The 61373-nt window shown below is 41.0% G+C and overlaps 4 protein-coding genes across 7 annotated transcripts; 3 read left to right on the top strand and 1 right to left on the bottom strand.

The window, feature by feature from the left end:
* Positions 1-1039: 1039 nt before the first annotated feature.
* LOC308662293 (uncharacterized protein) lies at positions 1040-8472 on the bottom strand (the record flags this gene model as incomplete). Of its 3 annotated transcripts, none has more annotated exons than XM_081317924.1 (2): positions 8128-8472; positions 1040-2127 (listed from the first exon to the last, which is right to left on the bottom strand). In XM_081317924.1, the coding sequence occupies exon 2, from the start codon at positions 2114-2116 to the stop codon at positions 1040-1042; it is 1077 nt and encodes a 358-aa protein (XP_081174050.1). In that variant the 5' UTR covers positions 2117-2127; positions 8128-8472. The 3 variants fall into 3 exon arrangements, with proteins under 3 accessions (XP_081174050.1, XP_081174049.1, XP_081174051.1); XM_081317923.1 differs by lacking the exon at positions 8128-8472 and adding an exon at positions 5510-5569; XM_081317925.1 differs by lacking the exon at positions 8128-8472 and adding an exon at positions 2624-3652.
* A 12004-nt stretch (positions 8473-20476) lies between these two features.
* On the top strand, positions 20477-35757 carry LOC308664388 (surfeit locus protein 4-like). The gene is made up of 6 exons (XM_081321598.1): positions 20477-20619; positions 24527-24713; positions 27757-27833; positions 30552-30595; positions 32095-32281; positions 35109-35757. Exons 1-6 carry the CDS (start codon positions 20569-20571, stop codon positions 35373-35375), a joined length of 813 nt encoding a protein of 270 aa, XP_081177724.1. The 5' UTR covers positions 20477-20568; the 3' UTR covers positions 35376-35757.
* Positions 35758-41175: 5418 nt separating this feature from the next.
* On the top strand, positions 41176-55429 carry YJU2B (YJU2 splicing factor homolog B). Of its 2 annotated transcripts, XM_081318467.1 has the most exons (11): positions 41176-41265; positions 41890-41954; positions 43281-43317; positions 43787-43840; positions 48076-48158; positions 48356-48411; positions 52244-52304; positions 52883-53025; positions 53102-53274; positions 54148-54286; positions 54767-55429. In XM_081318467.1, exons 3-11 carry the CDS (start codon positions 43315-43317, stop codon positions 55153-55155), a joined length of 1101 nt encoding a protein of 366 aa, XP_081174593.1. In that variant the 5' UTR covers positions 41176-41265; positions 41890-41954; positions 43281-43314; the 3' UTR covers positions 55156-55429. The 2 variants fall into 2 exon arrangements, with proteins under 2 accessions (XP_081174593.1, XP_081174594.1); XM_081318468.1 differs by lacking the exon at positions 41890-41954 and having other exon boundaries at positions 41246-41265.
* A 2246-nt stretch (positions 55430-57675) lies between these two features.
* LOC308662541 (leydig cell tumor 10 kDa protein homolog) lies at positions 57676-60703 on the top strand. The gene is made up of 3 exons (XM_081318469.1): positions 57676-57843; positions 59318-59373; positions 60339-60703. The coding sequence occupies exons 1-3, from the start codon at positions 57753-57755 to the stop codon at positions 60477-60479; spliced, it is 288 nt and encodes a 95-aa protein (XP_081174595.1). The 5' UTR covers positions 57676-57752; the 3' UTR covers positions 60480-60703.
* Positions 60704-61373: the final 670 nt, after the last annotated feature.

The following is a 61373-nucleotide window of genomic DNA, read 5'->3' as shown; positions in this document are numbered from 1 at the left end:
GAAATCCAGTTAGACATGATCCGTTAGACACGATAGGCCCTAATGTAATTTTTAAAGGATTATAGTATCTAGCTTCATGGAAGGTTGTACTTAGGGTTACCAGTTCTAGCACCTCACTACACTTCAGATGCTTCTGGATCGGATTAGCCAGCTATAAACTGTTGCCCAGGGGACACCCAAATGTGTTAACAGCACACACGGGAGGCTCCTTTGGAATTGTGATAACATGCACACAGCAACACATATGTATACCTGTCCCTTGTATTCTGATCAATGCACAATGGAGGACCTCATGACACCACGACGGAATGCAATGAATGTTACTAGTTTCTGGACAATGTCTGTTTCAATTGTACATAATTTAATCTTGTATTTTATATTTTAAATGTTATGTTGTATAGTATGCCTTATTTTAATTGTGATGCTTCTGACACTAATAAAGGAACAGGATGTAGGATGCAAAATTCCAGGCCATCACTAAATGGTTCTCTGCTGCCACCATTCAGTGGTCATTCAGAGTTTTGCAATCCATTTAAGGTAGCCCTGATTAGTCTGAAAACTGTCTTATGGACCATGCAGAGGATGCGTACCTTGTCTTTCCAGTATGCCAGCAGTAGCTGTGACCCATTCACCCCACCAAAACTGAATCAAGTATTCCCGTGCTAGATGGCCTCCCTTAATTACATGTATGGGAAATCAATATAGAATGTGGAAAGAGCAAGAAAGACCACACAGTTAAAAGGACAGGTTTTCCTTAATACAAACCTTTACAAAAAAAGTAAACACCCAGAGTTAAATGTATGCAAATGTAAACATGTGAAGCACTGAAAGATGGGGTAAGGGGAAAATAATGATACAAGATTTGGGCAACACAATCCTTGACTACTTCATATGGCAGCAAAAAAATGGATAAAATGTTAGCTCTTTCCTGCCATCTAGTGGTAATTCAATTTTTGCAGCCAATATTTGGTAGTCCTGGGAAAGGGGAAGAAAAGTGAACCCACCCCCCCTTCTAGCCTTGCCTCCCCCCCTCCCCCTTTCAATTCATTTTGATGAGGATTTGTTCAGAGAACAGTTTTTTCAGCTGGGCCACTTCAGCTGAAAGTGAGGCCAGCTGACTTTGTAGGGACCGGTTCTCTGCCTGGTACTCAGGCTCTTGAGGGCCCCCGGGGACTTCTGTTTCACAATTACTCTCAAATGCCAGGGTACCTGCGGAACACCCTGTGCTCGGCTGCTCCTTCCGTGTCACCAGCCCCCTCCACGCTCCTGCTGGTGGAGAAGGTGGGCGATGTCCAGATTGTTCTCCAGCTATCTCCTCTGACCCTACCGCTATTTTGAAGCGCAACTTGTGGGGAAGACCTTTGATGCTCTCCCCAGAGTCGTAACGGCCAACACGGCCCAGATCAGCTCCATCAGCTGAAGCATCGGGCACTAGGCAATGCCTCTCATACACAATTCCTTCCTCTGACCTATCACGTTCCTCAAAAAAGACAGGACTTCCCAGGTTGGAGCTTCCTGGGGTGGAAAAGCCAGAGTCTTCAGAGCTGGGAGCTGGCTCTGGATGGAAGGTGCAAGGGTAGCGAGGTAGTTCAGGAGCCACTGGGAAGTGCTGGGGTAGAGTGGCTGACCGATGGAGTTCACTGGCCAGTGTAAGTGCTGGCTGCGGAGCTTCTGCTGGATCCCGGATCAAGCCAAAGCGGAACTTGAGGGCTAAGAGTTCTGCCTTCAGGCGGGCATTTTCCTCCAGCAGGGCCAAAGCTCGTCCTTCCAGGGCTAAATCACTGACCCGCCTTTTCTCTCGAGAGCGTTTGGCTGCTTCGTTGTTCTTCTTCCTCTTGTCCCAGTAGCCATCATCCTTCTTCTCATCTGGGGTGAATTCTCGCTTGCGCCGGGCCATGGTTGAAGGCACCCCTTGCTCTTTCTGCTGTGCCTCCAGGCTGCCAGCTGCCCTGAGCAGGGACTGGCTTAACAAGCTATTGACAGAGAGGAATGACGCAGTCTCCTCTGCAAAACAAGACACGGCAGCCTGGAGCTCACACACCGGCTCAGAAGCTGGAAGTGCTGACAGAGGTTCTGATGGAGGCTGGGTTGGAGGTTCCTCCAAAGGCAGATCCATCTCCCCAAAGTCTGCAAAATGAGAAGAAGGAAAGCAAATCAGAGCATGTTACAGCTGTACCCACTTGGGGAATGCCAGCAAGGTCAAAGAGAAGGACATGCATATGCTGTTTGGTGGCCAAGTGGTTAGAGATCTCTGTAGTTCTGAATCTTGGGTATACGGATGCTCCCACAGCTTCAAGGCCTCAATCATAAGACCACTTAATAGAGGAAACTTAGAAAACCCCAACTAATTGTTGCTCTCTCATGGCTGCTTTGATAATGCTTGATATCGCTACTCGCTACAGAAAGATGCAGTCCCATAACATACATTCCTATTAGCCACACTAAATTAACTGCACACAAAACCACAGCAAAACGTGAGGTTTCTAGAAGATTGCCATATCTCTACATATCTAAAAAGCAGAGAGACAATCTTTAAAATGTTAACATTTATTAGTCATTCCTAAGATGCTTTTAACTGCATATTCATTTATCCTCAGAATAGCCATCTAATAAGATAACTTACTATTTATGACTCATCTACAGATGGGCACCACCACCTCAATTCCTGCTGTGCTGTCACATGGGGAGGTTCGGGGGAATCCTGGGAGGGATGAGAATGTAAATGTATGCCCAGGGTATATATTCCCACCCAAGGCATGAAGGTCACCCCAGCTACACAGCTAAAGCAAACAGACACCTATAGTGAGCAGCAGTGATACAGGAAAAGGCTGGAGGCAAAGGATCACTTTAGTGACTACAGGGAAGGCATCCATTCATGCTGTGTGGGAGAAGTCAATGGTAAACCACTCCTGCACTTTTACCAAGAAAATCACATGGACAGAGAATAGTAAACATTTGATGGCACAGTGCTGGATAATGGACCCTTCAAGTCAGATGGCATTTAATGAGGAACAGCTGAGGATCTTTTGGGGTACTAATGGTATGCAGTGACTAGATTAAAATCTTTGGGTATCTAATTGCTGATCTTGCCATTCAGGAAAAGAAAATCCAAAGCTGCAAAGACAGAATTACAGTAGGAACAGGGAATGTAAGAATGAAAGAAAACTAAAATATGAAATAAAATTACCATATAGTAACATGTTAGGAATCAGTGAATTGAAATGGGCCAGGATTAGACACTTTAATCAGAAGATCACACTGCTTATTACTTAGGACGTGAAAAACAATGAAAGAGTGGAGTTGCTTTTATAGTTAGGAAGAACACAGTAAGAATGGTACTTGGCTACAATACATTCAGTGACTGAATAATACTGATAAGATTTTTGTGAATGACCTTTTAATGTGATAATCATCCAGATTTGTGCTCTTGATACAAATTTGTGATCACTAATACAAAAAAAGAGGAGGAGGATGGGTTTTAAGATCAAGTTAAATTTGAAAATGACAGCCTGCTGGCAAGTTATGCTGCTTGTGATTGGGGACTGGAATGGCAAGGTTGGAAATACTGAGGAAAATGTAGTTGGACCATATGGCTTAAGAAATCAAAATGAAGCAGTAGAACAACCTATCCATTGCTGCTGGTCCAATTAGTTCTTCATAGCTAACACAGACTTCAAGGTCCATTGAAAGACAATGAGTATAATTTTAAAACGAACAAAACAGCCAAGAAATATATAACAGGCTGCATTTGGTAGGGCAGCCATGAAGGCCTTGGAAAAGATATTCAATTACTGTGATGTGTCTATACTGTATCTACAAAGATCAAAATAGTGCAAGCAATGATATTCCTTGTGACCCTCTATAAAAGCAAGAGTTAGACTTTGAAGGAGTAGGATAACTCTTTCAAACCATTTTATTTTGTTATAAATTCAAATAATTTTATCTTCTGCCTGATACACTCTGTAAAATACATTTGTTTGGCCCAAGGCTACCTACAGACAGTGTGGACTTTTTTAGGCTATCCACTGTGGGGATTTTTTTTTAAAAAGAGATTCTCCAATAAGAAACAAAAACAAAACTCATATGGTAGCTGTAATACAACTATTGTGCAACATCACACTAAAGTTGTGATCAGATAGAGCATATTACATAAATAAAATTTAATTCATGAATAAGGAATGGGGTCTTCAGCACGGCACACCTCAGTAGCACTTAAGGCATATATAAAGCACGCTAGAAAAATAAGTGGCAAAACAGGGAGCAATGTCACTAGGAGTCTATGTTTACAATCAGCCCAGGTCCCAACAGCAAATAGAAATGTTTATCTTCAGCCCTGCCTCAAATGAGGGCAATCTTCTCCTGGCTTTTAGAAGAGTAAAATGGTTTATTTCCTTATTCTGCATTCCAGGCTCTGTCATAACGAGGACATGCTACCCCCTCTCCCACCCACGGTTACCCAGTTCATCTGGAACATCCTGGCCAAGAACAAGACAAGACATGCTATTCTATCAAAGGAGTCTGGGCAAAAACTCAATTCAATTAACAAAATCATCAGAAAAGCCACAAATTTGCCCTCCCACTGCCATCCCTAATATTATTTACTGCTCTTACAGGCTGTTTCACTTGGCAGGATTGAAATACTTATCCACAAGGCCTTGAACTGGCAGAGCTACAGAGTATAGCTTATAGCAAGATGTTCACATTACAGCTATCCATGCAAGTGATTTATAGCTTCATTCAATGATTGCTATGGTGATTACATGCTAACGCAGACAAAACTGCAATGGCTAGACAATGCTACAAATCATTAACCAAGGGGGGGGGTGTCTTCTTCGCAGCTGAATTATACTAATATTTACCAGTTCTTTTGCTGAAAAAGTACTATCACAAACAGAAAAGCTATTGCTGCCACTGGCTACCTCTAGCCTGCTTCAGGAAGGTTGCCAGCATATGCATTGCCTTTATTTGCTGTATACAGGGAATGTTTGAAACTCATGGATTCCCCAGCATTGTTCTCATTCTGAGGGGGTCAGTTTAGGGACCAGGTGAGTACTGGGAGAGAGCCATATGTGGAAGAACTGGATCTTCCTATTGCCCAGAGCAGAATGGTCTTAGAAAACAGTGCCTGGGCCTCAGGGCAGAAGTACCTGCATTAACTTAAAGAAGACAGTACAGTATGCTGATCCCATTTCCTCAAGGCAAGCTGATTGGGACTCCAAGCAAATACTTGAAGTACTTTGCACCCACAGCCAAAATACATCTGGTCTGCTTAGAAAGGGAAATGCTACTTAAAACCAGAGCAGCCGAAAACAACTCTGACCTGCCTTAAGAATGGGTTTGGAATGAGATAAAGGTGACATCGTGAGGAAATAGTAATTGATGGGGCACATTTATGTCATGGTTGGGTGCAAGAGGGGAAAGGCCTGATGAATACATGATATGAAGAAGAACTCCATATTCCTCTTGTGGACATTGATTCTTTATGAACTGCTTGCTGACTGACGCTTACCCCATGCCAGTGGAATCTGGGTCATAGGCAGCCTTGAGACCAGTAATTCGACTAGATGGAAATCTGTTAAGAGAGGCATTTTTGAGCCTTAGGAGGGGAAAAAGAAGGGGGGGAGCCTTGATTTTCAGATTACCTGAGTTGCAACTCTTGAAGGAAAAGCAGTGTTTTAAGATACCTATGTCTTATTTTGAAAACATATATTGAAGAGCCAACAATATGTTCAGCTCCAAAAGCATGACCTTTCTATCATTTGGGGAAAAGAAGGAGTATGAAATACTTTTACCAGATTACCCAAAGATTTTCTCCAGCATCTGCTCTAACAACATCTATAACCACAGCGGCAGCACGGATTTTGCACATGCTGTGTACTTAAAGAGTCAAGTTCTGCACTAAGTCCCAGTATTTCAGAATAATTTCAGAGCAAATACAACATACGTCTGTCTCCTCCAATGTAGAGCTTCCATTGAGAACAAATGGAGTGGCTACAGAGTGCTGGCTTGCTATGGAGGTTCAAGTATGTAATGCTGCATCTAGGTAAGTGAAGAGAACTCCACAAAAATATACATTTTTTATCAATCCAGGGGATTTAATATGCACAACACTATAGCATTAAACCATACGCTGTATTAGTTTATGATGACAAAAAATCAGGAGCCTGGTAGCATCTTTTTTGACTTACAGTTCACTTCATCAGATACTTAGAGTGGCTAGACTGGTGTAGAATTTAAAACTGGATGTGAATTAAATTCATCAAAAGATTTCAGGCCATCTCAGAAGGTTTCCACAAGCACAACAAACACTATAATTACAACTATAAACTGATAAATTGCTTGTAATCTATGTGATATGTAATCTGCAGATTTTTGTGCAGATTTGTCTTTCCTCCCCCTCTCCTCCCCAACTTTATATCACCACCTGGACAGTTTGTGGTGTCACAACGTTCTACACACATCACATGAGCATATCAAAATACTATATAAGAATACTATGTAAGCATATCAACATTCATATCATTAAAATAATTTGACATTGTTTAAACCATATCTGTCATCCCAAATTTTCCAAGTAAAGACTATTTAAAAATAAAATGTTATGGTATAAAGAACATGCACTGCATTAATAAAGAGCATACATTATTATATATCAGAATCATCAGTGCATATCTACACTGACCCAGACATCCAAAGCATCAATTTTAAAAAAGAAGTAAATAACCAGGTAGGCTTAAACTTATCCACAGCCAATTTATCTTCCAATTCTGCGAAAAGCTCTTATTCCAAGTGACAGACAGGAGACAACTTTGCTTAGACATTCAAAAGTCCAAAAGAAGCGTGCTCTGCACATGCTCAGAGGCATGCGTTGTCCCTAATAAGATAAGGGGCGCCAAGCCTTGAATGGAAAGAGATCCAGAAAGGCACTTCTGGAGCCTTGGTGGAGCAGTGGGCTAATGCCTCCTTAAGTAACACCAGCTGCCTGCAATTAGTGCAGGTTCACGTCCCACCAGGCTCAAGGTTGACTCAGCCTTCCATCCTTCCGAGGTAGGTAAAATGAGGACCCAGATTGTTGGGGGCAATAAGCTGACTTTGTAATAATGCCACTTTGGGGGGGGCGCAAAAGCCCTCATAAGCAGGCATATACATAGAATGAAGGCTATTGCCAAGGACATTGATTTGTGCTTTAGATTGTAAACCGCCCTGAGTCTTCAGAGAAGGGCGGGATATAAATGGGATTAAAAAAACCAAAAACTTCCAGGTCGAGAGCTGGGGAAGGGGAAGGTGGTGCTTCTCTTTCTTTGTTCCCTCGGCAGATCGGTGGGGAGAAACCCGAAGAGGCGGACAGGTCCTATGGTGAAGTGCGTGCGTGTGTGTGTGTGTGTGTGTGTGGGTGGGGGGTGGAGTGTCCCTTGCGTTGTCCTAGAGCTAGTAAGGGTTACAGGGCAAATGAGGGCGGCGGGTGGACAGAATGAACTGGGGCAAAGAGGAAGGAGATCGCAAACATACGAACAAAGGAGCAGAGCCACGCCGCTCGCCCTTGGGAAAGTAGTCTGCAATTAAGCGCAGGAAGTGATTTGCCGATCCAGTTCTCAACAGAAGCGACCTCTATCTATCCTGCGCTGTCTCCTCGTACGCTGTTCTTTTAACCGGAGTTGCAATTGTTCGGAACTACGGGTCCTCTGAGTAACCGAGAGACGGAGTATAACCCTCCCTCTCCCGTGTCCGAGATTCTCCGGAGCAGGAAGAGCTGCAAATCAAACCGGAGAGCGAGAGACAAGGCTCAACGCATCACTTCGCGGTCCCGTAATGGACGCGCTATTGGAAACTACATCAGCCCCCCCCCACACACCCCGTAAACTTGTAAGCGAATAGAAATCAGGACGCTTTTGACTCAAGTCAACCTGCTTTCGCCCCTGAGAAGAAGCCAACGCCAAGGCGTCTGCGGCCAGGCCCGCTGCTCCCTTCCGACCCGGAGGCGTCGCCTCGCTCGGCTGGAGGATCTCCGCTCCGCAGTCTGGACAACAGGGGCCGCGGCGGCAATAATTCGGATCTTGCGATAGGCGCCTCCCCGGCGCATCAGAGACGCCCTGGCTGAACTGAGTTCAGCCGAGGACGCCGCCTTACCTCAGTTAACTCCGGCAGCTGGCCAGTGGGAAAGCAAGCGGCGAGCAGTCAGGCCAGCGGCACAGCTAATGTTTCACCCCGGGCTCTCTTACCGCCTCCGGCTGCCGCGAAAGAAGCTTTCGTTCCGTCCCGTCGGCCAACTTCAACCTTGGCGGGATCCGCTTCTGTTTTGCTAGAACCCCCGGATGACAACCGGCGCGCGCAGTCCAGAAACACAGCCGAGCAAGGAAGAAGCAGGTGCCTCCTCCAGCTGCTGGGGAATCTGTGAGGGCTATCCTCTTTCAAAGCAGCCAGTTCGGGTTTTCCCCTCCCCTCCCCGTTCACAAAGGGCAGGGGTCTTCAAACTTGGCCCTTTTATGACTTGTGGACTTCAACTCCCAGAATTCCTCAGCCAGCTTTGCTGGCTGAGGAATTCTGGGAGTTGAAGTCCACAAGTCATAAAAGGGCCAAGTTTGAAGACCCCTGACAAAGGGCAAAGGATCTTTATTTAGATGTCATTTGATTTTTAAAATACCACTACGACGTCTCAAAAACCCCCGGGAATCTATAGGAAATATCTGGTGGTCCATTAACGACTGTTACAGCGCCCCCCCCTGGACACCTTCTTCCTCCCCTCCTTGCTTCGCAAGCCTGGGTCTGCCTTTCTCTTGGAATTTTTGCTCCTCTGATGCCCAAAATTTTATATGGCCTTAGGCTTAGACGCTATATTGCTGCAAAGAAGGATTTGTTGTTAGTTGCGAAGTCGTGTCCGACCCATCGCGACCCTATGGACAACGTTCCTCCAGGCCTTCCTGTCCTTCTGGAGTCCATTTAAGCTCACGCCTACTGCTTCAGTGACTCCATCCAGCCACCTCATTCTCTGTCGTCCCCTTCTTCTCTTGCCCTCAATCTTTCCCAGCATTAGGCTCTTCTCCAGTGAGTCCTTCCTTCTCGTTAGGTGGCCAAAGTATTTGAGTTTTAGCTTCAGCTTCAGTATTTTAAAAATAAAAGTTTGTCAAAAATAAAATAAAGGATGATGCGGTCTGGAGTGACTGATTAGGTGCCATTGAGTCATTTTCAGCTTCCAGTGACTGACTACATAGATACATTTTTCTCCAACCTGTTCTTTAAGCGTCCTAATGGTGCACAGGAAATAGCCTCAAACAGGAACAGGAAGCAGCTCCAAACAAAAGGCTCCAGAGGGTATAAAAACCTCTGAGGGGTTTTGAGTCACATGAATAATGGATATAGGCTAGGCGTAAACAGATGCAAAAACGTAAAGAGCTTGAAGAAGAGATTAAATTGAAGGAGAAAGCTTTTATTTTGAACCCATCAGATAATAGATTAAGGGTTTCCATAAATATGTTGAAAGAGCAATTTAATATGTTAATGGCTGATCAGGTTGCAACTAATTTGCGTTATGCGAAACATAATACGTTTTGTAATGCAAACAAGCCTGGTAGGTGGTTGGCTTATCAATTAAGGAAGAAACAGAAATCTTGTATTATAGAGAAAATAGAATATAAAGGTAAAGAGGTATATCAACAAAAGTTGATTAAAGAGTTTTTTAGATTTTTATACAAAATTATATGCTAGTGAAAATATACAAGCTTTAGATATAGATAGGTACCTACAGGCAGCACATTTCCCTAGACTTTCAAATGAACAACGAAAGGAGATGAATTGTTTAATTACTTCTGAGGAAATTATTTTAGCAATTAAGCAGTTAAAAGTGGGTAAGGCTCCTGGTACAGATGGATTATCAGCAATTTATTATAAAATATTATCTACAGAGATGATAGAACCATTAAAGGAACTTTTTAATAATATCCAGATTGGAGGAGAAGTGCCTCCGTCTTGGAGAATGGCTTTTATATCGCTGATTCCAAAGGAGGACCAAGACCTTACCCAGCCTAAGAATTATAGACCTATATCGCTTTTGAATACAGATTATAAGATTTTCTCAAAAATATTGGCAAGTAGATTAATGCAATTTTTGAAGCAAATGATTCATAGTGATCAGTCTGGATTTATAACTGGAAGATATATGAAATATAATGTAAGACAAATTGTTAATTTAATTGAGTATTTGGATAAGAACAACCAAGTTCCTGCAGCATTAATATTTTTGGATGCTGAAAAAGCTTTTGACCAGTTGAATTGGCAATTTTTATTGAAAGTTGTTGATAAAATGAATTTTGAGGACAAATTTTTATATTCTCTTAGGGCTATATATCAACAACAATCGGCACAAATTATAATTAATGGGGGATTAACAGAGACATTTAAAATTGAAAAAGGCACAAGATAGGGATGTCCACTATCACCATTGTTGTTTGTTTTAACATTGGAGATTTTACTGATCAAAATTCGCGAATCAACTATAATAAAGGGAATAAAAATAAAACAGAATGATTATAGGTTAAGAGCCTTTGTGGATGACTTGGTTGTGACATTATCTCAACCGACTCAATCGGTTATAGACTTGATGGAAATTATAACTCAATATGGGGAAGTTTCTGGTTTTAAGGTAAATAATAATAAGACTAAAATGTTATCTAAAAACATGACTATGAAGGAAAAGGAAATGTTAGTTAAATTGACAGGTTTTGAAATAGTGAAAAAGGTTAAATATCTGGGAGTATATATTACAGCCTCTAATGTAAAATTATATAAGAATAATTATGAGACATTATGGTTAAAAGTACAAAAGGACTTAAATAATTGGGGAAAATTACAATTACCGGTATCTTTGTTGGGGAAAATTGCACCTGTTAAAATGAATGTTCTACCAAAGTTTCTCTTCTTGTTTCAAATGGTACCTATTTTAAAAAAAGATGCTAATTTGGACGATTGGCAGAAGGGTATTAATAAATTTATTTGGGTGGGGAAAAAACCAAGAGTTAAACTTAAGATTTTACAAGACGCAAGGGAAAGAGGAGGAGTTAAGGCGCCTAATTTGAAATTATATTATGATGCAGTGGTTTTAACACTGGTTAGTGATTGGCTTAATTTAACAAATAAAAGTATACTTCATTTTGAGGGTTGGGACTTATTATATGGGTGGCATGCATATTTGATTTATGATAAAAAAGTTGACAAGGTTTTAAAATCTCATATTTTAAGAAGTGCTTTATTGCGTGTCTGGAAAAAGTATTATTATAAGTTAAATTATAAAATACCAATTTGGGGGATTCCTGGACACGCGATAGAGGGTGTATCTATGGGTGTGAATTTGGATATGATTTCTTATAAGAAATTACTTAGATTGGTAGGGAATGATTGGCAATTAAAGTCGTTAGCTGAGTTAAAACAAGAAAATATTGTACAGTCCTGGTTCCAGTATACTCAATTGCAAGCTAGGTGGAAGTTAGATCAAAAGGTTGGTATTACATTAATGGATGAAAATTTGGTAAAACAGATTAAAGATCAAAATCGAGTGCATATAAAGAGGATTTATAATGCTTTAATAGAATTGGAGTCGGAAACGGAATTAGTTAAAGATTGTATGGTAAAGTGGGCCCAAAATATTCAAGAACCGATCCCATTGGATATATGGGAGGTAATTTGGGTTAGAAATGTAAAATTTACCCAGGCCCAAAATTTAAGAGAAAATTTTTATAAAATGTTTTATAGATGGCATCTGGATCCTAAAAAGTTGTCTTGTATGTATCCTAATTTACAGCCCAAGTGTTGGAGATGTGGCAGTTTGGATGCTACTTATTTTCATGTTTGGTGGACTTGTAGAAATATAAAAGCTTTTTGGATTAAAATTTGGTGGAACATTCAAAAGATTTTTAAGAGAAATATAGTTTACTCCACAATTATTTTTATTGGGTGTTATCACAGATTGTGATACTAAAGAAACTAATTTGATGTTGAATTTGATAACAGCTGCAAGGTTATTGGTAGGGCAATATTGAAAGAAGGATTGCTTTCCCAGTATAGAAGAATGGACGCTTAAAGTGTCAAATTTAGCAGAAATGGCCAAGATTTCTGCTTATTTGAAGGATCATTCACAAGAAAGATACATTTCGGTCTGGAGAAGATGGATAGATTATATTCAGAATAAATATGGGACTAAAAAGTTCCATTTAGCTTATGAGTAATTATTATTAATAGTTTATTATAGGGGAATTTTTATTTGTTTTAATTATATGGTATTATTATTATTTTTAGTATTAGTATTGTTTAATAACTTGGATATTGTATTGTTTAATAACTAGGATATTAATTTATGTTTTTATTATTATTATGTTTACTTTTAATTTGCTTGTATTTATGTTAAAAGGGAGTTAAAGCGCATTATGAACTTGGTTATTTATATAGTTGGTTAATGTTAGTTAGATTATGTTTATTATATTTGTAACCCTGTATTCAGCTCTGGGAAGTGGGGGAGGGGGGTTTAGGGTGGGTTGGTTTTGGCGATTATATTGTAATTTTTATAAAACTTTTCAATAAAAAAAATAAATGTCTGCAATCTGGAAATGCATATTTGGTCTGGTGATAAGGGATAGCATCATCAAAAGGTTAGGATGTGATGTGGTGTAGTGTAGTGTAGTGTAGTGAGGAAGCCAGTTTTCCAATTGTGTTTTTTATTAAATCAATATCTTAAAATATTTTACATAGCAGCCTTAGGGTGAATGTGCAACTTCACCTCTGGCAGCCATTTTCAGAAAGCACCATAACAGGCTCTCTCCAAATTGCAAGGTTGGCCAGTGACTCAGAAAACTTTCTTATCCTTGTTTTAGTCTACATATCCTGTCGGTTTGGGCAATGGTGGTAATTCATTTGCACCGGCCGGGAGTCAGGGGAGCTTTTATTATGAATTCATTCTACTCAGATGAGATTTAGTATTATGTAGTCACACTCACTTGCTCTTAACATTCAGTCGAGGCAATGCCATCTTCTGCTTGCAACCCTCACTTTTTTTGGTTTCTTTTTTCAGTGTACTACATCTGTTAAAGGAAGCGCTGATAGGAAGGTTGGGTTTGTGTTTATTCCTATTTTTATTGATTGTTCTGAGCCACCTAGGATCATTGTTTGAGATAGGCAACCATATAAAATAAGTAATTAAAACGAAGTAGCTAGTTTTACAATGTCTTTTGATTTGTAGTGCTGGAAATTGTTCAAAAGCAGCATCTGAAAGTGAAATACGTGAGAACCTCAAAAATATTTTCTATTATGCAGTATTACAGCATGAGTCCAACTTGTGAGTCCATATCACCCAAAGGAGAACACAAAGAATGGAGTTGGAGATATAAAGTTTACAGTAAATGCCTTATATCCTCAGTATCTATTTGCACGCCCGAACTTATGTTTGTTTTGGCAGTGCTATTCCAGTGAAATCAAGATTTTGATTCTAGCTTAGTCTTGTCCTAGTTACATAAGCACTCCTGATCTGGTATGTGATATACTTTTTTGCCAGGTAGAACGTACTTCAAACAGACGGGCAAACTGCCATAACTGTGTGCAAGTGCACTCAATGTAATCCACCTCTTTCCCAGCATCTTTCTGCACACTCCATGGATTACACAAGCCCTCATTACTGTTATGTAAGGGACTGGCATCAAACCAGTATACCTTGTAGCACAGGGGTGTCAAACTCAATTTCATTGAGGGCCGCATCAGCATTGCGGTTGCCCTCAGGGGGCCGGGTGGGTATGGCCAGGGTGGGTGTGGCCTACTGGGTGGGCGTGGCTAGAGTGCGTATGGCCTACTGGGTGGGCGTGGCCAGCTCTACATCGTTCGCATCAAGGGTGCCTATGGGGACCTGGGCGGGAGTGGGACAGATCTGAGGGTCTCTGGCAGAAGGAGGGTCTCTGGGCCAGGGCCAAGGCAGTGGGGGCCGTTCCCTCACTGTTTCCAGGATGGCTTCACGGGCCACAGGAAACCACTTTGCGGGCTGGATCCGGCCCCTGGGCCTTGTGTTTGACATGTCTGTTGTAGCATATCCCAGATCATTTATAATCATAATCATAACAGTAAAGTTGGAAGGGACCTTGGAGGTCATCTAGTCCAACCCGCTGCTCAGGGAGGAAACCCTATACCATTTGAGACAAATGGCTGTCCAGCGTCTTCTTAAAAACTTCCAGTGTTGGAGCATTCACAGCTTCTGGAGGCAGGCTGTTCTACTGGTTAATTGTTCTAACTGTCAGGAAGTTTCTCCTTAGTTCTAGGTTGCTTCTCTCCTTGATTAGTTTCCATCCATTGCTTCTTGTCCTGCCTTCAGGCGCTTTGAAGAATAGCTTGACTCCCTCTTCTTTGTGGCAGCCCGAGATATTGGATCATGGCTATCATGTCACCCCTAGTCCTCCTCTTCATTAAACTAGATATACCAAATTCCAGCAGCCGTTCCTTATATGTTTTAGCCTCCAGACCTCTAATCATCTTTGTTGCTCTTCTCTGTATTCTTTCCAGAGTCTCAACATCTTTTTTACATCATGGTGACCAAAACTGGATGCAGTACTCCAGGTGTGGCCTTACCAAGGCATTGTAAAGTGGTATTAATACTTCACGTGATCTTGATTCTATCCCTCTGTTAATGCAGCCTAGCACTGTGTTGGCTTTTTTGGCAGCTGCAGCGCACTGCTGGCTTGGTGTCATCTGCAAATTTGATGAGTTCCCCACCTATCCCCTCGTCCAAATCGTTGATGAAGATGTTGAAGAGCACTGGGCCCAGAATAGAGCCCTGGGGCACCCCACTACACACTTCCCTCCATGTAGATGCAATTCCATTGAGGACTACACGCTGAGTACGGCCGGTCAGCCAGCTACGAATCCATCTGGTGGTGATGCTGTCTAACCCACATTTTTCTATTTCATCATGTAGTAGATTGTGATCTACTTTATCAAATGCCTTACTGAAGTCCAAGTAAATTATATCCACAGCATTCCTCTGATGCACTAATTTTGTCACTTGGTCAAATAATGCAATAAGATTTTGTCTGGCATGATCTGTTTTTGACAAACCCACATTGGCTTTTAGTAATCTTAGTTTGCCTCTAGGTGCTCGCTGAGTCGTTTGATTATCTTTTCCAGAATCTTCCCAGGTATTGAGGTCAGGCTGATAGGTCTGTAATTTCCTGAATCCATTTTTTTTCCTTTTTTGAAGATGAGAACTACATCAGCTCTTTTCCAGTCCTCTGGTAGTTCCCCAGTGCTCCAGGATCTTTAAAAAATATAGTTCAGTGGTTCTGAGATCACATCTGCCAGTTCCTTGAGAATCTCGGGGTGTAATCCATCTGGTCCTGGTGATTTGAACTCGTCTAGGCGGACAGGTGCTCACTTACCATTTTCTTGCCTATCTTAACTTGTGTTTCTATTCTGTTTTTTATGGCCGAAAAACATCAGCAAACAAAACACAGATGGTGATGTAGGGAGAAAACAGAAACAACTTATTATTGTCCAGGAAGAACATAAGCAAAGGTGCCGTGCCATTAGGCTGGATACATACAGTATGCTTAATAACTCTTGGTTCCTCTCACTCTCTTATCTGACTTGTGAATGGGTAGCCAAAATTCATTCTAAAAAGTTTTGATGAATTTCCAGATGTGATGACTCTATCCAAAGAAATAATTATGAATATGAAACAAAGAACAATGTAATTCTGAAGAGGTCCTTCAGAATTAGGGAGAAGCCTGCTTTTGAATTAAAGCATGGAGCCAAGCACAATGCTGTGGATAGCTGGTTGGGACAAGGGCAGCCTGAAAAGTAAGGAAAGGTATCCTAATCATTATGAGCAGATCCATCTGATTTCTTTTTTTGTTGTTGTTTGTGTGGTTGCTCCACACTCCATTGAAATGCACTAAAAGCACCCTCCAAAACAGTGAGAAAGCTAGAGTGTTTTTTTCTGCTCAGAATGTTTTATGCCGCTCTAGGAAAAAGTAAAAAGGCAGAAGGATGAAGGATAAAAAATGATACGATTTTTAAAATATAAAAACGAAAGGACAAGCAAGGAGGGTGAACTCGTGTGTGTATAGCGGGCTGGGAGGTCACAGCAGTGCATTCATTTTATAACATGCATCAGCATAGAACTTAATGTTCCCAGGTGGTTATTTATAGTGTTTGTTACTTCTTCCTGCCTGTCCTCGCTCTCTGCACTGGGATTAGCTGCTCATAGCCAAGTCAACTAGAGAGGGGGATTGCTGGGTTATCCAGTAGACCTGGAAAGGGGATAGAAGTTAGTGCTGTGCAAAATACTGGAGATGCATATACTGTTTTATAGACCAACGCTCTACGTGTAATACTTAACAGAATAATTATGCTTTCCCCAGTAATGCAGATTCATATAAAAACACATTTAAAAAATTTAAAATCCACCTAGGAAATATTTATGGATACAGGAAGAAATGGGGCTACCCAGAGGAAAGCAAGCCAAACTAGAACTTTAGTGAGTGGGGAATGGCCTAGTAGTGATTCTAATAGTTGAGTTTCTTTTGTATAACTGTAGCTTTCCCCTTTGCTCATGCACTGTAAAAAGAAAAGAGCTTCATTTTAAGAAATGCAATGGAGCAAAATAGGCACATTATTTATTTGTCCTTCCTTTCTTCTGGCATCACACAATTTCTATTTGCAAAATCATATAATCGTAATGTCAGTGCTGATTAGCCATGTCCTCTCTAGAAGGCCCTCATTAGGCATTTTTGCCATAGAAATTAATTAAAAATGACCCTGATATTTATATGGAACTTGAATTCTGAATTCTAATGTTAGCTTATTTATTTATGCTTTATTAATGGGGAAGTGGGAAAGCTGCTGAGGAAGGGGCAAAGTTCTCCCAATCCTAGATAAAATGAAATTTGAATACCACAGGAACCAAGCCCCAAATGCAATACTTTCTTTAGTATTACAGAAGAAATAACATGGATGAACTGTATTTAAGGAACCATAAAATAATGTAGATCGAAAGGCCCACTTAGAGAATTCATTTTAGAATCTACAAAGTGTGGCTGCAACGTGTGGCTGTATGACATATCTGAGATTTTTCAATATTTTATTTATTTATTATTAAATTTGACAATTACCTTTATTTGCTGCCCATCTCTTCATGGGGCTACTCTGGGTAGCTTACACAAGTAATATAAAATTATAAAAAATGTAAATAGAACTACTTTAAAACAATGAAACAATAAAAATAAATAATGAAAGTACAGCAATATGAATTAAAAGATGAGCGGAGAGAGAGCAGGATGAGCAAGGCGGGGAGGTGGGGTCTGCTATTAGTCTACATAGCCACCTCCTGTGTGGTACTCCCTTATTGGGTCCCCAGGCCAATGGGCAGAGCCGGGCTCTTATGGAGAAACAGGAAGATGGAGGCAGGCCTTACCCCAGGAGGCAGGGTGTCCAGAAGGCCTGTGCTAAGGCAGAGAAGATGTTCTTCTCCTTGATTCTGCCTGCCAGGGATACACAGCAAGCCTCCTTTGCTGGCACAAGCGGGATGGGCCTGTCCTAGTAGGATGAGACGGTTCATCAAGTAATCTGGACTCATGCCATGGTGGGCTTTAAAGGTCATAACCAACACCTTGAACTGACCTGGAAGCAAACTGGCAGCCAGTGCAGCTCATAGTGTAACAGTGGAACATAGGACACTTTAGGGGCCCCAAAGACTGCTCACACTGCCACACTCTGCATTAGCTGAAGCTTCTGAATGCACTTCAGGGCTAGCCCCATGTAGAGCACATTGCAGTAGTCCAGACGAAAGATGACTAGTGCTTGAGTGACTGAGTACAGGGAGTCCTGATCCAGGAAAGGCTGCAGCTGGTGCACAAACCGAAGTTGGACAAAAGGCTCTCCTAGCTATGCCCACCATATGTTCTTCGAACAGAAGTATGCAACCTTTCATGACCATTTTTTCAACAGGCAATTTGCTAGTTAAGAGGTTTGGTCTTCTGTATTTTAGTGTGTACATGCTAATTTATATGATTGTAGCAACTATCAAGAGTATTTGTCAAAACATATTGTGAAATCATATGAAACTAATTGGTTTAATTGGTTATTTTCATTACATACATCTTTTATAAAGCTAAATTGGAAATAAATCTACGTTTTTATCAAGGACCATATAATGCCATTAAGTCATACTTGTGAATTGATTAGGAGAGGGTTCCCCAACCACAGGGCTGTGGACCAGTACTGGGCCGCAGCATGCCAGCAAACCAGTCCACACAAACAAAGAAAGCCCCATCCACAGGATGCGGGCAGCACACCAAACCATGTCCCCTCAGGTCCGTGGAAAAAACTCTCTCTACGTAACCAGTCTCTGGTGCCCAAAAGCTGGGGACCTCTGGATTAGGAGTCTGTTGCTAACTGTGAATTGCAGTAGTCTAAGTGTGGTCCATAATATATACAGAACCAAAACTCTGTGGTTGAAATTTGTTCATATATTAAAGATGTGTTAGAGAAAAAATAATTTTTAAAAAATAACCTGGTATTAACAGGTATCAATTAGCACATTTGTTTAGTTGATTTAAATATACGTGTTCATATTTCTGGCTTTCTCTAAAGCCAGAGGGAGAAACAATAACATGGCTATATCCTGCTTTCATAAATTGAAGCCTATAAATTGAAGCCAACTCGTTGTGTTGTGGGTGTATATATAAATTTGGTTACTTCAACCATGCTTTGACATTTCCATTATTGTGCGTAGCAAAATGTTTTGCTACCTAACTAGAAACATCAAATGTCACCCACTGTCTGAAAGACACAATTACAATATTTCAGTATATACCTTTTTGTCTATCTGAAAGTAAAATATGATGTGAATAAGGTAAAGAACATTTCAAGTTTTTCAAATACTCCCCAATTTGACAGCCTAATAATTTTGACCAATGTTGTTTAGATCCAGAGCATTTAGTTAGCCACCAAATCAAATAGTGTGACTCCAGATGGCATACAAATATCTTCTACAACAAACACAAAACAGTGGAAAACAACACACCACATTAGAAATCAATTAAAATAACAAAATAGTGGCTACAACTAAAATATACTGTAACTCATTCAATTGGAAGTCTATTCATCATGACCAAAAGACCTGGAGAAAGAGCCAGGCCATAGCTCCTTTTCCAAAGGCAAGAAGGTTCAGGCCCAAACATATATTGGGGGAAGATTGTTCCAAAAGGCATATCCCAGCACTGAGAAACCATACTGCCAAGGTCCCAAAAGGTGAACTGGAGTGCACCCTCCCTGTTGGGGAGCCTTTGGGACAGGCAGGTACCCTTAGAGTAAGGAGTCCTACAAATACTCTGGAGTCCTATGCCATCTAGGGCTTTTCAGATGATAACCAGGACCTTAAATTGTGCCCAGAATCTAAAACACAGAGACTACACTCCATGTATTAGACCATTACGCTTTCACTCATATTTTACATCCTTCCTTTATTCTTAGTTTCACAGACTCAAAGATTTGGTCCTTTACTATTGGCTCATCTGGCATTCCAAATCATAATCTTCCATATGCCTTACTATAGTCATCAATTGGTGGCCTCATATTGACTTGCATCATCTGGCATGACCAATCGAGGCTTTTACATAGCATTTTTTAGCAAGATAGACGGAAGAGTTGTTTCCATATCATATGCTACGGAGAACTGATCAGTTTGGGCATATTGGGGGCAATATGTCACAGATGCAATCAATGCCTAATTGTGCTTTAAGCATCCTCCTGCTATTCTGTGCAATTCAGAATTTGAAACTACTTTTAGACAAAGAGACTGCTTACTCCCACCAAGTAGGAGGCCTGTGCAGAAGGTTGAGACACTTTTGGGATATGCTTTTAATATACCATATGAATATGGCGATTGACATATTGCCTAGAAAGTTTATTCCACCCTAAGGATGCAACATCAAAAGTATTAAATATAAGGCATTAAAAGTACTAACGTTTGTCACTTATGGGAGGTGTGGCCTTGTACACGTGGCACTACTCTTCCATGTCTTTGGCTCTACTGGCTCTTGAGAAATACTCTCGGTTCTGAGAAAAGGCCGAAGCACCCATTTTGCAATGTTGCCATAGCAACGGGAACGGGATCGATAAAGACGAAGTGTCAGAGTGGCGCGAGGGTCCTATTTCTCTCCGTATCAGAGGTACGTTGCTCTATCTACTACCATATCTCTGAGAAAATTTCTTTCGTAATTTGCACTGATTTGAAAACGGGTAGGGTTGAAGAGGCGAATCCCGCTCGGGACTTCACAGATAGTTTGTGTGCTTCGGAAGTCTACGAGAGGCACTCTTATTATCTACCCTTTTCCTATATCTATCTTATACGGCAACAACCAACCCAGTCTCGTCTCGGGGGTAACGGAGGCTCCATCCACGTGGTCCGGGGAGGGGCGGGCACAAGCAGGTCCTGGATGTGATTGGTTGCGCGCTATCCCCTCCCGCTTTCTCGCACAGCCCTTCAAGCGAAGAGACCAAAAGTGATTGAGCCCGCGTGGGTACCTGGGTCGCGGCTTTCCCACAATGGCGCCTAGCGGCGATTTAATGGGCACCGCTGAGGATGTTGCTGATCAGGTGAGGACCTCCCCCACCCCGAGGTTGAATGGTCTGGCCCGATACTTCTTCCGCGAACGAGCCACAGCGAGGGGAACCGTACCATCTTTCCTCGGAGTAGGAGGGAGTGGTTGCATCACGCCCATTTCGCTGACCCTCCCCATCGCTTCTTGCCCGCCTCGAGACTGACGGGCCGCGGTGTGCCACGCTTGCCGGCAGCGGGGATGGGAGCGGCGCAGACGCTTTCTGTGTGTAGGTTAGCTTAACTGGCTGCCTGTCTGATGAGACGAAGCGCGATCTTGGCTGTTGAAGCGGGCATCCCTCATTTGAGAGTTCCTTCCTTCCTTCCAAGTCTCCTGCCTTTTTTTTCGGAGTCACAGGTCGTAATCCCTTGGCGAGGCAGATGTAGGTGTGGAGCTTCTGGATCACTTATCGGAAAGGCTGAGAACAAGTTCGCCCAGTCGGGATCGAGTCCCACCAATGCTCTCCGGCGCGAGCTGCACCGAGTCCCCGGTTTCCTTCCGGGTGTAATTTAAGGAGCTGCTTATCTCCTTTAAAGTCCTACGTAGCAACGCTCGGTTATTTACTCTCCGAGAGTATATGCCCGTCCTACCAGATCAGATAGGGCGGATGCGTTTATTTGATTTATTTGTATCCCGCCTTTATTAATTTTTCAAGTAACTCAAAGCGCTAAACACCCATTCCTCCTCCTATTTTCTCCATTACAACAACCATGTGAGGTGGGTTGGGCGGAGATGACTGGCCCAAAGTCACCCAGCTGGCTTTCATGGTTAAGGCAGGACTAGAACTTGCTGTCTCCAAATCCCTTCCCTGAAATCTTGCCATATAGTGGGGCCTCGGAAGTGTGCCTTTTCTGTGGTCCTTACCTTACAGATCACCTTTCCCTCCATTGTTCAGCAGGCCATCAAGACCTGGCTTTTTACCCAGGCCCTGGGATAGAATAATGATATCTACAGCTGATTGTGGGACACCTCAACGGGGTGACTGTGGTGCTGGGATTTTTTTTAATTTTATGGTTTATGATTTTGAAGTTATTGGGTTTTATTGTTGAGCTGCCCAGAGTTGTATGCAAATCTTTTAAATAAAAATAAATAAAATTATTCCAAAATGAGTAGATTTCAAAGTGTATTAGGACCATTATTTTGGTTGTCTTACAACTGCAGAGTAAGGCAGAACATTGATGCAGTAGGGTGCACAGGGGACTTAAAAAAATTTACTGCCTTCCTAAAGCTAAATGCACAACAGAGGTGAGACTTTCTAGCTTGTACCTCACCCAGCTGTTACGGTGTCTCCTTGACAGCTCTTGTGGTCTAGCCTATGCATTTGTCCTCTTTTGAGAGAGATGCTGAGATTTTGCAAGGAATGCACTCGATACCTTATTTAGGCATTTTGTTTCAGCTGTTTATGAAATTCAGTGCTGGGACTAACTGATACTGTCAAAGAATTGCAGTCTTGTGCTCAGCAGTAAAAAAACAGGTTCTGTGACACTTAAGAACTACAGAGCATCTTAAGTTAAAGCAATATATCTTTATATTTTTCATTCTGACTTTTACCTTTTTTCATGGCCTTCATGATATGAGCGAGAGCCATTTTGGTGTAGTGGCTATGACATCAGGCTAGATACGGGGAGACTGAATTCTAGTCCTGCTTTGAAGTGGGTGACCTTGGACCAGTCACACACACTGAGCCGTGGGAAGAAGCCAATGGCAAATAACTTCCAAAAGCTTGTCAACTGCAAGAACTGGTCTAAGCAATCACCAGGAATAACACTGACTTGAAATCGTACATGTGCATGCGCTTTCGTGTATCAAAGGAGCTACTGCACAAGGTTGAGTTCAAGCTGCACCAGGATCATCTATCCTTGTCTTCTGCATTTGAGTTTAGACAATACTAAACTCATCTGTGCAGAAGTAATTCCAAATACCACAACTGCAGGTTATTTCATAAATTTACTTTAAAGTGTGTGCTCAGTGGCAGGCACCCGCTGTGTTTTTCCACTTTAATTACAGTGGGCATAGGAAAGTAAATTGCATATGTAAGCATAGACTGGAATGCTTATTTACATCATTGATTACGAATATGGAGCCATGTAAGTGGTTTCAGTTCTTCCAGATGAATCTGCAACTAAAGAATGTGATACTAATGTTTATATAAATCTGCTTTAAATTAGATATGTCAATCTACCCTCAGTTTTTTTAAAATATATCATTAAATAATATATAGATATACACATAAGGTATTTTCACAGTGCAAGAGTTGTTCTCTTAATCTTTGGGGTGAACCTAGCTTGGAAGACAGATGCATTTAGTCAGCAGCATGAACAAAACATGCTATGTCCTGCCTTGGAGACTTCTGGCAATCAGCACATTTTGAATATGAACAATTACAAGTTCTCTATGTTGTTTTAAAACATATAATATAGGCCCCTCTTTAAAAAAATAAGCATACACAATACTAATGTAAGACTAGCATATAGGTAGAGTACAGGTATTCCTTGTTAATTAGAGTAAGGAATTTAAAGTATAAATATCCTTGATGATTTATGCTAACCAAGGCAGATGGCAAATACCATGCACAAAGATATTTATAGTGCTATTAAAACTATATTCTGCACTGAGTTCATACTCACATTATGGATAATTACTTTTGAGATCCTTGATAGAACAAAGCAGACCATGTTAATCAGTAATTGGAAGAAGCTAATCTGAAAACACTGAATTTAGAAAGCAGTAAAAAAAAATCAAGATTTAAAGTAGTCTAATTATTAATTAGACAGCCATCGATTCCAAAGGTCAAGCTTCCAGGACTTACATGCTTTTTGTATTGGATATACATGTCTATCAACTGGATCTAAGAGCAATATAATACTCAGTATTAGAGCCAATTATGTATTGCAACTTATATCCAATAGATTGATCTGATCTGCATATACAACTACAAATCTGTATCTGAGTTACTACACTTGGGGGATATTAATTCAATAAACCAGCATGCAGAATTGCATTTAGGTCTAAATAAAGACATTAGGTTAATTAGTGCTCATATTTTGTAGGAAAGAAATACTGAAACAAGATGAAAAAGAAATAGCAAAAATCAGCTAGAGGGCATTGTTTTATTAATTGGCAACTTTAGTTGGAAACATTAAACTTGATGGAGGTTGAACTCACAGTATTTGCCTGGCTGATCCAGTCTGGCAGGGCAGGAGTGCTCTGGGTTCCTTCAATTAAATAATGCCATCTATTGGTGCTCTGGAAGTGCGCTTTCTCCGTAGCAGCACCTGCCCTCTGTAATGAATTTCCCCCCCTCCAGATTTGAAATACCTCCACCCAGCTGATACTTAAGATTTGGCTTCTAGCTTTTGATGGATCGGCTTTTTTTTCTTTCCATCCAAATTTGATATCTCTGCAATCTTTGCTCCTTTTTCTTTGGTGTTGGTTTCTTGTTCTAAAGGTTTGTAATAATTTTTAACCATCCAGTATCAGGTAGATTATAAATTTAATAAATAAATATCATCATCATCTTGCTGATTGTGAAAATGAGCCAAAACACTGCCAGTAGATTTTGATCTTGTTTCTATTCATTTGCTCTCTGTTACGCCACCTCATTTTAAGCACACATTTTAGAAGAGACAAAAACATATTCAGGTGAAATTAAAAAAGAAGAAGAGTAGTTGGTAGCTTAGCTTTAGCTTGCTTCATTCAGCTGAGGTGTTGTGACCTTTTTCTAATCTTAATACTAAGTGACCTTGCATCAAGAGTAAAACTATTTTCTGCATGTATAAATTAAACCAGTGTAACTGTTTTTTAATCCTCAAATATCCAAAGATCCCTTGACCAACGTTTTGTTAAAATTGACTTCTCTTTTTATGACTTTCTAATGCTATTCCCCTCTCCTCTATTCTTCCTAGTTCTTGCGTGTGACAAAGCATGTACTACCTCATCTGGCTCACCTCTGCCTAATCAGCACATTTTTGGAAGATGGCATCCGAATGTGGTTCCAATGGAATGAGCAGCGGGACTACATCAATGTGTCTTGGGGAAGCGGTGTACTTTTAGCCACACTTTTTGTGTTAATCAATATGTGTGGACAGCTGGGTAAGAAGTCCTCTTTGGGGGGGGTGGAGGTTTAGGAAGAACACTGACAGTGAGCTGGTATCCTCCATAGATTTAATGAAGAAATTGGAGCCAGGTTTGAATATTTTTTTTATTTTTTTTAGAATGTATTTTGCTTGTGTCCAAGAACATCTCCCTGAATGTACACTAGACTATTCTATCTTATCGCTGGTGAATTTTCATATCTTTATGTGTGAGACAACAGGATGAAACAAGAAGGCTTGGAAAAATTATACTGGGAATAACAGTTAGAGGAATGAATTTACCCTCCCCTGCCTTGAGGCTGCATTCAGAAAAACCCAGTTTGCTAAAATGAATCAGTATTTTACTGTAATAGAATATTTACATGATTCGTTTAAAATGTTAGAAAAACACTAAAGTGATGGATAGAGTGATGGGTATGAGAAAAAAATGAGACACTATAAATCAGGGGTCTCCAACCCCCAGTCTGTGCACTGGTACCAGGCTGCGGCATGCCAACAACCGGTCCGCACAAACAAGCAAAGCCCCATCCACGGGATGCAGGCAGCACACAAAACCATACACCCTCCAATCCGTGGAAAAACCTCTGTCCACAGTCCCTGGTGCCCAAAAGGTTGGGGACCTCTGCTGTAAATAACCTCTGTATGTTATATTTTTCATTCATTTCTGTTACTGTTAGCAAAGGTACTTTTTTCCATTTTAACTTAGTGTGTGCTTGTCCTAGCTAGAAAATTTGTAACTCTGCATGCAGATAGTCCTAGCTTAACCACCCTAACGGGGATGAATTTCCATTGCTAAGTGAAGTGGTCCTTAGACTGAACATTGCATGATGGCACCATTTCATGACGACAAATCCCTTATTCTCAGTTGCAATCATTAAGCCAGGATAATGCCATTTTTAGGGTTAGGGTACTTTTTTCCTGCTGCACTCACCTCTACTTCAATTAACTTCCACCTGCCTGTCTCCCCCCATCTCTTCCTTTTTGGCTACTCTGCCAACTACCCTGACCATCCCCAGCTGATCTTTAGCCTGCCATCACTCCCTGCCCCGCCCCCTAGGCACCAGACTCCTGGCGGGCTTGCCTCATTACAGTACTCTCAACCTACCACACATTTTCACATGTGCACTTGGTCTGCCTGCCAGAGCTCTACACACCAGATGTGTCTCATTGCCTCCCTCCTCCTGTAAAGCCTCAGAAAGGGTCAGCAGCTTTCAAAGCCTGCTGCCCTATTCTCAAAGACCCCTTTTGATGCACGCTCTGCAGTTCACATTGGAGAACTGGCCTCTGAGGCTTTGATGAGGTGTGGATATGAGGTGTGGATATGAGAAAACCTGCCCACAGGCCCTCTGCTAACTCTACACACAGCAGGAAAGCATGAAGCCCCAGCTGCCCCAGCCCAGCAGTGCAGCAACCACAGCTCAAGACAGTGGTGAGAAGCCCCAGCCATTCCAGCCCAGTGCAGCATGAAGATGCAGCCACCCTCACCACCTTGTACTCAGGTCCCTGACACCCTGTGCTCCGTCACCCCAGCTGACCTTCAGGCTTCTTGCTCTCTCTGCTGTTGAGACACACCCAACCTGCTCTTCACAAGGCAGCTGCTGGCCATGCTTTCCTTCCAAGGTCTTGTGAGGAAACCCCGCTTGGGAAGAAGGCCTTGTGAGACCAGCCACTGCCTCATGAAGGGCCAGGACCGGTGTGGTTAGTCAGCAGAGGGAGCAAAAAGATGGTGACGGTTAACTGGGGGCATCAGAGTGGAGGGCAGAAGTGAGGGAGGAGATACACAGATAGAGGTGTTGAAACAACCCTGCCTACTGCCAAATGCCTGAATTTTGATCATGTGACTGCAGGGACACTGCAATGGCAATACTTTGGGGACTGGGCATAACTGCTGTTTGTTCAGAGCCACCGTAGCTTTTAGTGGTCACTGAATAAATGGTTGTTAAGAAGGACTATCTGTATTGTTCACACTTAGTATCACTAAGTGAATTACTCCAAAATATCAGAACAAAACTGCAGTCTTTAATTGAACTCAAAACTGCACTCCAGCATGAAGTTTTATTGCAGAAAGTTGGATTAACTTAAGTTGTCCCTAGGTTAAAAAAATCATACGGGTTTCTTTGAAGGTTAATAAACTAAGGAGAACTCCATATTTATTCTTGAATTTTCAGCAAAAAAAGAATAGTAAAAGAGATCAAAATTTCCTTGAGTCACATGTAATTCTGAATCCATGCTCTTGTAGGAGCTGTTTGCCTTTGCCTTCTAGGATGTTTTTCCTAGTGTAGTCAAGTTCTCTAACGCACCCCTTCCAAGTCCTAATCATAGATTGATTAGTACTTAAGCACTGATTACCGTATGTAGTTTTCTAGATCTGGTAGGTGCTGCTATAATAGTCTCTAATATCATCTAAAAAATAGAAATAAAAGAACCCCTGATGTATCTGTGTGTACTTACTACGGTACATATAGTACAGGCAGTCCTTGTTTTACAATTGTTTAATGACCATTCAAAGTTATGATGATGATGATGAAAAAAGTGACTTACAACTGATCCTCAGGCTTAAAACTGTTGTGTCCTCAGGATCATGTGATCAAAATTTGGGTGCTTGGCAACCTTCATGCATTTATGATGGTTGCAGAGTCCCGGTGTAACCTGATTTCCATTTAAAACCGCCCTTAGGGGCTTCTAACAAGCAAAGTCAGTTGGACAACTGGGTTTCCTTAGTAACCATGTGATTCACTTAATGACCACAGCAAAAAAGCTTGTAACATCAGGTGCGAATCACCAAACCGTGCCATCCCTTAACAATGGAAGTTCTCCCAACAGTGGTTGTAAGTTGAGGACTATCTGTAGATGGTTCATAGTCAATATGAAACAAAATCAATGTGAGAAGATAAATTATTTGTATATTTTTAAAGGCAAAAATATTAATAGAGCTATTTAAGGCTAAATATTGGAAAGTAGCATGACAAAGATAGCTTCTGTATTTTATTTTCATGGAGAATTTTTTCCTGTTACCAAAGTTAATCCTTTTTCTCTTTTAGCTGGGTGTGTGCTTGTCCTAGCAAGAAAGTTTGTTCCTTATGCATGCTTTGGCCTATTTGGAATTATTTTTATGCAGGTAAGTTGAAAATTACACAGAATAATATCCAAATCCCACAGCCAGAATGTATGCTGCAATTCATTCAAAGAATTTAGTCTATATTTCATAATCATATTAGAGCTTAGTATATACAGGACTCAAAGAATTTTATATGTATTGTGAAAAACTATAATATTACAGCTGTCTGTATAATTATTACTAGAAACATATAATAATGATGATGATGATGACGATGTGGGAAGGGACCTTAGAGGTCATCTAGTCCAATCCCCTGCTCAGGCAGGAAACCCTATACGATTTCAGACAAATGGCTGTCCAGTCTCTTCTTAAAAACTTCCAGTGTTGGAACATTACCAACTAACTAACTTTGGTTAATACATATTAAATAAGCAACTGACAATGTTTTTTCCTTCAAGCTTCTGGGTATTTTTTGGGGGGAGAATGTTTTTTAATGATGATGATGATGATGATAAAATAATAATAATAGTAATATAATAATAATAATAATAATAATAATAATAATAATAATAATAATAATAATAATAATAATAATAATAATGATAATAATAATAATGATAATAATAATAATAATAATAATAAGAAGAAGAAGAAGAAGAAGAAGAAGAAGAAGAAGAAGAAGAAGAAGAAGAAGAAGAAGTTGGAAGGGACCTTGGAGGTCATCTAGTCCAACCCCCTGCTCAGGCAGGATTCTAGTGATTGTCACCACGTTATTCTGAGCTATTCTGCTTTCATCACAGATTTATCTGAGAAATAATAAAGTAATGTCAGAAATATTGTGCAAAGCAGTATGCTGCTAGAAACTGGATATAACTTTGCTAGTCCTCTTTTTATGAGTACACAGCTCAAAAAGAAGAGGATTTCTAAGTTGTGGAAATAAAAGGCCACTGATTGCAAAGGAGAGCATGGGGTACAATGTTTGTATGCTAAGTTAAAATATGTAAGGTAAAAACAGAAGGGTCTCTTGTACAATAGCAGTAGCCAGAAAAAGCAGTGTCTTGAAGATGGTACCACCTGCAATTGCTTTTGTGAACAGAGCATTTTGTTCTTACCTTGCACACATTTGATCTGCACGTACCATTTAGGATGATGTTTGCTAGCTCTTATGTTTCATTGCTCTTTGTCCCATGAAAATTTACCAGAATCGAATAAATCCCATTATCTTTAGGACAGCATCAGGCTCACTATTATTAGCAGATTATTATCACAGCCTTTTTGAATTTCTCATACCTTGATACTAATGTAGTTTTTTGCACTAGTCTTTTAGTCTAATTTTAAATTTCCCAGGAAAGCACTTCAGAAATTTCAAATTCTGTTAACTGAAAACTGAATGCTTGTATAAAACCAATATCATATACTGGGATGTATTTATAAATCATTGCTGAAGTATGATACAGAGGGAGAACAAATTAAAAACTATCATAAAATGGATGCAAAATTTGAGAGAAATAATTACAATGGACCAATAGGAAGAGCTATGGAAAAAATATTAAAATTTATTCCAACCTACAATTTAAGGGAAAATTGGCACAAAATGTTCTACAGATAGTTTGTAATATTGTCAGTGATTGCCAACATAGATAAAGCAGAAAGCCACAAATGTTGGAAACGCCATAATACAACAGATTGTTTTATCACATGAGACAGCCATGCAAAAAAATACCAAAAAGCATTGGAAAGTAATGCATGAAAAAATAGTAAAAAACCAGATGTTTCTACTAAGCATAATCCTAAAAAACATACATAAAATTATTTAGCAAGATATATTTTGATCACAGAAAGAATAAGCCTAGCATAATATTGGAAAACAGATATCTTGGCTATGGTACCAGATTGGGATACTACTGTAATGTTGGAGAATATGCTGCAATGGCAAAATTGCCATTATATATCCACAATATAAGTTTACAGATACTTTACAGAGCAAAGCAGACTTAAATATCTGGAATACCTTTTTTAGGATTTAAACAGGATCTAAAAACAATTACTAATGCTTGATATATAAAGTTCAAATATCTAAACAAAGTCTGATAGTTGGCAGGAAAAAGGGAAGAGAAGGGAAGATGCAATTCACTTTTTCTTTCTATGATTTTTTGTTTTTTCATTTAAACAGTATTTTTGTGTCATCCTCCTTTTTTCTCTCTGCTTTTTTGCATTCAATTTGCTTTTTTATACTCTTTGTATTTCAACACTTTAATAATATATTAAAAATGATTTCCTAAAAAAGAAATAAATGTAGTGTAACGGTGATGGTGTTGCACCAGCTGTTTGGGAACCTGGGTTCTACTGTCCAAACCTAGATGGAGGAATGAAACCATGTTAGCTATCACTTCTCCGCATTTAAGGTGGCTACAAATTGAAAATCTCCCACTCAGTTACCTCCCATTGTGGCAGGGTTATTTAAGGAGTAGCTCTCCCAACTGCTTTTGATTGAGCTACTGTGCTTTTTCTGATCATTTAGAAAAAATAGGGGGATGCCAGTTTATTAGTCATTCCAAGGATGACTAAGTCCCCAGCTGAAGATGAAAGAACCAAACCTAAATCACAGATATGTTGTACGAATGTGTCGTTTACATGCATACTGTTACTTTAACAAGGAAAAATGGTTCCTATCCCAAAAGTGAATAGCTGAAAACCTGCAATAATAGTTCGTGGTTATTCAGCCAAAATGGTAATTGATGTCCACATACTATCTCCCAGCATCTGTTTGTTTTTCAGACAATTGCCTACAGTATTTTATGGGACCTCAAGTTCTTAATGAGGTAAGTGAAGCCCTAACGCACTATCTGTTATATCTTCCCAAGGAAAACAAGCTAGATATTTTGGCAAAGATTCCCCATCCATGTATTCATATAAAGCAAGGGTGCTAATTTTAATTAATGTTAAAAAAATGTATTTTTAAACTTATGCCCGAGAAGACCCTTGTTGCCAGACTGGTGTCAGAAACAAATTACTGTGAACTGAATGGGAGGAGAGATGGATTGGCCTAGCCCCAAGATAGCAGTTTAGTGATACACAGCTCAATAACAGATTGTGATTTTTGCTCTTCAAAAGATTTCCTCTAGAACAGGGGTGTCAAACTGCCGGCCCGTGGGCCGGATGTGTCACATAAAAGTCGTGCCCACCCCATTGCCGGCAATGGAGAAAAAGCTCCGATACATTACACGACGTCACGAGTTTGACATGTCTGCTCTAGAAGCTCCTAGCTAAATTCTGCTTCAGTATCCTTCATTTAGCACTCTTGAATTAAATTTGTCTTTATGAGCCTTGCCTTTAAGAGCCTCAGCCAGTAAAGTTGGCTGAGGAATTCTGGGAGTTGAAATCCACCAGTCTAAAAGTTGCCCAGGTTGGAGACCCCTGCATTAAGGAGATTATTGACCAAACTCCTGAAAGGCTATGTTATGGTTTCCCATTCTGCTTTCTGTTATGGTGACTTGTCCAAATGAAACCATCTGAGTCAGTTGTAAGCCAGGATGGCAGGAGATTTGCTAACCAGAGTCTTTTGACACAATAGTCTTCAGGGCCATCATAATAAATGTCCAGGGCTATTCAGAAACATCAGAATCCCCAATAAGCATCCTTCTAAGGACTTGTAAGTGATTAATCGGAGGCATCCATTATTGAAAAGTTTCCCCATTGCTTGGCTAAATCAAGTCAGTGGTTGCCAGAAAAGAACGTATTCTCCTTGGATTTCTATAGTTAGAAAGTGGGGATACCCATAATGCTTCAGCAGACTTAGAAGTGAATGGGCATCTAACACTCAGGGAGAAAGAAAAAGGAAGAGAGCTAGATCTTCTTGTCCAGCTTTCAAGAAATATTTACGTATTAAGTATGTGATAGTTTTGCTGATTCCCAGAACGGAATTCTTAGCCGTAATACCATCTAGCATGCTGGCCACATGATTGTGGAAATGTTTTTGGACAGTGCTCGCTCAATGGCTTTCAAGCAGACGTGAGCACTGCCCCCTATATTCGGCAACGACAAGCGGAGTAAAATCTGCAGGAGCTCCTTTACCTTTTTCTTTATACCATCTAGGCCAGAATTATACATTTTACTTAATGATATGTGCTACATAGCAAAAAAAAAAAGTCAAATCCTTCGCACTAAATATTACAAGGTTGGGAAGTAATAAAAAGTTACTAGGGAAAGTCTAGATGCCAGATATTACTTCGACAAAAATTATGACATTTGATATTTCCATTCTGGCCTGCAGAATGATACTAGGTCTCTCTCTCCCCCCCACCCCCTTTCTTGTTTGTAGGAATTTGGCTCTTGGGGGTGGATTGCTTTTGTTACTTGCAGAATCTCGCTCTGAGGGGAAATCTATGTTTGCTGGAGTTCCTACGGTGGATGATATCTCACCACGGCAGTACATGCAACTTGGTGGCCGGTTACTCCTTGTTCTCATGTTCATGACTCTCCTGCATTTTGAACTCAGTCCTTTCACTGTGAGTGGCATGTAATTTTTTTCATTTTCTGTCTAAGGAATTGTCAGGTAGTTTATTCTTCAAGTATGTGGTTACAATCATTTGTTCAGCCAAATAACTTGGCCAAAGGGACTTACCGGTCCTCAAAAGTTGCAATTCCTCCCTCCCAGTGATCATGTGAACGAAATTCAGACACTTGCAGTATCCATCTTTGCTTGGATAAAACTCCCCTCATCCCATTTTTTCCTCATTCACAGGCATTGCGCTCTTCTTCCCCTTTACTCACTCTCACCCATCAGCTCCCTCCTTTTGTGGTCTCCCCTGGATTTAAACATGCGTACCTCAGGGTCTCTTTCCCTGCCGTCCCTGCAATCACACCAACACATCCTAGACTCTTTCCCTGTCTTCCCTGCATTTGCACGCACGCACAGACATGCACTCCACACCCTCTTTCTCTGGCTTCCCCATGCTCTTAGCTCACTGGAGTACACAGCCTGCGCCAAGCCTCCCAGGGCCTCAACCCAACCCTCATCTGAGGCTCCTTTCACTTCCTGCTTAATGACCCACATGTCGGGATTTTCTAGGTTGCCATTGCTAAGCAATGCAGTCACGTGATGTCACACTTCATTACCACATCACTTAGTGAGGACAATCCTGGCCCCAGTTGCCATCATAACTTGAGGATGACCCGTGCTGGCAATCCAGAACTTACAACTGTTTGTTTAGTGATCATTCAGAGTTACAACAGCACTGAAAAAAGTGACTTATGACCATTTTTCACACAACCATTGCAGCATCCCTATGGTCACGAGCAAAATTTGGGCACCTGGCATGTGTTTACAATGGTTGCAGCATCCTGGGGTCATGTGATCACCATTTGTAACTTTCCCAGATGGCTTCCGACAAGCAAAGCCAATGGGGGAATCCAGATTTGCTTAGTGACCACGTGATTTACTTAATAGCTGCAGTGAACCATATAAGTATTGTAGCAAAAAAAATTGTTAAATGGGGTAAAACTCACTTAGCAACCGGCTTTGCAACATAAATTTTGGGCTCAATTATGGTCTTAGCTTCCTCAAGATTAAACCAGATAATTAATTGGGTATTTCAGTTTTAAACAAGTCTTCTCAGCCAATGAATTGCAACTGCTGACTGGTTTGTAAGTCCCGGCTGCTGCAATTCCAGTAGTGAAGAAATACATGGAATGGAAGAAACTTTTATAACAGGGGTCCCCAACCACTGGGCAGCGGCCCACTACTGGGTTACGGCCCATTCAGAACCAGGCTGTGCATTGGCGTGAGCTGCTTGCACAGAACCATCCCTTCTCCCTCACTGATTTTCCAAACCGGAAAACAACAGCCATAGCACTTAAACTTACATACCACTTCACAGTGCTTTACAGCAGGGCTTTTCAACCAGTGGTACAGGTACCACCTGTGGTACATTGGCACCTGGCAGGTGGTACGTGACCATCCTAGAAAAGTGGTAGCTGGGGGGGAATTGAGCTGAACAGGTGGCAGCACCGCACAAGCTTGAGCGAGAGATGGCTGGAGCTGCAGGGCTGTCAGGGCTCAGTGGAAGCACCAGGATCAGCGCTTCTTTTGGGCTGTCAGGGCACAGTGGAAGTTCAAGGCTCCAGCTGGAGCTCGGCCCTGATCCTGGCACTTCTGCTGAGCCCAGAAGAAGTGCCGATCAGCTGGAATGCGTCTCCAGGGTCTTGTGATTTACATTCAGATGCTTGGCAACTGATTCATATTTACGATGGTCACAGTGTCCCAGGGTCATGTGAAGTGACCAAAACCTACTGCAACCACCCAGCAGACAGGGGGAATAAAAACCAAACACCCCCCACCCCACCCCCACTGCCAATCCTCAACAGAAATGCTCACAACAGTGAAAACCTCAGACAGGAGGCAGAGCACCACCAGGCAGGCAGGCAGGTGTCTTGCTTCGCTGTGGCTTTTTTCAGTGCCATTATATCTTTGAACAGTCAGTAAGTGAACTGTTGTCACTCGAGGACTACCTGTACTTCATCACTTTTTTCCTTTTGGCGGGGGGGTCATCAAATTTTTGACACCTTGCTAGGTGACTGGTGGTACTCGGATGTTGCCATATCCTAAAAGTGGTACAATGGGTGAAAAGGTTGAAAAGCCCTGCTTTACAAGCCCTCTCAAAGCAGTTTACAGAGTCAGCATATTGCCCCCAACAATCTGGGTCTCCATTTTACCCAACTGGGAAGGATGGAAGACTGAGTCAACCTTGAGCCGGTCAGGATCGAATTCCTGGCGGTTGGCAAAATTAGCCTGATACTGCATTTTAACCACTGCGCCACCACGGCTCACAGAAAGGCTAAGGACCACTGTTCTAGAACTTAAACTCGCATCTGAATTTTGGTCCTATCCTATGACTCTTGCTAAAACATCATTAGCATTCATTATTTCTTCCCAAGGACTATTTGTTCTCTGGATTCATCATCACATGTTGCTGCTGGTACACAATTTCAGAACCTCATAAAAATAATGAAACAGATATCAATATTTATAAATGTATTTTAAAGCATCTAAATTTCAAAATTAGAACCACTGCATTACACTTTGCCGTTCTGAACATTTACAGCAAAACCATTGTAAATCATCTGAAATTTAAAAAATACATATTTTGTGCATAATATAGAACAATAAGGAGTGACAGGATTTATTTTATATTTTAGTTTTGTTTTTAATACATTTCAGGCAAATTGAAATACTGAAATTGTATCTTTAGTATATTTTGAATCTGGAAAAAAATTGCCATTAAGGCAAGATGCTGTACGGAGCTAATATACTGCATTTGTCCTTTCCTTTCCCAGATTTTCCAAGATATTTTTGGCATGGCTCTTATCATTTTGGTAGCCATTGGCTTCAAGACCAAGCTTGCTGCTCTTACTCTGGTCATCTGGCTTTTCATCATCAACCTGATCCAGAATGCCTTCTGGCACATCTCCAGCTACAGCCCCCTTCATGATTTCCTCAAGTATGACTTTTTCCAGACCATGTCTGTCATAGGTGGCCTGCTGCTTGTTGTGGCGTTAGGACCTGGGGGAGTTTCCATGGATGAGCATAAGAAGAAATGGTGAAGATGGACTCTAGGGTTTAGTGGCAGGAGAGGGAGGGTTGGGAAGAAAAAGGGAGAGGAGATAAACTACTGCTTTTACAACCTGTGTAATCTTTGACTCTCTTGAGATTTATCGTAATTCACGGTTGCCTTATCAGGGTAGGAAAACTTTTGTTTTCCGCCCTGTTTGAGACATGTAAATTAAAATCAAATTATATATGCATATGTATTGATCTCATGGTTTTTAAAATTTCCACCTTCAAAATCCCACGACTTCCTGAAGCATTAATTTTTTTTTTAACCTTCTAATGGAAAAGTTTGATGTAAGAAAATGTAAAGAAGAGCAAAAAAAAATCTAATAAAATTACTTCCCATTTTCTTTGCAGCAGTTACAAACATAACAATTATCAAGTCTCTCATATTATATATCATAATTCCCACTTTCCATAAAAAAGCTGATAACACTAAATAATCAAATAATAACACAGATTATGAATATTTTGTTTTGGGTAAGCAGCTTTAGGTAAAGCACAGAAACAGTAAGTCATACAGACAGTCCTTGGTTAACAACTGCCTTGTTCAGTGATTGTTTGAAAGTACAACTCTGAAAAACTAGATTTACAACTGGTCCTTGAATTCACAACTGTGACAGCTCTGGCATTTGCCTAAGATGAAATGAAGCACAGCAAGCAGACTGGACTATCTTGTTTGAGCCAGCGGAGCGAGAGGAATGTAACTCCAGATGCAGATGAGGATGACAAAATCCATTCCTTGTGCTCCCGATCAGCCTGGTGTGGCAAGCTGGAAATATGGATCAGCACTCATTCAAACAACACTTGTAAAAGCATTGAAAAAACAAGAGATTATACCATATTATTCAAATATCTCTTCGCACAGGGAAAATTAAAAATGACGCAAGTGATTTTTACTGTTTTTGGATTTGAGTTAAAAGTTAAAGCAATAATGGAATGATAAATTTTAAGTTGTTGAAATAACTGCAGTTATGTGGGAATAGTAAAACATGGAGGCACTTTTTTATATCTGCTGTAGTACCATCTGTTATTTTAATTTTCTGTACGTTTTCAGAATACAGATAGAACAGTGCATGACTATACCTGCATTTGTTGCATTAGGTTAACATATAATCACATAAAGGTAAAGGTTCCCCTGCACATGCGTGCTAGTCGTTTCTGACTCTAGGGGCCGGTGCTCATCTCTGTTTCAAAGCCGAAGAGCCAGTGCTTGTCCGAAGACGTCTCCATGGTCATGTGGCCAGCATGACTAGACGCCAAAGGCGCACGGAACACTGTTACCTTCCCACCGTAGTGGTCCCTATTTTTCTACTTGCTTTTTTTTACGTGCTTTCGAACTGCTAGGTTGGCAGAAGCTGGGACGAGTAACAGGCACTCACTCTGTTACGTGGCACTCGGGATTCAACCCGCCAAACTGCCGACCTTCTGATCAACAAGCTCAGCGTCCTAACCCACTGAGCCACCACATCCCTATATAATCACATTATTTCATAAATTACTGTTGGCTGATTCACCTTAACTCAGATAACATGGTTTACAAATGCTGTCATTATGGTACAGTAATCCAAATCAAACCAGTCTTGGCTAGGAGTAGTGTATCTCAGCTGCATAGCTTTGGAATACTACAAGATGGTTAGCAAAGGGAAATAGATATCTCTTTGTTGCTCCACCTAGTGTACAGATTTTTGTAACTCAAATAAGGAATGACTGTTAATACGATAAATGAACTCAGTTTTTAGATAGGGACATCCGTGCAAATGCAATCCTATTTGTAGAAAATTAATAGGCAAAGCTGAGTAAAAGTCGATGCAAGGTGTCTTCACTCTGATTTCTGTTGTCCTGTTGTAGGACCAAGACGTTTTAACAATAGTTCAGTGATCTTTTTTCTCTGACTTTAAGACTGGGAGTACTGGCATTTTCCACCTCTCTTGTTTTGGTTTTAAAGAGACATCTCAGTAACGAAGTGCATATGAATCATTCTGAAAATGTAATCAAAAAGTAGGCATTTCTCTTGAAATGATCTGAAATTCAGTAATCAAGTGCTATAGTCAGAACACGAATCTGGGATTGTTACTTTGAGAGTGAAAAGTAGTGATCTAATCACTGCTTTCTCCAAGTTAGAAATATGTAAATTCAAATCTTAAATCAGTGAATTGTTTTTTTTCTTTTTAAGTAAATTACCAATTTTATCCATAGTATTGTTATAAAATGGTCCCATATATTACATACTTATATTTTAATGATTAGATGATATTGAAATTCAGCACATTAAGCTTTTCTTATTGCTGCTTTTTCCAAAACTGATCATCTTGCAATGTGGCATTTAAAAGGAAGACTCACCAGAAGACAGTAAGAAATCACTGAAGGATGGTTGTAAATAATCTTGTGGAGCTTTTCTATTTTATTTTATACAGAGGAACTTGTTTTACAAAGCATTAAAACATAAAAGAAACCTTTAACCCTGCTTTTTCAATACATGACTTATTTCTTAAAATTTTGTCATATATTTGTGAGCATCTACCAGCTACAACAGGAGACAAACAATATCAGAGAATAAAGGTTTTTATCAGTTTCTCAAAATGCATCCATTTTCAAGGAACAATTTAAAAAATCTGAAACCACCAGATTTGATTATATACTATTCTGGTATTTAGCTGTCTTTTTGATACTATCTTGTGTCCTTAATTAATTTTCTGTATTTTGTTTCCTTTCTTGTGTGCAGACTAATATTTGCTTTTTATTCTTTCCAACCTAATGGAAAGTCAGGAAAATATCTACAGAAGTTTGATGCTCTATTTGTTTAGAGAAATGGTGGGTTTAAGAATAAATAAAGATGACAATACTAAGAACATAAAGGTGGAAGATAAGAAGAAATTGGAATTTAAAATTAGTTTTAAAGTTGTGAAAAGGTATAATACTTGGGGGTGATTCTTAATATGGAAAATTCTAAGCTTTACAAAAAGTGAAGAATTTGCTTCTGATTAATTACAGAATTTTTGAAAGATTTAAATTTGATAGTTTTTTCACAGGAATTAAATCCGAATTGGACATTAATTTATGTTCTGGAGATGACCACTTGTTACTTAAGATGAACCAAGATGAATACATGAAAAAGTATAAGGTAAAATGGGCAAAAAAAATGGGTATAACGCTTGATAAATGCGAGAATGTATGGATGAATGGACCAAAAAAACTTACAAAATAATGTATTGTTGATATTTGATCCCAGATAGACTAGCGAAAATGTATAAAGGGATTTCTAATAAGTGCTGGAAATGTAATCAAAATCCAGGCTCATTTTATCGTATGTGGTGGTCTTGCAAATATGTGAAAATATACTGGATAAGTATAACAATGACAATGCAAAAGAAAATTTAAGATGCTAGTATTAATGAAACCGGAAACTTTTCTTTTAGGCATAATGGGCAAACCAACTGAAAAACCATTTGGGGTACTGTTCCTTCACATGGTGACAGCTGAGAGGATTGTACTTGCCAAACACTGGAAAGAAAGAGATTCTGACTGTTGAATGGATTTTGAAATTGACTGAACTAGCAGAGATGGCGAAATTAACTGCTTTGATTTGAGATAATGGACTAGACAGGTTTATAGGAGAATGGAAACCATTTGTACACTTTACTCACTAAATATGAGGGATTTGAAGATTAGTGTACTTTAGCTCAACCTATTGACTGCTTTTTCTTCTTCCTTCTGTAAGGTTTTTCAGCTCAGAATCCTAATAAATTCCAATGAGACTCTGAACACAAAGCTATTGCAAAAGAAACGGTTTTACTTTTATTGACCACTTTTTCTTCTTTTGTACATTGTTCCTTTCTTTTGCTGTTCTTGTTAGGGTTGAATGTTTTTGTTTTGTTTCATTTTGTTCATTTTATTGTTATGTATTTTATTCTCTGTGATAAAACAATAAATAATAATAATAAAAGAAACAGGCCTGATCCAGCTTGGAGTGCAGAGAAAAAATGGTCCCACCATTATAAGCTCCCTCCTACTTCTCACTTGGTCATGTGACCGAGAGTGAACCATGTGCCATCTGCCTTGTGCTTCCCAGTGCGCACACACACACATAGATGCAACATGAAAAAGAGAAACACACGTATATATGTGCATCCACCTTGATTAGATACTCCTGCATACCCATATGTATGCACCTGCCCCAATTAGGCTCTCACATACACACACAGACGCAACATGCTTTTTTTCTTCTACAGAATATAATACTCTCTCCTCTTGGAGCCATTAGTGGCAAAGAGGCCGAAAAGAATTTCTGAAACCATGCTCTGCAGGTTTTCTCTGGCTTGTTAACTGACAGCAGTACTTAGTTGCACTGACACACACTGGACAAAATCTATAAGGGAGGTTTTGTAAAGTCTGCACCTCAGCTGACAAAGAGGTCTGCTAAACTTTAATTGAACTTGAATTGGCCTACCAGGGCATATCTAAAAACAGATTTAGGTTGTTTGAAAAATATTATTGAAATGATTTTTCACAAATGGTATAGGGAATAGTAACTGATAAGCAGTAAGCAATTTTTGTTCTCCCTGCCAAAGTTAGTTTTAAAAATACTATTTATAAAAAAGGAAAGAATCTTATGTGCATCATTCATAAAATATTCAGTTCTACATGAATAAAAATGATCAAATATCAATTACTTAAAGAATTCCCCTTGGAAACAAAATTCGGCTAGATGTTTGTAACCTTCATCTGAACAATTTTTCAAAATATGTTCAATAAATTTTATCATACCCATTTTTAAAAAAAAATACTAAACCCACTTGCCTGATGCAGCCTAGGAATTTTGAGTCGGAATAAAGACCCCCTAAACTCAATCAGAGAGCTAGTTTGGTGTGGCTAAGTTACCAAACCAGACACATGGGAGACTACGAGTTCTGGGTACAAGTCCAGTTGAGTGACCTTGGGCCAGTCACTTTCCTTCAGTTCTGGGAAGAAGGCAATGGCAAGCCTCTTCTGAAATCTTGCCAAGAAAACTAATTTTTTGTTAGTCCAGGCAGTAGCCAGGACTCCAAAGCACCAAAGGAACCCACAACAACTCACCTCCAATAGGGGCTTATTTCCTAACGAAATGCACGCCGGAGGATAGCTATCAATATAATTGGATATTAAAGCGAAAAATATAGATATCTATGTAAGCCGCCCTGAGTCTTCGGAGAAGGGCGGGATATAAATGGAATTTAAATAAATAAATAAATAAATAATAAAAGTTCCTCAACTAGAGGAACGTTTCGGATTCGAAGACAGCAACGTACCGAATTGCTCTATGGTACTCCCGAAGGGTACGCCTTCCCCAACTCCTCCTCCTCCCGGGTTATTTGACTACAACTCCCATAATCCCAGGCAGCCTCTTCGAACCCGTCGGCGCCTTCTTGTTGCCCAAAGCAGAGGTCCTCCCTCAACCTTGGCAACTTTTAAGACTTACGGACTTTGATGGCTGAGGAATTCTGGGACTTCTGAAGTCCAGAAGTCCTAAAGTTGCCAAGGTTGAGGTCCCCTAGCCCATGGGTAGGCAACCTCGGCTCTTTTATGACTCAAGGACTTCAACTCCCAGAATTCCTGAGCCAGCATAGCTGACTCAGGAATTCTGGGAGTTGAAGTCCTTGAGTCATAAAAGAGCCGAGGTTGCCTACCCCTGCCCTAGCCCAAAGGATTCAAAGAACTACCTCCCCTCGGACCAAGCGTCTGCCCGCTTGCCGGAAGAAGCGACCGACTCTCGCGAGGAGAAGCCACGCTGAATCTGGATCCGGCGCCGGCAGCTGGATCGGGAGTCAAGCTGTTCTGTCGCGATTTGATGATGCGCTCCGAAGGAGGTGGAGCCAAGAAGAGCAAGCGAAGGGACAGGGAGAGGTTAGTGGAGCTGTGACCCCTTCACCCCCCCCCCCCGCCCAGCCGTTTCCCTTTAGGATTGCCCTCCTTATCCCGGCGAGGACATATTCGGCTAGAAACCAGACAAGTTCCTCTCCATTCTTGACCAGGCCTTAGCACACACACATCCCTCCATCGCCCCATTCTTTCGGGACGGACAGAATTTTTATTTATTTTATTTATTTTAATTCCATTTATATCCCGCCCTTCTCCGAAGACTCAGGGCGGCTTACAAGCTTAGCAGTAGCCTTCATTCTATGTATATGCCTGCTTATTAGGGCTTTCACACACCCCCAGCGGCATTATTACAAAGTCAGCTTAATTGCCCCCAACAATCTGGGTCCTCATTTTACCTACCTCGGAAGGATGGGAGGCTGAGTCAACCTTGAATAAGGATAATAAGAATAAGGATCCTTCTCTGGACAGTAGGCACCTTATTGTTGGGCGTGTCGACTCCACGTTTGGGGGCATTTCTTGCTCGTTTCCTGTCCTGATGACTGTTGAAGGGGAGGGGGGGAGTGCTTTGTTTGTGGGAAATGCTTCGTGGGCGTGTAGTGTAGGCAGGAGCTTTTCCCAAAGCGATGTCCCTCGTCCTTTGTATTGCAGTACTCCGATTACCAACCAACTGGAGATGTTGGGAGTTGTAGTCCCACCTTTCTGAAGTGCCTGAAGTAAGTGGTGATGAATATTCCATACGGCAGGATTCACAACAACACAATGTGTTTCAACATGTCAGTTAAAGGTGTAGGGAGGCTGCATTTGAGCCACCAGCCAAACTTGTTGATTGTGAAATTGTTTATAAACCCTTTCCTAATAAAATCCTAGTAAAGGTAAAGGTTCCCCCGTACATGCATGCTAGTCGTTTCCGACTCTAGGGGCTGGTGCTCATCTCCGTTTCAAAGCCAAAGAGCCAGCACTTGTCCGAGGACGTCTCCGTGGTCATGTGGCCGGCATGACTAGACGCCAAAGGCGCACGGAACGCTGTTACCTTCCCACCGCAGTGGTCCCTATTTTTCTACTTGCTTTTTTTTTACGTGCTTTCGAACTGCTAGGTTGGCAGAAGCTGGGACGAGTAACAGGCGCTCACTCTGCTACGCGGCACTCGGGATTCGACCCGCCAAACTGCCGACCTTCTGATCGACAAGCTCAGCGTCCTAACCCACTGAGCCACCGCATCCCTTAATAAAATCCTAGTATTATCTATAATGAGTGACCACATTTTGGAAATTGTGAAGGAGTTGGAACAACCTTCACAACCTGGTGCTTACAAATTATGTCGGACATTAATTTCTATTATTTGCTTGTGTAGTAACAAAGGTCATGCATATGAAGTGGCCTTATGGCACACTAGTCCTGACGAAATGTATGCTAGCTAGAGTGTTATATGGATATTGTAAACATACATTGAAGTCATATGCTTAATTTTGATGTAGGATGACATAAAACCTAAGGCTTCATAAAAGATGTAAGCTTTGAAAGGGAATTCTGTTCAGGGTCATGGAGAATTGTTCTTGGAGGTTTGAGGGTTTTTTTAACCTATGATTGCTTAATGGATAGTTTGAAAAGTTATATTCAGAAACAGTGTAATTTAAATATTGGAAGCCAACAATAGGGAAGGAGAGTCAACTTAATTCCCAGCTTTTAGCATTTTAGAGGCATCTTGGTAAGCTGGGCAGCAAATTTAATAAGAACAAAATAAAACCACGGCTGTAAATGAGATGAATTAATTCAGATCCAGAATTAGTTTTTTGTGATACCTCTACCAGAATTTCTTTAAAGCTTCATTGTTGCATAGACTGTTGCTAAGCAATACTAAAGGGTTTTTCACAATGCTCAGAGGCATGGTATTATGTATTCATTACATGTTTTATATTGGAATTGTGGCATCAAAAACAAGTTGTTTGCTGAGACTAGCTGGCTATGGCTTACATTTTTTTATTTCAAGGGAATCCTATAAATAACATACTATAAATAACATACTCTTGTTTTTCTCCTAGACTATCACTCTTACCTGACTAAATCACTATCACCATGGTAAGTTGATGCAGGATTTTGTATCAAATCCTCAACTGCAGTTTCTCTTCCATCATTCTTGACCTTAATGAGGATAGATTCAACTACTTTTATGACATATAGTTACAGCTTACATTTAATAGCATTTATCCAATCCCACATAGAAATCTTATTTCACAATAAGGACCTCTGTGGAAATTTGACTGTGCTACAAAACCATTGGTAGCTCTCATGGTGCTCTGTGCTGCCAAATATGAGCTAATTTGCAAGAGTCCCTAGAAGTCTGTGGTCTATAAATGAAATGACTATAAATGAAATAATGAGAAATATTTATTAAAGGGCTGCTTCCTATTTGGTGATAGTTTGGGGACTGAATCTGTGGTGATACCATTTATATAAGTTAACCTACCTCAGTCTGGAGAATGTTTGTGCCCTTCAAATTGCTCAGTTTGCTATCAAACAACAAAGCTTTGCCTTTGGTTTCTTACAGGGGGAAAGGAAAGGAGTCAACAAGTATTACCCACCTGATTTTGATCCAGCCAAGGTAAGAGGTCCATCTGGAATACTTCAAGATATATTTTTTTTTCTTGGGTGGTGGGGAGAGCAGTTTGGGATATTGGGTCATAACAAAAAATTTAAACAAGTAGGGCTTACAAAGGATAACTTTCTATTGGATAGTTTACTTACAAGTTAAAATACAAGGTCAGTATTTGAATGGTGTCAGAACATCTCAATAAGATAAAATAGAATTAAATGCAAGGGTTAAACTTTCTGGAGTCTGCTTTTATGTATAATTGAAATATCCATGTAACTGGAAAAGGAATTGCAGGCTTTTAAGGCTTTTTTGGTTTTGTGTGTACGATTATTCAGAGGCTATTGTATTTCTCTTTGGAAGAACAACTATTTCTTATAGTTCCCTTGTTTGCTTTTACACAGTCAACAAGAAACTGAGAAGAGTAATATGTCTTCTTGCCAGTGACCACTGATCTGTTTCTGTTTCAGCTTCTGATCTGTCCCTTAATAGCCAAAGTACAAGTAATTAAAGAGGTTTTAATTTTAGGATAAATGGATATTCTCTATCTGATTTCTTTAATAGTCCCAAGCACAACTCCTCTCATAGCAGTGCCTTTTTTCCTCAATTAATACTAATATGTGGGAATCTGGGGCAAACAAGCTATGTGGTATTACTTCAAATTCATGGCACCAATTCCAGTTCTAGATTATTTCTTTTAGTATTCTCCTGGTGTTAAACATTAATTCTCTGTAGAGTACTGGACTGAACTGGACAGGAAGACCCAAATGTACTGCAGAACAGTGCCGCAAAGTCCAGTCTTGCCAGTAGTCCGAAAAGGTGCCATAATCAATTTTATTGAAAGCAGCTGAGAAGTCCAAGGGAACAAGGAGGGCTGCATTCTCCCCATTAGGTTCGTAACACAGGTCATCCACCAAGAAGATTAAAGAAGTCGCAGCAGCATTTTCTGACCAAATGTTTGGCTGAAATAGTTCAAGTCTTCAGTAACCTTCAGAAGTATCTGGAATTGCAACACTAGTCTCTTGTTAATCAGAAAAAGCAATGTTTTTTTCCACCTGTTTCAGATACAAACAAAGGCTGAAGGAAAACTTGCAAATGTGTATTGTACAGATCTGTCAGAATCTTTGGCCAAATCTTTTTTTATATAATTTATTGGTTTTCCAGTTTTACATTTGAGTATTTAGAAGGCAATGTGGTGATTGGGTTAATCAATAGTTCAGTCACAAAATCTTTAGTAGATATCTCAGGTTACATCATCAAATATTTCTTCTCTGTTTCCCTTAATATTTGCTATTTCGTATTTAAGCTAGTAAATTTCTAATTGTATCAAACTCAGTAAAAACTTCATCATCACATTTATGAATACATTTTTTTCTCATACATATCTTAATAAAACTCAATAAACAATCCATATCCTGTTAAGTTTTACCTAATTTTTAATTTTTAATTACAGTATTCCAATTTAACCTTTAATATCCATGGTATTTGACTTTCAGGTAACCCAAATTTTGTTTATCTCACTTCATACAAATTATAATCTCTAAAATACACATATTAGTTACTTAAATATATTCTTATTCTATTTCATAAACATTTTTTTTATTTATTTATTTATTTATTTATTTATTTATTTATTTATTTATTTAATTAATTTTAATTCCATTTATATCCCGCCCTTCTCCGAAGACTCAGGGCGGCTTACAAGCTCTATTTCTCACCCTAATTCATCACCACCTTAGTAATAGAGTATGGTTTGTTAGTTCAAATCCATCATCTATATTTGGGCTAATCAATAATTTAAATTATTTCTTAATAATAATAATTTCCTTTGTAAATCTAAGTCCTCAGTATTAGATTAATCTCTTATTTTTTACTATTTTCCAACTATTTTAAATCTAATAATCAAATTTCCCCTTGTCTCAAAATCTCCCTTTAGCCCAATAGTTAACAGTTTAGGGTCCCCTCTAGTAAATCAAAAGGCCCCAGTTTTTCAACCTAATTCTAGCTTTCTTCTTTTGCCAACCAGGCTTCCATACCAATGCTTTTAAATCATCAAATAGATCTCCCTTCATTCTTGTATATGTTACTTGGATTGAAAGAGACCATCTAATTGCCAATTTCCTGAAAAATCTGGCCCATTTATAATCATTAGGTTGTTGCCCTGGTAACCCAGATCCCTGTATTTGTTCTGGTATAGTTGTCTTCAATTCGATCTGGTCTACTTGTTTCTCAGATTTCTTCTGGTTTGTGTAGAAAATCATTTCCAGTTTTGAAGTTGTTGTTTCATTGTCTGGATTTTCAGTAAACTGTACTTGTTGATCTTTAAAGCCCTCTGTCTTAGTATTCACTTCTTCCACTCATGTTGTTTTTTGAATTGTTAGTTCTTTAGTTGCAATCAAGGTTTTGCTTTGTAGATCTAGGCACCTTTGTCTTTCAGGTTAGCTTTGATTTTCTCAGTGTTTGCAAGAATACTTTCAAGTAAGGATTTTAACATAGCCAAGATTTTTTGTTGACCCTCCTCCATTTCTGACATAGTTATAAATGGTCTTTCTAGTGAAGGCTATTTATTAAACAAGAGTCAGTAAATGTTCAACTCCACAGTTCTTAGAGACCAATTTCACTGTCCAGCTGCTCTCTCAGTGTTAAATCTCTCATAGATAATACCAAGGTCAGGTCTGGGCTGTGGGCAAGTCTCTTTGTCAGAAATAATAAATTGCTGTACCAAGCTTTGCCACAAGAAGCAGTGGTGGTGAACCTATGGCACGGGTGCCAGAGGCGGCACTCACGAGCCCTCTCTGTGGGCACACATGCCATTGCCCCAGACCCGCCTCCCTCCATGGCCCCCTTCTCACCGCAGCTCCCCCGGAGGAGAGTCGCCCCTGAGCGCAGCCCGCATGGAGTAGCACAGCCAAGGACATGGCAGCCAAGCAGTAGGGACAAGACTTTGCCCTCGTACCCATCGCACGCAGTTGATGCTGTGGGACGTGGGCAGAGGGCATGGCTGCCATGGCGCTGCTGGGCCTCATGGGTGATCTGCAGTGGGCTGTGGAGGCGGTGGGTTGCTCCACAGGCAGGGGGGGCAGTTTTTAGGCAGTCGGTCTCTAAAAGGTTCGCCATCACTGATTTAGAGTCTTTTTCAGATCCTGGGCTAGGTTCTTATCCAATTTAAGTTCTTTTTTGAAAGTAAAATAAAATAGCAGGTCCCAGTAAGAATAGGAACTTTTTGGGTCCCCAGATTCCAAGAAAAAATATATAAATCCAATTATATTAAGTTGATCGTTTCAATGCTTTGTTTCCCCTGGGTGATCAGACGCCATCATTTTAGAGGGTGGGAGAAGAAAGTTCCCTTCCCTCTCTCCTCACAGGAGGAAAAATTTTCAAGAATCTTTTAACAGGAAAGTACTTGGGGTACAGAGAAGGTAAGATCTCACCCAATTCCTCCACATTGCTTTCAAGGTGCTTGTTGGTAAATTTGGCCTCAGTTGTCAGTAGCTTGTTGATGGGCCATATTGATGGCCGATCTTTTCCCCGTCAGTTTGAAGAGCTGCCCCGGATCAAACGGGAGGGTTGCCACCCTTCCACAATCACTCAGTCCTCTTCTCGCTCGTCGCCCCTAGAGGGTGACTTCCAACCCTCTTCAGGGTCCCCCGGTGGGAGAAAACTGGACAGTGGAGAGAGCGATCACCACACACGTCCACCAATGCCGCGATCGCAAACCGAAACCCGGCCAAATCTTTTGATTGGTCTGCAGTCTCTACTAATATGTATAGAGCCATATAGACCTTCTGGAGTTATCTCAAAAGCTCCCGCTAAGAAATTAGGAAGGGAGCAGTATTTATTTGTTTAAAACATTTAGATACTTCTTTGCATTAAAAAAAATCTCAAAGCAGTAGAGACACTGTATTTCCAAAGAATTATCTTAAATTCTGTAGCCAAGTCATCAGTGTTGCAGGAAAATAAAGTGGAATTATCAGATTATGCAGATTTCCCAAATTGGCAGCCAGTTCAAGTATCTGAGTACAAACCAGGAAAAAAAAACTTGGGGAAATTTAGCAACAGTAATCCAGGTATGTGGTTAATTTCCAGTTGGAAGTTAAGCAAAAAAAAAGTTTGGTTTTTTTTTTTTTGTTCTCATACCACAGCCAACAAACTGAGACTTGTTAATTGTTACCAGATATAGGTGGAAAGATTCATGAATATAACATCTGTGTACAAGAAACTTAACACCGACCTTATCTCTCTTGTAGCATGGCTCCCTTAATAAATATCGCAATAGCCATCCACTGCGGGAAAGAGCTCGTAAACTCTCCCAGGGCATCCTCATCATCAGGTAAGGCATCTAACCACGTCTGTACTTTGAGCAGGAACTCATGGGTTGCTGGAGTCAAGAAATGCTGACTACATCCTAGCCATAGCGAGGGAACATTGTAAGCTGTTCCCTTTCTATTCTGATAGGGCTTGTTCTCCCACTAAATAAAGTTTTGGCTGTTTCTGCAACATGCATAAAACATGTCACTTCTTTCCCAGATTTGAGATGCCCTATAATATCTGGTGTGATGGCTGCCAGAATCACATTGGGATGGGTAAGTGTTGATCTATCCCTCAAACAGTCTAGCATATAGGTAGTGATTGGGAGTTACATACAGGAGAAAAAACTATTGCCTGTGTGACAACCATTTAGTTAATGTAAAGCAATACACACACACACACACACACACACCACTCCATTTGATTAGATTTCCAACAAATATTTGAAATTCCCTTATAGATTTTTGACACTTTATCCAGTGTCATGTACCAGCAATCTATAATTTTATAAAAATTTTCTTAAGATTACAATTCAGTGTAAATTTTAACACTTTCTTCCATATACTCTTCCATTAGCCAACTCTATTTGAATTTTTTTGCCCATTTATCATATAGTCTTTGTTTGTCCTCTGTTTCCATTATCAGTAAGTGTTTATATATCCTAGCAATAATATAATTATCATTTGTACGGAGCTATACATCAAATTCAGTTTTACCCTTTTCAAATTCATAATTCCTTTTATCCAACTTAAATCTTTCCATTAGCTGAATGTAAGGAAACCAATAGTATGTGAAATGTTCCCAACTCCCACATTTTCTTATTTTTAAGTTAAACTCTCCTTTACAAAAAATATCAATGAATTAGCATAAGTTAACCATTTTTGTTTAATTTTCCTTCTAAAGGCTTCTATAAAGAGATTTTATGAGATTTGCCTCATATCTATTCCAAATTTTCAATATGGATGTTGAATGACTTTTAAAATCTACATTAACCTTAACTTTGCCGTACCACAAAGTTTTGTGATCCAAATATTAAATCATACCCTTCCAATTCCAATAACCTCTTACTTCTTACAAGTCACCTATTCTTTCATCCAAACTAAACAACGAGCTTAATATACAATTTCAGATATGATAATCCTAGGCTTCCTCCTTCTTTAGCATCCTGCAAGAATTTATATTTAATTCTTGGTTTCTTGCCTTGCCAAATACCGTATATACTTGAGTATAAGCCGACTCGAGTATAAGCCGAGACCCCCAATTTCACCCCCAAAACCTGGAAAAAGTTATTGACTCGAGTATAAGCCGATCCGCCGTTCTGCAAGCCTCCGCCGCCGGCGGAGGCTGGATCCGCGCTCTGCAAGCCTCTGCCGCCAGCAGAGGCTCGATCCGCCATTTTGCAAGCCTGAATACACAGGAATACCCTGTGTGGCCGCGGCTCTCGGGGAAGCCCTGGCTGTCCGCTTCCTCGCTCCACGCTGCCATTCGGGGCCCGCGCGTTCCCCGGGCAAATCGCGGCGCCCAGCAGGCGAGGAAACACGCCCGCTCCAGTCGCCCCCCCTTCCCTCAGGAGACGCGAAGCAAGTGACCGCCCGGAGCTTACCGAGGACTTGCGCGTGGCCGAGGCTTCGGTGCTTCCAGGATCGCGCGCACCTCTCCCAAGCCGTCGCCGTCCGGAGACCTGCCGAAGTTTGGGGAGGTTTGGGGAGGTGCGCGCGCACCTCCCCAAACCTCCCCAAACGTCGGCAGGTCTCCGGACCTCCGCGCCCTGCCTGCCTGCTTCTTTCCGCTGCGGAAAGAAGCAGGCAGGCTGCTTCTTTCCGCAGCGGAAACAAGCAGGCAGGCTGCTTCTTTCCGCTGCGGAAAGAAGCAGGCAGGCAGGGCGCGGAGGTCCGGAGACCTGCCGACGTTTGGGGAGGTTTGGGGAGGCAGGCTGCTTCTTTCCGCAGCGGAAAGAAGCAGCCTGCCTGCTTCTTTCCGCTGCGGAAAGAAGCAGGCAGGCAGGGCGCGGAGGTCCGGAGACCTGCCGACGTTTGGGGAGGTTTGGGGAGGCAGGCTGCTTCTTTCCGCAGCGGAAAGAAGCAGCCTGCCTGCTGCTTTCCGCTGCGGAAAGAAGCAGCCTGCCTGCTTCTTTCCGCTGCGGAAAGAAGCAGGCAGGCAGGGCGCGGAGGTCCGGAGACCTGCCGACGTTTGGGGAGGTTTGGGGAGGCAGGCTGCTTCTTTCCGCAGCGGAAAGAAGCAGGCAGGCTGCTTCTTTCCGCTGCGGAAAGAAGCAGGCAGGCAGGGCGCGGAGGTCCGGAGACCTGCCGACGTTTGGGGAGGCAGGCTGCTTCTTTCCGCTGCGGAAAGAAGCAGGCAGGCAGGGCGCGGAGGTCCAGAGACCTGCCGACGTTTGGGGAGGTTTGGGGAGGCAGGCTGCTTCTTTCCGCAGCGGAAAGAAGCAGCCTGCCTGCTGCTTTCCGCAGCGGAAAGAAGCAGCCTGCCTGCTGCTTTCCGCAGCGGAAAGAAGCAGCCTGCCTGCTGCTTTCCGCAGCGGAAAGAAGCAGCCTGCCTGCTGCTTTCCGCTGCTGAAAGAAGCAGGCAGGCAGGGCGCGGAGGTCCGGAGACCTGCCGACGTTTGGGGAGGTTTGGGGAGGCAGGCTGCTTCTTTCCGCAGCGGAAAGAAGCAGGCAGGCTGCTTCTTTCCGCTGCGGAAAGAAGCAGGCAGGCAGGGCGCGGAGGTCCGGAGACCTGCCGACATTTGGGGAGGTTTGGGGAGGCAGGCTGCTTCTTTCCGCAGCGGAAAGAAGCAGGCAGGCTGCTTCTTTCCGCAGCGGAAAGAAGCAGGCAGGCAGGGCGCGGAGGTCCGGAGACCTGCAGACGTTTGGGGAGGTTTGGGGAGGTGCGCGTGCACCTCCCCAAACCTCCCCAAACTTCGGCAGGTCTCCGGACGGCGACGGCTTGGGAGAGGTGCGCGCGATCCTGGAAGCACCGAAGCCTCGGCCGCGCGCAAGTCCTCGGTAAGCTCTGGGCGGTCACTTGCTTCGCGTCTCCTGAGGGAAGGGGGGGCGACTGGAGCGGGCGTGTTTCCTCGCCTGCTGGGCGCCGCGATTTGCCCGGGGAACGCGCGGGCCCCGAATGGCAGCGTGGAGCGAGGAAGCGGACAGCCAGGGCTTCCCCGAGAGCCGCGGCCACACAGGGTATTCCTGTGTATTCAGGCTTGCAAAATGGCGGATCGAGCCTCTGCTGGCGGCAGAGGCTTGCAGAGCGCGGATCCAGCCTCTGCCGGCGGCGGAGGCTTGCAGAACGGCGGATCGGCTTATACTCGAGTCAATAACTTTTTCCAGTTTTGGGGGGTGAAATTGGGGGTCTCGGCTTATACTCGAGTCGGCTTATACTCAAGTATATACGGTAACACAGCTTGTTTTTCATCATTCTGTTGTATATATTCTGTTACATCCAACACAGTTCCCACATTATCTTTTTACTGCCTTTTAGGCAAAATCCACACTGAACTTCTTGGATAAACTTTCCTAAAAACGTTTTAGTCTGTTTACCAAAATTGATGAAAATGCTTTATAATCACTAAAGCCTCTCTTTTTATCAGCATTTCGGCTGATAGATTTGATTGATATTATTCAAATAAATGCATATCCCTTTTCAATTATTCCTTCGGAAAGAAATTTTAAAAACCCCAAGTTTGGCTATTAACGTAGCTTATGTAATAAGAAAGCAGTAATAATCATAACACTAAATGTAAAACGTTAGAACAGGAAGAATAGAATTCAAGGGTTTGGAGACCTGAACTTAGCCTTAACTTGCTCGACTGAGCCTCCCTGAAACTTGTTCTGGCCAAACTTGTTCTTCCTATATCCTCTGGACCACATGGAATGAGGCCTGCTAGCTCAGGATCTTGGGGGTTATAGTCTGACCTATTAGCATGTTTCCAAATTTAAGGAAACTGGACTTGTTCTTAGGTGAACGATAAATGACCTAAAGGCCTGTTACGATGGAATGTTTTAAAGAGTGGCTATGGTGGTTTAAAACACATCCAATGATGATTTGTAAGTAACTGCAGGTTTCTAAGATGAGTTTGTACCTTGTCCTTTCTTCACCTTGTTTCTGCAGGTGTTCGATATAATGCGGAGAAGAAGAAGGTCGGTAATTATTACACCACTCCTATTTTCAGGTGGGTGCTTGAAGACAGAAGAGACTATTGTCTTTGATCAGTTCATGGATAGTGCCCTAGTGGGCAGTAGGAAAGGATCTGTCCAGCAGATGGAAAAGACTGCTGATAGGCTATATTATTCTGTTCTAGGATTTCTCACCTAACTTTCCCAATGATAATCCAAGAAAGGTCAAATTCTTATGACCTAGCCAATTGATGCAACTCTGCATGATTTGCTTTGTGATACATAAATCCACATCTATTAAACATACAAGAAGCACAAAGCTGCATCCCAGAGCCAGTTTGCTCAGTCTCCATCTAGTAACCAAAATGACACAAGGTACGGCTGGAGTGTACTTTTAGGCTATTCCTAAAACCACAATTTCTTTAAAAGTTGAATTCTGGCTGCTGAATTCTTTTAACTTGAGTGGTCAGCAATCCAGAACAAAGACAGATCTTCTTGGGTCATTGAGCTTGCATGTGAAAAGAAAGATATTTGGCATGAAGGCAGGAGGGTGGCTTTTGGGGTTTCTGGCGTTCATAGTCTCAGATCTGGTGTCCTTCTTCCCTTTCTTGCTGCATTGCATTTGGCTTTATAGGTTCCGTATGAAGTGCCACCTTTGCCCCAACCACATTGAGATGCAGACCGATCCTGCCACTTGTGACTACGTCATTGTCAGTGGTGCCCGGCGCAAGGAAGAGCGCTGGGATGCTGAAGCTAGTGAACAAGTAGTGGCCACAGGTGAGTTTTGGGACCAGCAGCATCCTTGAGCATTCCTTTAGCTGGGCCTGGCTTGATGTGTGTGTCTGATTCTTAGCCCACGAGGAGAAGCAGAAGCTGGAGACAGATGCTATGTATCGATTGGAGCACGGCACACAAGATCAGAGCAAGCTTCAACGAGCTCTCCCTACTCTCCAGAATATTCAGGAGGCTCAAAGTGCCTGGAAGGATGATTTTGCACTCAACAGCCTTCTTCGGCAGAAATTCAGGGTAAATGATGGGAAGTTGCAATAGAGGAAGGGAGAAGGATTACTTTGAATATTCCTAGATTGATGTTTCTAAAGTTCAGCAAATGAGAACAGAATAAAAGAACTGCAATTGCATTTCAAGTTATAATACATTTTTTTTTACAAAAAAAAATATGATAAACTTTTCGACATTGTCCTTTCCCATTATGATTGTATATCTCATGTTTTAAAAAAAGAATTGTTTCTGTATACATATTTGCTCTCCTCCCATTCTTCCATTTTACAGTGAGGGAAAAAGTATTTTTGAAATGCGTTTTTCTGGATTTTTTTGTTGTTATTCTGTCTCTCACCGTTAAAATAAACCTACCATTAAAATTGTAGACTGATCATTTTTTGTCAGTGGGCAAACATACAAAATCAGCAGGGGATCAAATAATTTCCCCCCCTCACTATATCTCTATCCTGTTTCTCTTTTTAAAAGCCTTTAAAAAATACTCCACATTTTTATTTTCTATTTTTTTCTTCATTTGTAATACAAGTATTTTCAAATTCAGGATAGCAGGATTTTATGTTATACTATTATATTGTTCTATTACATAAGCCGTTTATATAGCAACCAACTTTTATATAGAAAGTCATAATGTAGTAACTACAGATAACCAAGCAAAAGCCTGAAAAGGAAAATCTTGGGTTAAAGTTGTGGACTTGTTCTTATTTTAATTTTCTTAAGGTTCTTTGGGATAGCTAGTATTTAAAAAGGAGTCACTTTTCTCCTGTATTATATTGTTCAAACCAGTTTTCTCTTTGTCTGATGCTTTATTTTTCCTTGCTCCAGCTTCATGGCAATGCTGGGTGTGCCTCATGTGCTGCTTCTTTCCTCTTTCCCTTCTCATAGGAAGAGAAGAAAGTTCTGCAAGAAGAAGAGAGAAAAGACCTTGCTTTGCAGGCAAGAGCAAACCTAAGCATCCCACTTGTGCAGGAAGCTGAAGAAGATCGGCACCTGGCAGCGCTCCTCAAGTACCAGAGCCTTGACTGTATGTAAAGGGGTCTTTGCAGGGGGAAGGATGTGGGGCTCAAGGATGGGACTTCCTCATACAACAATGTGTCCTTGATAAAGTGTCACATTTTGTTGGCTGCAAAATGTTGAAGGAATTGCTTTTAAGAGGTGGGTTTGGATTGCGGCTCCGACTTCCCAAACAGTGCTTCTTAATCTCCTTTATTATATAAGGGTAAAATAAATACTAATTTTAACAAGATATGCTGCATATTTGGGTAGTAAATTGATTCCACACCTTTGCTGCCATGAATGGACATTTTTAGTAATTGTTGAATTTCTGTTATCTTCCTCCATGCAGTAATGGCTTTTAGGACTTTTCCTATAGTGGTGGAAAACTGGTCACCCTATAGCCCAAATACAGAAATATGTTACTAATAGAGTGAGCTGAGTTTCATAACTAGAACTCTGGTTAGTCCTGTTTTCTGTCATTATAGCATGCTTACTTCTTCCTTTTCAGCCTACGAAGACAAACGGAAACAAAAACGCAATGAGATTGTGGATCGCCCATGGTTCTCAAGTCCCAAAACCAATGACACCCTGAAAAAGTTGGCATTTGTTGGGAAATCTCCATCTAGCAAGTTCCTTGTACCTCTAAACAGCCTGGGTGTTGTGTGTCGGAAATCCAAGGATACCAAGCAAGTTTTCAGTGAAGGGGAGAGCAACACCTCTGATGCCCCAGCACAAGTCAACAGGCAGGACAGTGGAGCAAGTGAAATGCTCCTTGACTCTTCCACTAGGCCTTCAGGAGGCTCCCAAAAGGCTGAGGGAAGCCCTCCCTCCAGTTTTGCTGCTTCTCTGGTTGCAGATTATTCAGACTCTGCATCTGGTTCAGAAGCTGAACTTTGAACTGAGTTTATGAGTAGAGAGAAAATACGGCCGGAAATGGTGTGCAAATCAGTCTTTTTTTTCCTCCAAACAAACAAAAGTACTCTTTGCAGATGGTACATGAAGCAGTTGGAATACGTGAATAGAAATGACTGTGTGTCTGTGAGTGTGTGTGAAAAAGAGAGAAGAGTGCGCACATTTTGCTGTCTTATATCATCTGCACTTGTTCCCCAATTATTTAAACATAAGCTCACTGTTTTGTCCCAAGTATCATAAAATAAACAGTGCTATCTTCCTTAGCCTTTCTTTTTTTAGTTATGCCCAGAATATAGCAGTTATATGCTATTAATTATAGGAACTGTGTGTGCCAGGAAGGGAGAAAGATAGATAAAATGAAGGATCGCCTAGATTAGTGTTTCTTAAACTTCTTAGCTCCCAGTTTTTGTTTGGGTTATATTTTTATTTATTTTTATTTTTTATTTATTTTATATTGATATTTACCATATTAAAAATTTCACATAATTGTTTAACTGAATCACCTGAATCAGAATAGAGCTGGAAGGGACTTAATTGGGTTCACATAGCAAGCTTATTTGGTTTTAGCATAATCATATTTGTAAAGAACAGCCTTCTGCTGCTGAGTTGTACTAGTAACTTAATGAACATGTGTTTATGGAAGTGTTCCCCTTCTGGCATGTCTGGGATATGTTGGAAAATTACCATTCAAGTACTAATCAAGCTAGACCCTGTTTAGCTCAGCAAACCAACAAGGTGTTGGACTTCAGTTGAGATATTGTTTATAAACCATGGTTAAAAACTTTCTGTATAGTACAGATACCACCTCACTGATCCAGATTGACTGCTATTTGGAAACAAGTAAAAAACATTCTGAAGTTATAGCAGCTTTCTAAGAATGAATAGTTACTTGATTTACATTTTTATCATAACATATTTTTATTATAAATCTATTCATATTTTTCAATCAAATCCAAAGAAAGCATCTTGCTAAACTAAGCAAATAGATAAAAACACTTGTAGACCTATAAGGGCCAGCTTCCCCCAAGTTTTTGAAGAAATTGATTGTAAATAAACACAGTTCATTTAGGATTACAACAATTTAGATCTGAAAGAGAGTAGGATAGCCTGTCTGTAAGTTGCATCTGATGAAATGAATTGCAATTCAGGAAAATGTGTTAGGTCAGAAAAGGCCTGCCAGACTCCTGATTCTGATGTTCCTATTCAAGCTTCACAAGAGCCAAATACAGTACTGAACAAAACTAGGACTGCAATTCTGACAAGGATGGTTTATGGTTTAATGGTCAAATCAGATAAGGTATTGCTTAAGTCTGATAACTGGATCTTAGCAGATACTCTGTGACAGAACAAAGAAAAACTATGTCAAAAAATTCTGTCACATGCCTGCTATGGGCATAGGAATCATTAATCAGGATTATCACACTAGCATCTTCAAGTGATCTTAAGCTGAGCAAAGAAGCCTCGTTCACTGGAAAAACATACTTAAAAATATAGGAGATACCAATAGCATTTTTTAATGGAACTGCTGGTGCATCCTCTGTCCAATCAGCCTGAATTCTCATAAAGTGAAGGTGGGAAAGTGTTTTATCTTTTCATTGACCTTTGAACATTGGAAATGTTACATCTGTATTCTCAGTAGCATTCTGCTTTAATTATAAACCACTTGATTATTTTATAGAAGTGATATAAATCTGATTTTGTCTGCTTGCCTTGAGGGATGAGTATTTTTTTCTCTTCTTGATCAGCAAACAGTTCTGCACTGCAGGTAAGAGCTATCTCTTAAGAGGATGAGAGAACTGAGGCACTTGCTATTGCTGGATTAGAATAAGTTAGTACAGACATGGAATTAATCATGTCAGACCAGAAAACAAGAACTTTCATAAATAGCAATGCTAAGTCGTGTGGACACTATTGTTTCATCCTTGCCAAAGGGCTTAAATCCAATGGTGCTGTGACAAAGCTTTCCAGCTAGAAAACAAAGAGGCTGCCAAGAAATGAAACTCAATTCATGTAAAAAAACAAACCTGCCTATTCTCCCGTCGAACCGACAAGGCCAAGGAAATTAAAATAGCAAGTGTAGTAACGTGGTTATTTAGCCACGAGGTATAACGCAACATTTTTGGGGAAAGAAGCAAGTCACGTTGCCCACAATCGAACCGTTGTCCTTCTATAACCCTTGTGGGTTAGCCACGAACAAACGGTTGATAGTTGTGGCCCACTAACGGTTGCTTTTGTTGCCATCGGCATCGATCCCTTCCACGTCTTCAAGTCAAAAAGCGAATGCTTTTGCACGCATCAATGCAAGCAGTGTCGCTTTAGCTCCCAACTTCGTGGCTGCGCCTAAACTGCTAAGCCACAGGTAGGCAACCTCGGCTCTTTTATGACTCATGGACTTCAACTCCCAGAATTCCTGAGTCAGCTATGCTGACTCAGGAATTCTGGGAGTTGAAGTCCATGAGTCATAAAAGAGCCGAGGTTGCCTATCCCTGTGCGGCGGCGCTTTCTATCCCATCAGCGCCTGGGCACTTCCGGCTGGGAGTGGCGGACGAGTCGGGCCGGAAGCTGAGAGCTCGCCGGGATCGATGGCTCAGGGCAAGCAGAAATTCAAGGCGCGCAAGACGGCCGCTGCGGGGAAGAAGGCGCCAGCCGCTACCCGCGGACCTCGCAAGGGAGGTATAGCTGGGAAAAGGCGCCGGGGGCTGGACTAGTAGCGCTAGCCTTGCTTCGTCCACAAAGAGGAAGCAGGCTGAGAGTCACCCATCTTTCTTTTGGTTCGTAAGAAGAACGGGCTTCTTACACGCTCTGGTTAAGCAAAATCTAGGTAGGATAAGGGTGGCGTGGATAAGTAGGATAAGTGGTGGTAATAAACTTCGGTGTTAGCAATGTTACCATCCCGGTCCTAATCGATTGACGAATAGCGGTCAGTCACAGCCCTAGTCGTCACTGGGGTCGTCTCAGTACTTAGGGAGTGCCTGAAAGCTCGTTGCAGCTATAAGCTACCTATGCTGATCTTCAGAAAGTCTCTTCACTTCCTCGAGGCTTCAGTTTAAGGGCTTCTTGGGAGTGAAACTTGTGACAAAAACAAAAACTTGTGACCCGGCTTCGAGATATGCTTTACTGTACTGCAGTGTTTCTCAAAATTGGGCCACTTTAAGAGGTGCGGACTTCCAACTCCCAGAATGCCTGGCTGGGGAATTCTGGAATTTGGTCCATGCTTCTTAAAGTTGCCCAGTTTGAGAAAGACTGCTTTAGTGCATCAAAGATGAGGCAGGTTGTGGATGATCCACATACCCCACAGGCTTCATATTCTTAGGTAGGACTGGGTTCAGATCCCTGCAGTTATGAAGCTCCCTGAATGTCTTTGATCCACTTGCTGTGTCTGAGCCTCATCTACTTTAGAAGTTGCTCTAAAACAGTGCTTGAAGCTGTTTAAGGGTAACACAAAAAACAAAGTGTTACAGAGCTGAAGCAGAGAAGTAGCCTGCTTACTCAACACTAGCAGTTACTTTATTTTTGAAACCAGCTTTGATGGTTCCTTGGTGCTCTTGGAGCTTCATTACCCAAACTAGGTAACATTATCAGTGGTAGTCTAACATCACCAGCACTGATGATACTACCTAGTTTGGATAATGAAATGTCTGCAAGAAAATAACCAAGCTCAAAAAACACCGAGGACACCTTATTTCAATTCTGAGCTACAAATGCTGTCCTTTATTGACACCAACTTTGTTTAGTACAAGTTTGCATGATTCTTAGGGCTATTATGGAAGATTTCTAAACACAACCTTTGCAAACACTCTTCCAATTATTCATTTGGTTTTTTTAAAATACTTTGAACAGCAACAGTGGTTGAGTAACACAGTGTGCTAAAGAACTTTTTCAGAGGGGCAATAAGAACATGTGTTGGACAGATTGTACTCTAAACAACAGCCACTCTCCCAATCTGGTGCTTTCCAGATGTGGTTGGATTCCTTCACAGACTGCTATCGTGCAGGCTGCAAAATATGGGAAATAAGTCTTTCATACCTGGAAGGCACCCTGTTGGCGAAATTTAACAAATGTAATAGAAATTAATCTAGTGTAGTTTTTTCATGAGGGATTGATGCAAGAACAAAATATATATTTAATTATATGGTTCCTCCCACAGGTCGTGTAATTGCACCTAAGAAAACTCGTGTGATCCAGCAACAGAAAGTGAAAAAGGTGTGCTGTCTCTCATTCTCAGCCCTTTGTCCACCAATAATTGATTTCGATGGCATAGTTTGTTTTTATTACAAGTCTATGGATGTGGCATAATTCATAATTATATTCTTTTCTGAACTTGAATAGTTTAGCCAGTTATCTATTGTCTGATAACTACTGCACAAATATAGCCCTGGCAGAGGGTTCAAAACATGGTGCATACAAAATTTGGCTGCAGAATTTTTAATTAGACAACTGACTATGAAGATGTTTTGTCTAAATTATAGAACTTCATTAACTGTTTTTGTTTGTCAGTACAATTAAAAATGCTGGTGTAGATTTTATGACCCTATATAGCTACTGAAAAGGAGTATCTACTCCCATAGTAACTTGCATAGATGTTAAAAACATATACTGGTGGTTCTGGTAGGTGAAGACTAGCCTCTTAATATATAGGTACCAGAAGCCAAATGGCATCTTTTGTCTGGCCTCTCTTCAAAATCATACTTCACAACTCCAGCAAATAATAAGATATTGCTATTGTGTAATATTCAAGTTCAGCTGTATGAAGAACTCTCTCACTTTGCCTAATGGCAGAGTTGGATTTGATGATGTGTGAAGGGTTATTCCACTCAAGTACATCGTCTACAAACCTGCCTTCCCAGGGAATATAAGCTGGTGCTTTCCTTGTCTTAAATTTTTGGTGTTAGGAAAGACTTTTTCAAAAATCCTTGGAGATTATATATATATATTTGGATTCAGGTTGCTGTTTTAATGTTACTCTATGCTGACTGAATATGTATTTTATGAAGGACAGCCAAATAACACAAAGAATCCTGTTTTTTAGGGAATTGAAAAGTACATTTGTTCATAAATCTAGCAAGACATTTGAACATTTACAGGATTAAGCAATTATTGCTTAATTGTCATGAGCTGCTTAACTATCATTCTATAAACGGAGCCTTTCTCTCTTCGTCTCTCTGCAGAATCTGGAGGTTACTATCCGTAAGAAGATTGAGCATGAGGTGGTAATGAAGGCCAGTGCTAAGTTACCCAAGAAACTTAGTTTGTTGAAGGCCCCCAAAATGGAAACAAAGAAAGATCCAGGTCACTCTAGCAAGTCATAACAATGTTTCATGGACTGACATTGGGGATCGTGGCCTGCAATACATTTCAGTTTGACTGTGTCCATGCTATCTGTGATTTTGTTGGGTGATCATCTAGTGTGCTACGTGTTTCAGTTGGCAGAGACAAAGAGTTTTCTTCTACATAAGAATCCACCTGGCTAGTTCCTTGTCTGATACTGGATTGTGGCCTAACACAATAGGTATTAAATTGCTTTCAAACTTGACTTACTCTAGTTTCAAGTTTTCTTTGTTTTCGGATTTATGATTTCAGCGAAAGTTATTTTTTCTTTCTAGTATGACCTGGGTCAGATTTGCAACTGGCTTAATTGTGTTAGACCAGAAAGGAGGATCTCATATGAATATCCAGTGGGGGGAGCATAATAGCTCCTAAGTTCTTGCCTGATGATTATCAGCTGAAAGTCTGCTTTAGTATAGGGTTAGGGCAGCATGTTTCTAATTGGCCCCAGGTTGTGTGGCACTAGGAAGAATGAGTTCACCCCAAAGAAGAGCCACTAGATTACATTTCCCTGCTGGAAAAAAACCTCAGGTCTATCCATATGATCTAAATTCTGCAAAATGGAGGTTTAGATTTTTCAGATTGTCTTACAGGTATTTGGAATTGACATATGGGCTCTCTTGGAACCACAAAATTTAATGTGTTTACATCAGACATGGATTCACATTTCTTTGCTCAGTTTTGAACATAGGGGCAGAAACGGCAATCTTGAGCTTATTGTTCTCAATTGTGGGAACATGATTCCTTCTGGAAAGTAGCTTGGCTTATTGTCAGCTCTCTTCTCTCTGCTTTCACCCGTTGCCTTCTGATCACTATAACATACTCGTGATGCTTTCTGCTTGCTGATTCTTGTCCTATTTATCTCATCCCTCATCTGC

The sequence above is a fragment of the Vipera berus genome (genome assembly GCF_964194415.1).
Source record: "Vipera berus genome assembly, chromosome: 2".
Lineage (NCBI taxonomy): Eukaryota > Metazoa > Chordata > Lepidosauria > Squamata > Viperidae > Vipera > Vipera berus.
This window is presented reverse-complemented; position numbering and strand designations above follow the sequence as displayed.

Bases quoted from the DNA above. Each gene is read 5' to 3' on its own strand.
- LOC308664388 (XM_081321598.1), top strand. From the start codon at position 20,569: ATGGCGCCTAGCGGCGATTTAATGGGCACCGCTGAGGATGTTGCTGAT. The intron at 27,834-30,551 runs GTAAGTTGAAAA...TTTGTTTTTCAG, and splicing joins TTGGAATTATTTTTATGCAG to ACAATTGCCTACAGTATTTT. The intron at 32,282-35,108 runs GTGAGTGGCATG...TTCCTTTCCCAG, and splicing joins TTGAACTCAGTCCTTTCACT to ATTTTCCAAGATATTTTTGG.
- LOC308662541 (XM_081318469.1), top strand. From the start codon at position 57,753: ATGGCTCAGGGCAAGCAGAAATTCAAGGCGCGCAAGACGGCCGCTGCG. The intron at 57,844-59,317 runs GTATAGCTGGGA...TTCCTCCCACAG, and splicing joins CCGCGGACCTCGCAAGGGAG to GTCGTGTAATTGCACCTAAG. The intron at 59,374-60,338 runs GTGTGCTGTCTC...GTCTCTCTGCAG, and splicing joins AGCAACAGAAAGTGAAAAAG to AATCTGGAGGTTACTATCCG.
- YJU2B (XM_081318467.1), top strand. The intron at 48,159-48,355 runs GTAAGGCATCTA...CTTCTTTCCCAG, and splicing joins CAGGGCATCCTCATCATCAG to ATTTGAGATGCCCTATAATA. The intron at 48,412-52,243 runs GTAAGTGTTGAT...TTGTTTCTGCAG, and splicing joins CCAGAATCACATTGGGATGG to GTGTTCGATATAATGCGGAG.